Source organism: Hyla sarda, chromosome 11 (assembly GCF_029499605.1).
Source record: "Hyla sarda isolate aHylSar1 chromosome 11, aHylSar1.hap1, whole genome shotgun sequence".
NCBI lineage: Eukaryota > Metazoa > Chordata > Amphibia > Anura > Hylidae > Hyla > Hyla sarda.
In genome coordinates this window covers 98,987,736-99,059,824 of record NC_079199.1, presented here as the reverse complement: position 1 = coordinate 99,059,824, position 72,089 = coordinate 98,987,736, and the positions used below count along the sequence as shown (strand labels likewise).

Below are 72,089 nucleotides of genomic sequence, written 5' to 3'. Positions count from 1 at the left end.
CTGCTTCTACAACCCGGGGCCTGCAGCTATGGCCCATAGGCCATAGCAGCAGATCCTGACCCGGACCAGAGTATCAGTGACCAAAGCCCTGGAGCAATGCATTACACAGACATAGTGCCTCCTGCCATATACTGTTAAGGGCCTACAGCTATATATGGGGGCATGGGGGTCTACAAATATATATATGGGGGCACGGGGAGGGGGATTCTAGAAATGTTTATGGGGTATCAAAGGGGATTCTAGAAATATTTATGGGGGCATAGAGGGGCGAGTCTAGAAATGTATATGGGGGCACAGAATGGGAAATCTAGAAATGGTATATGGGGGCACAGAGGGGGGTCTACAAAAATATATATCGGGGCACGGGGGGATTCTCGAAATGTGTTTGTTGGGGGGGGCACAGAGGGGGAGTTTAGAAATGTATATGGGGGCACAGAGGGGGGGTCTAGAAATGTATATTGGGGCACAAAGGGGGGGGGGCAAGTCTAGAAATGGTATATGGGGGCACAGAGGGGGGTCTAGAAATGTTATATGGGAGCACAGAGGGGGGTCTAGAAATGGTATATGGGGGCATAGATGGGGTCTAGAAATGTTTATGGGGACACAAAGAGAGAAGTCAAAACACATGTTGTTTAAGTTTAATATGGAATCAATCAATAGTGGAGATGATTGGGCCAAGCCCTGCGAACCTAAATTCGACCCGAATTTCGGGAAAGGATTAACATGAGGAATGAGGAACACATGGCGTTTGTCGCTCAGAGGAACCAGGAAGAACAGGGGGATAGTTAAATGATGTCCGGTTGACCCACATTTCTTGCAACTATCACATGATAACCTCAGGTATACAATGATTTGCTGGTTTATATGTCAATCGGCTCCCAGGCCAATAAGAGACAGCAAAGGGGGAGGGACTTTTCCACAGCAGCGGCCATTCTGGAGAGAGACACAGAAAGAGAGACAGTGTGTGTAAGCAATTGAGCCAGAGATACTACGGAATAAATCCCAAAAGCCTCATCATACAACAATAACCTCCACAGCAGTGAGCACAGTCCATAGGCCATACGGGTCCACAGCAAAGTGAGCAGCGGCGTAGCTATAGAGGTCGCAAAGGCCGCAATTGCGACTGGGCCTCATAGCCAGGGTGGCCAGCAGGGCCCCCCGCCACTACACTATCTGCTGCACTGCAGTTCACCAGACAGGTCGGCGCGTGGGCCTGAGCAGGGGGCCCATTGCTGCCCTTATTTTTATACTTCTAAAATGCTGGCCCAGCCCCTTTAAATTCAGCACCTGGCTGGAGAGGTCAGGGGTTGTGGGAGCAGACTGCGTGCCCCGTGTGGCAAGCCCCTGACCTGACCCTGAATGCAACCATGGGTGCCTCCGACCCTGCTACATCCCCCACCTTTAGTGCATGAACACTGCACCTCACGCTCCATGACCGATGCTGCTGACTCGCTACATGTGAGGGAGGGTGTCAGGGTGTGGATGGCAGCCCGTGAGTAATGGGGGGGCCCATGGGGAGGGGGGGGGGGGTGTTGATGGCAGCCCGTGGTTTTGGTGGGGGGGGGGGGGGGGTTCGTGGAGGGTTGGTGGTCATTGTTTTGCTTTATGATGTGTGTATATAAGTATGATGTCTGTGGATGTATGAATGTATGTATGTATGTATTGTATGCTGTGTGTATGTATCTGTGTGTATGATGTATGTGTGGATGATGTATGCATATGTGATGTGTGTGGATGATGTATGTGTGGATGATGTGTGTGGATGATGTATGCGTGTGTATGATGTGTGCGGAGTACAGACCAAAAGTTTGGACACCTTCTCATTCAGATTTTTCTTTATTTTCATGACTATGAAAATTGTAGATTCACATTGAAGCCATCAAAACTATGAATTAACACATGTGGAATTATATACATAACAAAAAAGTGTGAAACAACTGAAAATATGTCACATTCTAGGTTCTTCAAAGTAGCCACCTCTTGCTTTGATTACTGCTTTACACACTCTTGGCATTCTCTTGTTGAGCTTCAAGAGGTAGTCACCTGAAATGGTTTTCACTTCACAGTTGTGCTGGTGTGGAGGAGGAGGTGTGATGGTGTAGGGGAGGAGGTGTGCTGGTGTGGAGGAGGAGGTGTGCTGGTGTGGAGGAGGAGGTGTGATGGTGTGGGGGGGGGGGGGAGGAGGTGTGATGGTGTGGAGGGGGGGCTTTGCTGTGGACATTGTTGAGGATTTATTCAAAATTGAAGGCATACTGAACCAGCATGGCTACCACAGCATCTTGCAGCGGCTGCTATTCCATCCGGTTTGCATTTAGTTGGACCAACAGGACAATGACCCCAAACACACCTCCAGGCTGTGTAAGGACTATTTGACCAAGAAGGAGAGTGATGGGGTGCTGCGCCAGATGACCTGGCCTCCACAGTCACCGGACCTGAACCCAATCGAGATGGTTTGGGGTGAGCTGGACCACAGAGTGAAGGCAAAAAGAGCCAACAAGTGCTAAGCATCTCTGGGAACTCCTTCAAGACTGTTGGAAGACCATTTCAGGTGACTACCTCTTGAAGCTCATCAAGAGAATGCCAAGAGTGTGCAAAGCAGCAATCAAAGCAAAAGGTGGCTAGAACCTAGAATATGACATACTTTCACACTTTTTTGTTATGTATATAATTCCACATGTGTTAATTCATAGTTTTGATGCCTTCAGTGTGAATCTACAATATTCATAGTCATGAAAATAAAGAAAACTCTGAATGAGAAGGTGTCCAAACTTTTGGTCTGTACTGTATGTATATGGGATGTGTGTGGATGATGTATGTGTGTGGATGATGTATGTATGTGTGATGTGTATGAATGATCTATGTGTGTGTATGATGTATGTGGAGTATGTGTGTGTATGATGTGTGTGGATGATGTTTGTATATGTGATGTGTGTGGATGATGTATGTGTGTGTATGATGTGTGTGGATGATGTATGTGTATATGATGTTTGTATATGTGATGTGTGTGGATGATGTATGTGTGTGTGTGTGGATGATGTATGTGTGCATGTGTGTGGATGATGTTTGTATATGTGATGTTTGTGGATGATGTATGTGTGTATGTGTGTGGATGATGTTTGTATATGTGATGTTTGTGGATGATGTATGTGTGTATGTGTGTGGATGATGTTTGTATATGTGATGTTTGTGGATGATGTATGTGTGTATGTGTGTGGATGATGTTTGTATATGTGATGTTTGTGGATGATGTATGTGTGTGGATGATGTATGTGTGTGGATGATGTGTGTGGATGATGTATGTGTGTATAATGTGTGTGGATGATATATGTGTGTATGATGTGTGTGTATGTTTGTATTATGTGTGTGGATGATGTAGGTGTGTGGATGATGTATGTGTGGATGATGTATGTATGTGTGATGTGTGTATGATCTGTGTGTGTATGATGTGTGTGTATGTTTTATGATGTCTGTGTGTGCTGCTGAGCTGGAGAGAGGGTGTTAAAATCAGAATCCCCAGCCACTCACTGACAGGAGATTCACTGGGCCGACGTATATGCACTGGCGGCCACCTGCTGAGCAGCCACGGCTGTGTGCGGCTGTGGTGGACTGGCGGTGACAGGCAGCAGCAGTGCTCTGCACATCATGATTCATGAGCTGTAATAATTCAGAGTAAACATCCAGGGTGGGGAGGGTTAAATTACCTGCTGCTGCTCCTGGCTAACGCATGCTAGGGACGTTGCTGATGAATTTTCTGTCTGTGATAACGCTGTCAGGTGATAGAGGAAAGAAATAGCGAACAACGTCCCTTGCGTGACCAAAGTGCGGCAGAGCATGGCAGAGGATGCTGGTCTGAGCTACAATACAAGGTTGGATTCAGTCAGGGCTGAGAGGGCAGAGGCGCATTTTAGTGTGGGTCAGTGCATCGTGATTCATGGTGCATGGTGAGTGGAACAGCATATGACGGTACGGTTTATATAGGGACACAGTAAGATGGCACTGGCACAGTAATAGTGTCACCATATATACTAGGGTGTAACAGAGGAGCCGGGAGGAGGAGGACAGAGGGGTCCGGAGGAGGAGGACAGTGCAGGGGTGGGATTCAGGTGAACTGTGTGAAGAAAGTGTGCGACAGCATTATTATGGGCCCAGTGTGTGGCAGGGTTATATTCAGGTTGTACAGTGTGTGGCTGTATTATATTCAGGGGTACAGTGTGTGGCAGGGTTATATTCAGGGGGTACAGTGTGTGGCTGTATTATATTCACGGGGTACAGTGTGGGGCAGTATTATATTCAGAGGGTACAGTGTGTGGCAGTATTATATTCATGGGGTACAGTGTGTGGCAGTATTATATTCAGGGGTACAGTGTGTGGCAAGGTTATTTTCACAGGGTACCTCACAGGGTACAGTGTGTGGCAGTATTATATTCAGGGGGTAGAGTGTGTGGCTGTATTATATTCACGGGTTACAGTGTGTGGCTCTATTATATTCACGGGGTACAGTGTGTGGCAGTATTATATTCACGGGTGACAGTGTGTGGCAGGGTTATATTCAGGGGATACAGTTTGTGGCAGTATTATATTCATGGGGTACAGTGTGTGGCAGTATTATATTCAGGGCGTACAGTGTGTGGCAGTATTATATTCACGGGTACAGTGTGTGGCAGTATTATATTCAGGGGGTACAGTGTGTGGCAGTATTATATTCAGGGGGTACAGTGTGTGGCTGTATTATATTCAGGGGGTATAGTGTGTGGCTGTATTATATTCACAGGGTACAGTGTGTGGCAGTATTATATTCATGGGGTACAGTGTGCGTCAGGATTATATTCAGGGGGTACAGTGTGTGGCAGGGTTATATTTAGGGGGTACAGTGTGTGGCTGTATTATATTCACGGGGTACAGTGTGTGGCAGGGTCCTATTCAGGGGGTACAGTGTGTGGCAGTATTATATTCAGAGCGTACAGTGTGTGGAAGTATGTTCACGGGGTACAGTGTGTGGCAGTGTTATATTCAGGGGGTCCAGTGTGTGGCTGTATTATATTCATGGGGTACAGTGTGCGGCTGTATTATATTCACAGGGTACAGTGTGTGGCAGTATTATATTCATGGGGTAAAGTGTGTGGCAGTGTTATATTCAGGGTGTACAGTGTGTGGCAGGGTTATATTCAGGGGGTATAATGTGTTGCTGCAGTATATTCACCGGGTACAGTGTGTGACAGGGTTATTTTCAGGGGGAACAGTGTGTGGCTGTATTATATTCACTTGGTACAGTGTATGGCAGTATTATATTGAGGGGGTACAGCGTGTGGCTGTATTATATTCAGAGGGAACAGTGTGTGGCCGTATTCAGGGGTACAGTGTGTGACAGTATTATATTAAGTGGTACAGTATCTGGCAGGGTTATAATAATTATTGTCTCGATACAGAGGATGAGGATCTGCTGAAAAAGTGGGAAACCAATGTGTGGGTGTCAGACTCTGCAGAGGACCATGTAGCTGGAAGAAGTCCAGGCATCTGGACCAGATGAGGAAGAAAAGGAACAACAACATAGAAGACGCCACTCAGGTCACTGATATCATTGTGTGTTCTCCTGACTGTCCCATCAGAGCTGTAGTCATGATGTGTGAAACTATACCCAATCTGTGGCTCTCCACCTGTTACTAAACTACAACTCCCAAAATGCCAGAGGTTCTCCAGACATGATGGGAGTTGCATCTTTGCAACAGCTGGAGAGCCACTTTACCCGGGTGATCAGTGAGGGCCCTGCAGTCAGACCCCCACCAAAAAAAATGGGCTGTTTATTTTAAAATGCTTAGGCTTATTTTTGGTCCCAGTGCGGCCCTGGTGCAAGGGGAGAGAGAGTGTGTGTGTGTTGGGGGGGGGGGGGGGGGGAGGGGAGACAGGGCCTGTGGTTTCTAGCTACGCCCCTGAAAGTGACCACAACCTTCATCTGTAATATTATATGCATTAGCTCTGTAAAGCATCAGTACTTATGTATTCCTGGTTAAATCAAACACATTGTAAGCTAACAGCTCTATAAAAGTGATTCCATATAATGTGCATTGGCTCTGTAAAGTATCAATACTTTGCTGTATTCTTGGTTTAATGAAACAGCACTATTAAAGCGTCTCTATAGTTTATGCATTAGTCCTTTAACCTCTTGGGGATGTAGGGCGTACCTGTACGCCTGCTCCTGCGATATAATGCGGTGACCCCGAGTCATATCGGGTCGGTCCCAGCTGCTAACGGTAGCCGTGACCCAGGTCTAATACCGGACATCCCCGATCGTGGTGATGTCTGGTAATAAAGGGGTATTCCAGGAATGTTTTTTATTTGACTATGCTACAGGGTCTGTAAAGTTAGTGTAGTTCATAATATAGTGCCTTTACCTGTGTGTGACGGTTTTCTCACAATTCTTATGTGATTTTCATCTCAATATTTATTTTTAACAGCATACAAAATGACTGCTGTCTCGGATTTTTCCTAGCTTGCAATGCGGCCGAGACCTGAGTCACTGGTCAGCTGATGACAGGGAGCCTGTCTGCTTCAATGGGTGGAGAGAGCAATCTGCAACTAATGCAACAGCTGGAGGCACCCTGATTGAAAACCACAGGTCTGCAGCTCATTTATGTTTCAATGGGTGGGGTAGCTGATGTGTGGGAAGGAGGAAAATGGTATCATGGGATTATGGTAATCTCACAGCATAGCCATTTAGCCCAAGACAAGCGCAGATCCTTCCTAAGCATGTCCATTACTGTCTGCCAGGTACGTACTAAAATCACCTTATGCTGGATAACTCCTTTAACCCTTTTGACACCGCGGTCAAAGTTGAGGAGGGTCACTTACCTGCCTCCTGCACACCCGATTGGTGCATGATTGCTCCAAGCATGAGATCCAAGCATGAGCAGTCGACCTCCGATAACAATGATCAATGTAATGATATGGCATAGCATTGATCAGTGCTGGCAAGCAATGTACTGCATGTTATAGCCCCCAATAGAGGCTATAACATTACAAAAAAAATAAAAATTTGAGAAATGTGATTTAACCCCTTCCCTAATAAAAGTTTGAATCACCCCCCTTTTCCCCGCATTAAAAATCATTATGAATAAAAGCAATCAAAACAAAAATGGTACCCGATAAAAACTTCAGATCACAGCGCAAAAAATTAGCCCTCATACATCCCCATATGTATAAAAATAAAAAATAAAGTTTAGGTGTCAGAAGGACATTTTTAAACATTTTAATTTTTGTGCATGTAGTTATGATTTTTTCCAGAAGTACGACAAAATGAAACATATATAAGTAGGGGATCATTTTAATCGTATGGACCTACAGAATAGAGATGAACAAAGTTACAGTGTAGTGATTCAATTCAGCTTTCTGATGCTCAGGTGGCTGAAAAAGGTAGATACAGTCCTAGGAGACTCTCCAGCCCACCGGAGCACCTGAAAGCTGAACTAATTTATGCAGGAAAAGTCAGCAACTGCCGAGCCGAGAAGTTCATGACGAATTGAATCACTGTAACTTCGCTCATCTCTACTACAGAATAAAGATAAAAGGTGTCATTTTTACCAAAAAGTGTAAGCCCCCAAGAGTTACAAAATTGTGGGGTTTGTTTCCCAATTTTACACCATTTCGCCACTCCCTGACAACGAGACGGTGAAACTGCATAGGAGTATGTGCACCCGGGTGGATGCTGGGCAGGCACTTTCTGCTCCTGTGATTTATTGGCTCTTTGTTGAGATTAGGAGCCACATTGAAGCTATTCAGAATTTTATTTTTATTTTTTAAAACAACATCTCTGGAACATACATTTTAGAAGATAATACAAGTGGTGCTACCTAGAACACCAAATGCTTGATCAGGAGAAAGCTATTCCTGTCACCACCATGATCCTAGTGCAAGTCCTGAATCACAGGAAATATGGGAGGTCTGAAGGCTCCAGCCACCATGACCATTGTGAACAGACCCATGACCATACTGTAACCTCTAGAGGACTAGAACATCATTGTGGCATCCCCACAGGGCCTATGGTCTGCTTTCCCCTGGGCGGCTGCCCACGCACAGCATCTTCCCTAAGAGAACAAAAGAATATCGCATGGTGAAATCAGCCAAATTCTTCCTTCCCGGATGGTCCAATACATGTTTACTGAAATTGACATGTTTGGCCAAAATTAATCTAATTTGTATGGTGACTTTTAGAGAATTTGGCAGTAAGAGCAGTAGGTAAATGGTGCAGATATGGCCTGCAGGCAGAGAAGGTACACCATCACATGAATGGTGAACAGAGACCTCTCCAAGACCCTTTAGGGTTGTCTTTGGTAAGGCCAGTGTGTGAAAGCCAAACGGTTCATGATAAACATCGTATGTAGTTATGAACTTTGCTGCACAACATCCTCAACTTATTAATCCCTTTAAGCAACTTTTCTCAAATAGGACGGGCAAGGACGGGCAAGGACGGGCAAGGACGGGCAAGGACGGGCAAGGACGGGCAAGGACTCAGTTTCGCTGCTCCATTAAAGTATAAAGGAGCACTGACATTGTTTATTTTATTTTTTTTCCTTTAAATACGTTTATAAAGACACCGCAAATGAAAGAAAAAAACAAAAAACACTTTATGGTTCAGTGCACAGGAATAGTAGAATCTGTTAATGAATCAGATACATTTTGCTGAATTTCAAGGACTCTCTGACTCTCCATGTTGGCCACAAAACAGATGAGGCATAACCTATATTCACTGGTGGCTGGCGCCAATTTCCATTCAGATTTGCTGATCCACAGGCGTTAAACCACCAGCCTGCCTTATATATTGCACTGCAGCTACGGTAGATCATGTCTGAAACTTTGCACCGGTAGTGGCAGCCATCGGTGGGATTATCTGTAGTGCTAAAGGTGCTGCCATACTGATTGCTACTTCTATCTCCATTGCCAAGAAAGGCATCACCTACATTTAAAAATAAATATGTTCTCATTATTTAGTTGGATTAAAAAAATATAAAAAAAACACAAACACATCTTTCTTCTCTATCCCCTCACCTGCGGTACCGGAGTAATTTCCTACTGATAGCTTATAGGAACTGTCTTCATTCCCTACACTAAAGGGGTTGTATTCTGCGTAGGCTTCTTTGCCATCGAAGTTCCCGATACTGATGTGCAGTTTGGCAGGTCTGTCTGGCTGCTGTGTCAGGGCATAAATGTAGTCGAGTCCAAGCCAGTGTTCACCTATATAAGAAAAAAAAATGTCAATGTTAGGGAGTACCGTATATACTTGTGTATTAGCGATTAGCGATATTCCGAATATAAGCCGAGGCCCCTAATTTCACCGCAAAAGCCTAGGAAAAGCTATTGACTCGACTATAAGCCTAGGGTGGGAAATACATCATCCCCCCCGTCATCATCCCCCCAAGTCATCATCCAGACCCCTGTCATTAACACCCCCGTCGTCATCACCCCCTATCATAATCCAGACCCCCATCATTAACACCCCCGTCATCATCACCGCCTGTCAATCCCTTTCAGTGGTCTTCAACCTGCGGACCTTCAGATATTGCAAAAATACAACTCCCAGCATGTTGGGAGTTGTAGTTTTGAAACATCTGGAGGCCCGTAGGTTGAAGACCACTGCAGCCTTTATCATCATCATCCAGACCCCCCTTTTGTTTTCTACACACCTCCCCAATTTCTGGGTGGGAAGGAAATTGGCCATCTTTGGCCATCTATGCTGCAGGGACCGTCCGGTGGGGAGGGTTAGTCGTTCCAGGCTGTCCATCTTCACCGGGAAGCCCTCTTCTCCGCTCCGGGCTGGCCACGGACTAGTGACGTTGCCTTGAGGACGACGCACAGTGACGTCCATGCGCATGAATGTCCCTGCGCGGTTGCGTCAATGCAGCGTCATTAGTTCGGGGCCGGCCCAGAGCGGAGAAGAGGGCCTCCCGGTGAAGATGGACAGCCCGGAACGACTAACCCTCCCCACCGGACAGTCCCTGCAGCATAGATGGACGAAGATGGACGGCCCGGACCATCCCCTCACAGCTAAGCCACCCCTCACAGTTCACTCGAGTATAAGCCGAGGGGGGAGTTTTCAGCACAAAAACTCGGCTTATACTCGAGTGTATACGGTAGATAATCTCAGGGGTCTTTCTATCTAGGTATGTGACAAAATATCACCAATATGCATCACATTCTGATCAGTGGGGGGAGGAGATGTAAGTGGGATGACCCCGATTTATCTTAAGGACATGATATAAGGGATATGGTCCCAAGACATTTCTGCTATGACTGCTAAGGCTAAGTTCACCTTTACGTGGGAGGCTCCATTCTAGACCTTCAGAGATTTATTTTTAAAAAGGTGTAAATGGACGTCATTTTGCTGTATTCTAACAGGACAAACAAATACTGCATGGAGCGGCTGCCCCTCCCCTGTTATTTGACTTGAATTTGCAATGCAGGCCCCCCAAACCAAGCCCCTGGCATAGATGTGAACAAAGCCCAATATATTCATCTTCTTATATCCTAATCTTGTCACTTTTACCTTTAAGCTCTCCAAATCCATTTTTATAGTCGGCCCACAATCTGTTAAAGTTTAATGCGTCCGATCCATCGTGTCTTTGTATAAGAGTCCAGCCACCGTCTTGAGACATTTCACAGAATACCTTAAATTGGAGCAGAAATATCTTAATTTTAATACTTCTTTGTAATCTGAATATGTGCCATTATTGTGGAAAATTACCATAACCCACAAAAAAATAAAAATATAATAAAATAAACACCCCTCACTCCATCTTACCGGAAAGGCGATTTCAGTTGCCTTTGGTTGTATCCAGTATATTCCACTGGTGGAAGCATTATTTGCATCCCATATATCTGAGCAGTCATATTCTACCAAAATAGAATATAAGTGATATTGAGAAAAGAAAAACCATCATCCACATATCAAATCATACTTTGGTGTATGTTTTTAATTATATTTTGTATGCAACGTCATCTACTTAAAGGGGTACTATGCCCCTAGACATCTTATCCCCTATCCTTTGGATAGATCGCCGGGGTCCCGCCGCTGGGGACCCCCGCAATATAACAAGCAGCACCCACCTGGAAGCGCTGGAGGGTCTGGCTCCCGATCACGGGAATGGAAGATCTTGACGTCACGACTCCGCCCCCGTGTGACGTCACGCCCCGCCCCCTCAATGCAAGTTTATGGGAGGGGGCGTGACAGCCGTCACACCCCCTCCCATAGACTTGCATTGAGGGGGCGGGGCATGACGTCACGCGGGGGCGGAGTCGTGACGTCACGATCTTCCATCCCCGTGGTCGGGAGGAATTAGCCTGAGAGCCTCCAGCGCTTCCGGAAGTAGTTACAGGTGAGTGCTGCTTGCTATATTGCGGGGGTCCCCAGCGGCGGGTTAGGGGATAAGATGTCTAGGGGCGGAGTGCCCCTTTAAGAATTGAAAACGTTAAAAATAATAATAATTGTATGTATGATATGTATCTTACCCACATTCACTTCAACCACTTCAGTTTGAGCCTGTAATGACAAAGATAAACATTTAATTAAAAAAAAACATAGAACTGTGAAAATATAAAATCAAAAATATAATACAAATGTTTATCGATTTAAATCTACCCAATACGCTGACAATTGGGTTCTGCATGTAGAGAGATTGGAAGGAAAAACGAGCCCCATCACCCCAGTGGTGTACCAAAGGGGGGGCGGCCCGCCCCGGGTGCCACTCACAAGGGGGGTGCCATGACTGAGTCACCCCCCCCCCCCCCCCCCCCATCCACTGCTGCCCCGCAACCACAACGCTTTTCTGCCCGGCGCCTGCATCTGTGGAGTCAGAGCAGCAGAGGGAGGAGTGTTGCGGCGGCGTACAATGTGACGGACGCGCCGCTGACGCCGCCTTGACGGATCTTTTAAAGGAGCGGAAGGATCCATCACCAGCCGTCGGACGGAGGCATCATCAACATGTAAGTAAATAATTCTATGTGAAGGGAGGGGGTGTAATTAAGGGGGGGGGGGGGAGGAGGGGGTGTAGTTGGGGGGGGGGGGTCAGACAAAGGGTCCGCATCGGGTGCCAAATGCTCTAGGTACGCCCCTGAATCACCCCTCCTCGTCCATTCTATGGAATGCTCCTTTTCCACCTTGTGCGACATGTTTGATGTTTCCATGAAGCTCTGGAGTTATCCATGACTAGAAAAACCTAAGTTAACTTCTTCAAAAAAATAGCACCACATCTGTCCTCAGGTTGTGTGTGGTATTGCAATTTGGCTTCAGTCACTTCAATGGAACTAAGCTGCAATACCACACACAACCTGAGGACAGGGGTGGTGCCATTTCTTGAGAAGGTGGTTCTATTTCCTTTTAGAATTTTCACTATGCATCTGTTATCCATCTCCAGAAAGCGCCCCATTGTGAGTATAGTTGATCCAGGTGCTCCCCTGTATTTGCCATTAAAGGGGAATTCCAATCTCCGCTTATTATGCGTTATCCATTGGAAGCTGATTGGTAGGGGTCCGGCCGTAGGGAACACTGCTGATCCTGAGAACAGGGACCTGACATGTCCCTGGAATAAGAGGGGTACTTCGGTGGAAAGCAATTTTTTTTAAGTCAACTGGTGCCAAAAAGTTAAACAGGTTTATGAATGACTTCTATATAAAAATCTTAACCCTTCCAGTACTTATCAGCTGTTGTACGTTCCAGAGGAAGTTGTCTAGTTCTTTCCAGTCTGACCACAGTGCTCTCTGCTGACACCTCTGTCCATGTCAGGAACTGTCCAGAGCAGGAGAGGTCTGCTATGGGGATTTGGTTGTAATCTGCCCAGTGTGGTCAGACTGGAAAGAACTACACAACTTCCTCTGGAACACACAGCAGCTAATAAGTACTGGATTTATTTTGAAGTTTTTTTTATTTGCAAAAACTTGTTTTCCACCGGAGTACCCCTTTAAAGGGGTACTAATCACTTCTAGACATCTTATCCCCTATCCAAAGGATAGGGGATAAGATGTCTGATCGCGGGGGTCCCGCCGCTGTGGACCCCCGCAATATAGCATGCGGCACCCACCTGTTACTGCTCCGGAAGCGCTGGAGGGTCTGGCTCCCGACCACGGGAACGGAAGATCGTGACGTCACGAGTCTACTGATCTATTCATCTTCTATGGGGCCACCGACGTTCCAAGTTCAATGTACAGAAACGTTCGGCGGCCCATAAAGAATAAAGGAATGTTGTCTCACTGCAGACCTGCCCGGCCATTCACAAATGATATTTTTGTAGCCAAAGTCAAGTTGAAAACAGCGGCATGTTTTGTCTGCAGTGAGAACAAAGCCTTACATGGAGGGCCGGATGTAGTAGGGGTCTATTTCACTAACAGATTCCACAGAGAGGCCATGGGGGAGATTTATCTAAACCTGTGTAGAGGAAGAGTGATGCAGTTGCCCATAGCAACCAATCAGATCGCTTCTTTCATTTTTCAGAGGCCTAAAGTTGCTGAGTTGCCCATAGCAACCAATCAGATTGCTTCTTTCATTTTTCAGAGGTCTAAAGTTGCCCAGTTGCCCATAGCAACCAATCAGATCGCTTCTTTCATTTTACAGAGGCCTAAAGTTGCTGAGTTGCTCATAGCAACCAATCAGATCGCTTCTTTCATTTTTCAGAGGCCTAAAGTTGCTGAGTTGCCCATAGCAACCAATCAGATTGCTTATTTCATTTTTCAGAGGCCTAAAGTTGCCCAGTTGCCCATAGCAACCAGATTGCTTCTTTCATTTTTCAGAGGCCTAAAGTTGCTGAGTTGCCCATAGCAACCAATCAGATTGCTTCTTTCATTTTTCAGAGGTCTAAAGTTGCTGAATTGCCCATAGCAACCAATCAGATCGCTTCTTTCATTTTTCAGAAGCCTAAAGGCCTCTGAAAAATGAAAGAAGTGATCTGATTGGTTGCTATGGGCAACTCAGCAACTTTTCCTCTGGACAGGTTTTGGTAAAAAAAAAAAATCTCCCCATAATATTTTATCATTAATGGTACGTTCACACGTACGCAGATTTGATGCGCAGGATTTTCTGCTGCAGATTTCAATGTAAACGAAATGACTGGGCGCAGCTTCTAATCTGCAGTTACAAATCCTGTACATCAAATCTGCGCAGGATCCTGTATGTGTGAATGTACCCATAGGGTACGTTCAGACGAGCGGATTTACAGCGCGTATTTTGCTGCTGATTTGCCGCTGAAGGACCGCTGTATGCTGCCTTTACAGGTGCCTGCTCGGAGCGGCAATGCGCCGATACGAGCAGACACACTGCGATGTGCGAGTCGCCGCGCACATGCCCAGTGAACTCACACATCGCGGCAGCTCTTGGTCTAGCTCATAGAGCAGGGGGAGCGACCGTGATGTGTGCGAGTACACCGCGCATGCGTCGTTATTAAAAGTGAAAGTAGTGAGCGGATCAGTTGCTATGGGCAACTGCACCACTCTCTCTGCACAGGTTTTGATAAATCTCCCCCTATGTCCGGAAATTATTTTTCAATGGGATTCTGCTGCACGGTCCATTGTTTCTGCGGAATCCGCTCCGAAATGCATTGCATTCTATGGAGACGGCGCATTTCCCGGCAGTCCTAGCGCCAGCACAATGTCCACCCAGATATTTTCCAGGCGGACATTCCGCCGTGTGAACATAACCTAAGAATTGACATGTCAAGCCTATCTGCGGAGGATGGAATTGGAGTTCAACGACACGAGTTTCTATTTACACGGCTGAGTTTTCCCTCAAATGAAAGCCCAATACGCATTTATGGGATTCTGCACTCCGGGTGACAACGGGAGTGCGGAATCCCATAGTTGTGTATTGGGCTCTCATTTGAGGCGGAAATTCCACTGTGTGAATAGACCCCAATTCTGCCATGTGCACGCTGCATCAGGATCCCATTGAAAACAGCGGAATTTTCCACCAGATTCCACCATATGAACAAGGCCATAAAAAAAAAAATAATAATAATAATTAAAATGGGGGTGGGGTTTATCCAGGAATAGAAAAACAGAGCTAAATTTCTTTAACAGCACCACCCCCTGTCCTCAGGTTGCGTGTGGTAGCGCAGCTCAGTTTCATTGGAGTGAACAGAGTCAAGTTGTAATATAACACACAACCTGAGTTAAGGGGTGGCACTGTTTTCAGAAGAAATTAGCTCAAGTGGACATCCACTATCAACCCCATCCTCTACCCAACGCCACCAAAGTGAGTGATCGTATCCCCTCTACTTCCATAGACCACAAGAGGTTTAGTTTAATATATTTAAATATAAAAAATTTTAACTTATATTTCCCCCTATTTTACATCTAAACCTGGGCACATCCTACAGTCTGAAAAATGTGGTGTTTTAATATAGTATAATGTTGTTGTTGTTTTTTTATAGTGTACTTACCTGAGATGTAGTCAGGCAGGAATAAAGGTTTACTAATAAGAGACACACGACAAGATCCATGGCCATCGTGGTTCTGTTCCTGACGTGGACGAACGTTTGTCCCTAAATGTAAAATAATTAATAAACAAAAAAAATTAAATACAGAAAAAAAATCAACAAATTTAAATATGTAAATACGAGAATTTGCACTCTTTTTGCAGTTCTTACCCAATGTCCAGATCCCCTACAGCTTAACTGAGTCCAATACGACTGATCCCTTCTTATAATGCTGTACCGGGGTGGAGACAGAAACCGGGGGTCAGGTGACCGAGACGTTCACTATCAGTTCATTAGCATTTCCCTTTGTAGGTTATCTCAGTGTACTTTGATATTAAAATAGATGGACAGCTCCCAAGATAAATTGTACGAGGTTAACTGGGTGAAATGACAATGGAATGTAAAATAATAGAGTTCCCGATCCTCAAATTCCCCAAAAAGGTTGTACAATGGATGTTTGGAAAGATGCATAAATTTTATTATAAATAACTGTTACACAGGGCCCGTGTGATATGACATAAAATAACATAAAATTATACTTGATAATAAATGACAATCTATAAAAAGGGAAACTTGCAAGATACAAGAAAAATGTCCAGTGTGTATGGAAGGACACTTCTGAATATATATATATAACTACAATAGTGATTGGCCGCAATTCACATTCAATTGCTTCGTCTTCATTAATGCGGTATCTGAATAACTGATGGTGCTATGTACCGCTCACCGCTCCTTGAATAATTGCCGTCCACCACTCTGTAAAGGCTCCGCTGATGTATATAAAAAGTGCCGGTGTACAGTAAATTATATTGCGACTCTGCCGGAACATATACAGCCAAGGTGCTCAGGACCGGGCGCGTGTGGATGGTAAGGGAAAGCGGCGCCTGACGTCACTCAATCAGCTGTTTCTGCTGCGGCCGGCAGCTGCAGAGCTCCGTGATTTTGAAGCGCTGAAGACACATGGTGGTATGCAGAGTAGTACCAGGCAGGGTACACAGATGGAGGCACACATAGGGGTATGCGGTGGTATATGAAGTAGTACCTGGCAGGGTACACAGATGGAGGAACACACAGTGGTATGCGGTGGTATACGAAGTAGTACATGGCAGGGTACACAGATGGAGGCACACACAGTGGTATGCGGTGGTATACGAAGTAGTACCTGGCAGGGTACACAGATGGAGGCACACACAGTGGTATGCGGTGGTATACGAAGTAGTACATGGCAGGGTACACAGATGGAGGCACACACAGTGGTATGCGGTGGTATATGAAGTAGTACCTGGCAGGGTACACAGATGGAGGCACACACAGTGGTATGCGGTGGTATATGAAGTAGTACCTGGCAGGGTACACAGATGGAGGCACACACAGTGGTATGCGGTGGTATATGAAGTAGTACCTGGCAGGGTACCCTGCCATGTACTACTTCGTATACCACCGCATACCACTGTGTGTGCCTCCATCTGTGTACCCTGCCAGGTACTACTTCATATACCACCGCATACCACTGTGTGTGCCTCCATCTGTGTACCCTGCCTGGTACTACTCTGCATACCACCGCATACCACTGTGTGTGCCTCCATCTGTGTACCCTGCCTGGTACTACTCTGCATACCACCGCATACCACTGTGTGTGCCTCCATCTGTGTACCCTGCCTGGTACTACTCTGCATACCACCGCATACCACTGTGTGTGCCTCCATCTGTGTACCCTGCCTGGTACTACTCTGCATACCACCATGTGTCTCCAGCGCTTCAAAATCACGGAGCTCTGCCGCTGAGCACCTTGGCTGTATATGTTCCGGCAGAGTCGCAATATTATTTACTGTACACCGGCACTTTTTATATACATCAGCGGAGCCTTTACAGAGTGGTGGACGCCAATTATTCAAGGAGCGGTGAGCGGTACATAGCACCATCAGTTATTCAGATACCGCATTAATGAAGACGAACGGCTATTGAATGTGAATTGCGGCCAATCACTATTGTAGTTATATATATATTCAGAAGTGTCCTTCCATACACACTGGACATTTTTCTTGTATCTTACAGGTTTCCCTTTTTATAGATTGTCAGTTATTATCAAGTATAATTTTATGTTATTTTATGTCATATCACACGGGCCCTGTGTAAATGTTATTTATAATAAAATTTATGCATCTTTCCAAACATCCATTGTACAACCTTTTTGGCTGAGGTATTTGAGGATCGGGAACTCTATTATTTTACATACTTTGATATTGACTCCATTATGGTTATATATGTGTACACTTACACCTTTCCAGCAGACCACCTCTTTGAGAAGACCACCCCCTTGTCTAGACCAGACTTGGTGAGACAAATTTTCAGTACACCACCATATACTATGCATAGAGAGTGACCATTGTCTTTGAAAAGACCACCCCCCCCCCCCCCCATAGACCACTTTCTTAAAGGGGTATTCCAGGAAAAAAAATGTTATATATCAACTGGCTCCAGAAAGTTAAACAGATTTGTAAATGACTTCTATTAAAAAAAATCTTTATCCTTACAATAATTATCAGCTGCTGCTGAAGTTGATTTGTTCTTTTCTGTCCCGCAACAGTGTCTCTGCTGCACAGAGTAGAAGAGGTTTGCTATGGGGATTTGCTTCTACTCTGGACAGTTCCCGAGACAGGTGTCATCAGAGAACACTTAGACAGAAAAGAACAACTCAACTTCAGCAGCTCATAAGTACTGAAAGGATTAAGATTTTTTAATAGAAGTAATTTACAAATCTGTTAAAATTACTGTAGCCAGTTGACATATATATATATATATATATATATATATATATATATATATATATTAATAAAAGTTTTTTCCTGGATAACCCCTTTAAGCACTTTGGGTGGTCTGCTCAAATAGGTTTGTATTTGTTTTATATTCTGTTGAAAACTATTTTTAGTAAAAAAAAAAAAATATTTAAAAATGACTGCAATGAAAATGTTGTTTCTCATTTTTATTATTATTATTATTTTTTTTTTATTACTTCAATGGAGCCTATCTGCGATACCACACACAACCTGAGGAAGGGACTAGTACAAACTGTTTATGGAAGAAATCAACTTAGTTTTTTTTTTTTTGCTCCTCAATGACCCTTTTAACCCCTTAGGGTAAGTAAGTTCACATGGTATTTTATTCCTTTGGAGAAATTTGGTATTATTTACATGGCAGAATTTCGAAATTTTAGATGCATTGTATTTTGTATTGGGTAGCCAGGGCTTGAAACAGGTGAAGCTGGCACTACGGACTGCGGGGATCAGTTCATACAAACAGGAGGTGTAAGCTGCACTATGGTCCGGATAGTAAGACGCTATGGCAGGTGGTGGTGCTCAGTCAAGGCAGGTGTATAATCCAATACAGTAAGAGATATGGAAGGCACTCACCAATAAGCTTTTCTCTCTCGGGACACGGCGCCCCCCCGCCATTCCTACCTGCTTTATGATGTTGTGAATTAATAAAGAAGAAAATCTTACTGGTGAGTGCCGTCCATATCTCTTACTGTATTGCATTTTGTATTGGTCTTAAGGGATTCCACTTGATCCTGCAGATTGTGGAATTTCCATCTAGGTTTTTTTGTGCAGAAATTCCCCCATCACTGTCTGATCACAGTGCTCTCTGCTGACACCTCTGTCCATTTAAGGAACTGTCTGGAGCAGGATAGGTTTGCTATGGGGATTTGCTCCCACTCTGGACAGTTCCTAAAATGGACAGAAGTGTCAGCAGAGAGCACTGTGGTCAGGCAGAAAGGAAATTCAAAAATAAATAAAGCAGTGAAACGCGTTGCATTCTGGGAAATAAACTACCCTTGCTTTTATCCTACCTTGGCTGCCTGTGCCCTGCACCACGTGGAACCGACATTCCTGTTGAAGATATCCTCTTTTCAATACATCAACAAGCAGGGCGACACGAGGTCACAAAGTCTCCTGAGAGAGATAGGTGTGATTTTGGATTGGGCAGAATTGAACCTCACCCATATATCGGCTGTTCATATCCAAGGTACTCACAATGTAATAGTAGACCGCCTGAGCAGAGACCTTCCAACTGGAGAGTGGTCTCTCTATCCGGAGGTCTTCAAACAGATCACGCTCAGGTGGGGCACGCCAGAGATCGATCATGGCAATGAGGTTCAACACCAAGGTGGAGAGATTCTGCTCCCTTTACAGGGAAGACAATCCCTTGGCTGTAGATGCTCTGTCAATCCCTTGGAGGTTCAGGCTGGCCTACATCTTCCCTCCCATTTCCGTGATTTTGAGGGTATTGATGAAAATCAGGCAGGACCAAGCTTCAGTCATAGCCATCATTCCATATTGGCCCAAAAGAGCTTCGTTCACCCAACTTATTCAGATGAGTCAGGGTCAGTTTTGGAGGCTTCCCCCCAGAGCAAGCGCTAGTGTAGGGGACACTCACAGCTGTTCCAACATTCAGATCTTGAACCTGACAGCCTGGAGGTTGATCGGTCCTTTCCAATTGTAGAAGGGCTGTTGGGGTCGGTCTTGAGAATTTTGTCGCACTCCAGATCTGAAGCTACAACAAGATTATATGGAAGAATATGGGACATTTTCTCATCTTGGTGTCGGCTATGCCAACTATCTCCGAAGTTTGTAAACGTCAATACCAAAGAAAAGAAAAAGGTTCACCGCCACTACCAGCTAATGACCTATCAGTAGTCCCGCTATAAATAGTCACGGACCCCCTATAATATCAAGGTCCAGCCCTATGGAAAATATGTGAGGTGTAGGATTCTCACGGGGGTGCTCCTCACTTGAACAAAACATGAATGGATACACTTCAACCAGAGATGTAGAGGGCATTCACCCGGTCCTAAAGCGCTGTATCCCGGGATCCACGATCGTGAGTCCCGCAGGAAGGAGCAGCGGCTAGTGGGGGAGTCTCAGACGCTGGCCACGGACCGTATCACGCCCTCCGGCGCTTCGTCAGACCGCGGCCTGACGAAGCGCGTGATACGGTCTGTGGCCAGCGTCTGAGACTCCCCCACTAGCCGCTGCTCCTTCCTGCGGGACTCGCGATCGTTGATCCCGGGATACCGCGCTTTAGGACCGGGTGAGTGCCCTCTACATCTCTGGTTGAAGTGTATCTCCGAAGTTTCCTACCACTCCTGCTGTTCTGCAATTCCTGCAAGATGGATTGGACAAGGGATTATCTCCTTCCACTCTGAGTGCAAGTTTCTGCTATTTCGTCTTTCCTCAACAAGTCTCTTTCTCAAGACCCCCTAGTCAGAAAGTTTCTCTTAAAAGTAGCCTCTAGAATTAAACCTACAATCATCCGGCCTATCCCTGCATGGGATCTTTCAGTCGTGCTCAGGGGGGGGTATCCTCTCCCCCCTTCGAGCCTTTAGAGGAGGTGGATTTAAAATTTCTCACACTCAAGATTACCTTTCTGTTGGCCATAACCTCTGCAAACGAGTCGGAGAACTCCAAGCTTTTTCAGCTTTTGAGCCTTATATTCAGTTCCTCCCTGACATGGTACTTCTTAAGTTTTTGCCTACATTTATTCCTAAAGTGCCAACCTTTACCAACATCAACCTGGTTATTTCTCTTTCTGTGTTAGCTCCTCTCCTCGGAGGCCTTCGTACCCTCGACCTATCGAGATGTCTCAGGATCTACCTGGATCGATCCAAGGAATTCCATAAGGATGAAAACCTTCTTATCCTTTTCTCTAGTGCCCGGAAAGGACACAGGGCTTCCAAACCAACTATTAGTCATTGGATTAAGGAAGCTATTCGGGAGTCTCATGTTTCCCGGGTCTGGAGCCCCCTGAATTTGTCAAAGCTCACTCTACTTGAGCAGTAGCTACTTCTTTTGCACAGAGAAGCTCGATTCCTTTGGAACTCATCTGTAAGTCAGCTTCTTGGAGTTCACACTTTCATTTCACACTATAGAGTGGATTCTAGGATAGCAATTAGTCATTAGGGTGGTCGGTTTTGTCCTCCACTAGGCACGAGTGCCCTCCCATGGGGGTATCTGCTTGCTAAATCCCCATCTATGCCACTGATTAGGACGTAAGGGAATCGTTATTTCTAATAATTTGTTTCTCCTTAGTCGTAATAGTGGCACCACTATCCCTCCCTTTTATTTCTGTATTTTTTTCTTATAACTGTAATTACACATGGGGGCTGGGGTTCTTCCCCCCTATATGTAAGGGGGGTGGGAGGGTCTAATTCAAATTAATTAAAGGTTGTCAATAAAATTTCCACTGGTCCTTACCACTCCACGGGGGGGGGGGTGGCATACCCCATCGGTGCCACTGTTAGGACTGAGGGAAAACCAATTATCATTAGAAATTAACAATTGTCTGTAGTCTACCTCCCATTGTCTAGTAACTAGCCGCTATACTGGTTCCTGTCTGGTCACAGAACGGCTTCTGAGATGGCAGCAAGATACAAAACATAGAGAAGAATAGGAGAGATCATCAGATAAAATGGTGGTGACACTTTTCCTACCAAACTTGTTCTGTACGGCACGGGAGATGTCTGGAATTTAGCAACATGGAGGGACGAGAAGGTGTCATGTCAACATTCCCAATGACTTAAAGGGGTACTCTGGTGAAAAACTTTTTTTTTTTTTTTTTATCAACTGGTGCCAGAAAGTTAAACAGATTTGTAAATGACTTCTTAATCCTTCCAGTACTAATCAGCTGATGTATGCTCCACAGGAAGTTGTGCAGTTCTTTCTAGTCAGACCACAGTGCTCTCTGCTGACACCTCTGTCCTTGTCAGGAACTGTCCAGAGCAGGAGAGCTTTGCTATGGGGATATGCTTCTAATCTGGACAGTTCTTGACATGGACAGAGGTGTCAGCAGAGAGCACTGTGGTCAGACAGAAAGGGTATTCAAAAAGAAAATAACTGCCTGTGGAGCATACAGCAGCTGATAAGTACTGGAAGGTTAAGGTTTTTATATAGAAGTAATTCACAAATCTGTTTAACCTTCTGGCACCAGTTGATCAGGCTAGAGGCTCCCTGTATCCCAACTGTATCTCATCTTGTATCCGGGCTAGAGGGTCCCAACACGGTACTAGAGCCTCCATGTATCCCAACTGCATTTCATCTTGTATCCGGGCTAGAGGGTCCCAACACGGTACTAGAGGCTCCCTGTATTCCAACCGTATCTCATCTTGTATCTGGGCTAGAGGGTCCCAACACGATACTAGAGGCTCCCTGTATCTCAACTGTATCTCATCTTGTATCCGGGCTAGAGGGTCCCAACACGGTACTAGAGCCTCCATGTATCCCAACTGCATTTCATCTTGCATCCAGGCTAGAGGGTCCCAACACGGTACTAGAGGCTCCCTGTATTCCAACCGTATCTCATCTTGTATCCAGACTAGAGGGTCCCAACACGGTACTAGAGGCTCCCTGTATTCCAACCGTATCTCATCTTGTATCCAGACTAGAGGGTCCCAACACGGTATTAGAGCCTCTATATATCCCAACTGCATCTCATCTTGTATCCAGACTAGAGGGTTCCAACACGGTACTAGAGCCTCCCTTCTATCGTTAAGTTTTCCCCAATAAACTTCTCCTTTCTCTCTAATATTGTAATCCCTTCCACATATCATCACATTTACACGCGCTCCATTCATTTGTATGGAAATACCAGAGATGCCCGAGTGCTGTACTCAAGTATCTTCAGCACTCCTATACAAATGAATGAAGCATGTGACGTCTGCAGCACGCTATCTCTCTCTGAGAGCAGAGGTTCCATTACGGAGATCATGGAGGAGTCGGATCCCTCGTGATCACATGTGTGGCCAGAGATCGGCATAAGGCTATCCTTCATAAAAGATAGGGATCGGCATAAGGCTATCCTTCAGATAAGATAGGGATCGGCATAAGGCTATCCTTCATATAAGATAGGGATAAGCATAAGGTCATACTTCATATAAGATAGAGATAGGCATAAGCCTATCCTTCATATAAGATAGGCATCAGCATAAGGCTATCCTTCATATAAGATAGAGATTGGTATAAGGCTATCCCTCATATAAGATAGAGATAGGCATAAGGCTATCCTTCACATAAGATAGGGATCAGCATAAGGCTATCCATCATATAAGATAGAGATAGGTATAAGGCTATCCTTCATATAAGATACAGATATGCATAAGGCTATCCTTTATATAATACGGGGATAGGCATAAGGTCATACTTCCTATAAGATAGGAATAGGCATAAAGTTATCCTTCATATAAGATAGGATCGGCATAAGGCTATCCTTCATATATGACAGGGATAGGCGTTAGGTCATACTTCATATAAGATAGAGATAGGCATAAGGCTATCCTTCATATAAGATAGAGATAGGCATAAGGCTATCCTTCATATAAGATAGGGATCGGCATAATGCTATCCTTCATATAAGATAGAGATAGGCATAAGGCTATCCTTCATATAAGATAGAGATAGGCATAAGGCTATCCTTCATATAAGAGAGGGATCTACATAAGGCTATCCTTCATATAAGATAGAGATAGGCATAAGGCTATCCTTCATATAAGATAGGGATCGGCATAAGGCTATCCTTCATATAAGATAGAGAGAGTTATAAGGCTATCCTTCATATAAGATAGAGATAGGTATAAGGCTATCCTTCATATAAGATAGAGATATGCATAAGGCTATCCTTCATATAAGACGGGGATAGGCATAAGGTCATACTTTATATAAGATAGGGATAGGCATAAGGCTATCCTTCATATAAGATAGGTATAGGCATAAGGCTATCCTTCATATAAGACAGAGATAGGTATAAGGCTATCCTTCATATAAGATAGGGATAGGCATAAGGCTATCCTTCATATAAGATAGAGATAGGTATAAGGCTATCCTTCACATAAGATAGGGATAGGCATAAGGCTATCCTTCATATAAGATAGAGATAGGCATAAGGCTATCCTTCACATAAGATAGAGATAGGCATAAGGCTATCCTTCACATAAGATAGGGATCGGCATAAGGCTATCCTTCATATAAGATAGGGTCAGGGATTATACATGGTATTCAGAACATTGGGCGGACTAGATGGGTTCAATTGTTCTTATCTGCCAACACCTTGTAGGTTTCTATGAGCGCAGCATCAATATACATCATCGCATTAACGTATTCTTGCCCATGACAGAACTATACATCACAGGTCAGGAAAGAGTTAATCTAAAACATAAAGGAAAGGCGCTCCATGGTGCAGGACAGGCACAAGATACCGGCGGGGGAGGGAAGACAAGTATCTTACCGGAGCAGGATGTGTACCTACATACACAACAATGGTGACCGCATAGATGTCAGAAGACGTTCAGCCTGTCTGCATCCTTCCTGCGCAAAACAATGGAACAGCAAACGACTACAGTGTAAACCAGGAATCAACGGCGCTGGGCGGGGCTTCAGTGACGGGAGACGCCAGGTAACTTGTAAAAACTTTACTAGACAATCATGCAACGCGTTTCGCTGCGCTTGCGCAGCGAAACGCGTTGCATGATTGTCTAGTAAAGTTTTTACAAGTTAGCGTGGGCTCACACCACATTTTTCAAGTACATTTCCCGTATATGTCTTCATTATTGAAAACGTATGGAGCCGTTTCGAAAACCGTATGCATAGACAAATAATTGAAAACCGTATGCACCCGGATGCATCCCGTTGCGTACGGTTTGCTTGCAATACGTTTTTTTCCCGTACTCGGAACTGCAGTTGACCACGGTTTTGTCTCCGGTTTAAAAACCGTACTGCAACCGCATACATTTTTTTTTTTTTAACATGGACGTCAATGGGAAACGCCTTCCATACAGGAAAACGTATACGGTTTTTACTTTGCACAAGGGCATTTGCATCCTAAAGTCCCCACCCAAGACCCCTCCCATTAAAAATGGACAAAATTTTTCTAAAACTTATGTTTTCAAAAAAAAAAAATGACGGACGGAACGATATGCACTTTTAAAAACAATATACGGTTTAAAAAATGCATACGGTTTACTTTTTCCCATACTGTTCCATCCGTTTTTTTTGCCATACGGTTTTTTTTAGAAAAAGGGATTGAAAGCAGTATGGCAAAAATGTAATGTGAACCCAGCCTAAGGCTGCATTGACATCTCGTTTTCACAGTACGGGTGCCGGATCCGGCTGGAGGAGGGGCAAACCGGCCGTTCCCGTACCCCAGCCGGACCAGCGCTGAACTCCATTTACTGTAATTAGCCAACTGGAGTCAAACGGTGACTCCGGTCGGCTCATTTTTGACTCGTATCCGGTTTTGTGACCGGACCTAAAATGGTAGTGTACTACGGTTTTAGGTCCGGTCAGGAAACCATATACGGGTCAAAAATAAGCCGACCGGAGTCACTGTTTCACTCCAGTTGGCTCATTACAGTAAATGGAGTTCAGCGCTGGTCCGGCTGGGGTACGGGAACGCCCGGTTTGCCCCTCCTCCAGCCGGATCCGGCACCCGTACTGTGAAAACGAGATGTTAATGCAGCCTTAGGCTGGGTTCACATCACATTTTGGCTCATTACAGTAAATGGAGTTCAGCGCTGGTCCGGCTGGGGTACGGGAGAGCCCGGTTTGCCCCTCCCCCAGCCGGATCCGGCACCCGTACTGTAAAAACGAGATGTGAATGCAGCCTTACCTGGCGTCTCCCGTCATTGAATCCCTGCACAGCGCCGTTGATTCCTGGTTTATTACTGCAGTCGTTTGATGTTCCAGGAAAGAGTTAATGGGAGGTATGTAAACAGTGTAGCACCACACACTATGCTGTGTATGTAAGTCATGGGGCTATGCTGTTCTCATATCTCCCCGTAACGTCAATGGGAGTTACACAAACTGCATTGAACAGTTGGCTCATGTGTTGTCAGCTTCCCGACTACCTCTGGTGGCCACACGCAGGCCGAGGGGGTCGTTAGGGGCCCTAAATCTCAACATAGGTGCCAGTCCACATTCATCAAACATTTATGGCATATCCTCTAGATATATCCCAGGTCCAGTCCTGTGTAAATGCCCACATGGTATTATCCCCTTAGGGTGTATTTACATGTACAGTATCCTGTGCAGGATTTGAAGCTGCAGATTTTAAAGGGGTTATCCCCCATAAGGTGATTTTAGTACATACCTGGCAGACAGTAATGGACATGCTTAGGAAGGATCTGCGCTTATCCTGGGGCTAAATGGCTATGTTGTGAGATTGCCATAACACTGTGGCTAGCTTTTTGTGAACTTGTATTTCCTGTTTGACTTTTCTTTTTTGACTACAAATCCCATAATTCCATTTTCCACCCTACCCATTGAAACATAAATGAGCTGCTATCATTCAAAAGACCTGTGTTTTCCAAGCAGGGTGCCTCTAGCTGTTGCATTAGTTGCAGATTGATCTCTCTCCTACCAAGTGATCCCTCCACCGATTGAAGCAGACAGGCTCCCTGTCATCAGCTTACTAGTGATGTCAGGTCTCGGCCGCATTGCAACCTGGGAAAAATCCGAGACAACAGTCATTTTGTATGCTGTTAAAAATAAATATTGGGGTGAAAATCACAGAAGAATTGTGAGAAAACCGTCACACACAGGTACAGACACTATATTATGGACTACACTAACTTTACAGCCCCTGTAGCATAGTCCAAAAAAAAAAAATCCTGAAATACCCCTTTAATTTAAAGTAAATGGATAAACAAAAAGCTTCAAATCTGCAGCTTCAGATATGCGCAGGGTACTGTACGTGTGAATATACCCTTTAGGATGCATTACTATTAGTTTTTCTCTGTTGTCATTTACAGCTATATCACAGTTACGGGCCGTGTCCAGTTCCCCTAGTGGACCTCAAAAGGAAGTTTGCATCCCCTTTTTAGTTTATGTTGTAAATAGCTGTTTAAATGCAAAAAAAATCATAATAATAGGACAGCTCCTTGTTGCTGCCCTTTCGGACCTATCATCCCACTTTAAGTGCCGGAGGCCTCATTCTTCTGTATTAGTGGCTTCACCAAATGTCCTAAACAGCAGACAGGGTTGGTGGTGTTACCCATCCCTCCATGTCATGGAACCAATACAGAATGAGGACCCCACTCCATACATCCCCCATTTCTCAGCTTCCCAGAATGGAAGTAGTAAGTATAGGTAAACTGCCGTACTACAGCTCTACAATCTGACGGGGTACGGTAGGTGGACGTCATATACCGATCCTCGTGTTTTCTCTTCTATAGTACTTATTACAATCTTGCCTGAGCTGTTTTTGACAAGTTTTAGAGATAGGCAACACTAGACAGGAGCTGTCCCATTGACATGAATGGGAGAGGTTTCTGGGTATACTCTGTGACCTGTAAAGAAGTCATTCCACAGGGAGGGGGAGGCTGAGCTGTGAACATCATCCATTGCCTTCTCTATCTCAGTTTTTTTTTTTAACCAGTGTGCCTCCAGCTATTGCAAAACTACAACTCCCAGCATGCCCGGACAGCCGAAGGCTGTCCGGGCATGCTGGGATTTGTAGTTTAGCAACAGCTGGAGACACACTGGTTGGAAAACACTGAGATAAAGAAGGCTCCTCCTTATCATTACTGCTCCTCCTTATCATCACAGACAGAACAGGAATTCTCAGCTTGGTATTAAGCCTAGTGGCCAAAATGACCCCACTCCATACATCCCCCATTTCTCAGCTTCCCAGAAGTAGTAACTATAGGTAAACTGCAGTTCTACAGCTCTACAATCTGACAGGGTATGGTAGGTGGACGTCATATACCGATCCTCGTGTTTTCTCTTCTATAGTACTTGCCTGAGCTGTTTTTTAGATAGGCAACACTAGACAGGAGCTGTCCCATTAACATGAATGGGAGAGGTTTCTGGGCGTGCTCTGTGACCTGTAAAGAAGTCATTCCACAGGGAGGGGGAGGCTGAGCTATGAACATCATCCATTGCCTTCTCTATCTCAGTGTTTTTTAACCAGTGTGCCTCCAGCTGTTGCAAAACTACAACTCCCAGCATGCCTGGACAGGCATGCTGGGAATTGTAGTTTAGCAACAGATGGAGACACACTGGTTGGAAAACACTGAGATAAAGAATGCTCCTCCTTATCATCATGGCTCCTCCTTATCATCACTGACAGAACAGGAAGTCTCAGCTTGGTATGACGCCTAGTGGCAGTGGCGTTGCTAAGGTTGGTGTCACCCGGTGCGATAGAAAATGGTGTCACCCCATACCTACCCCCCCCCCCCCCCCCCCAGTAAGTTTTTAGCCTGTTGTGACAGGCGCCACTGATGTAGAGCAGTGTGAAAAATTCCAGTATAATAATCAAATATACCAATTACCAAAGACTGGGAAAGCTCTAAAAAAGGTTTCACCAATTAAAACTACAGCTCCCAGTATGACCTTAGCAGTGGTGAGGTTATGCTGGGAGCAGGCCCGATGCTGTCATAAGGCAAACCATGCGTCCGCTTGAGGGCGCATGGACTCGCAGCTGATGGGGGCGGAAAAATGAAGACTTTTTTTTATACTAAGACCCCCATCTGTGCGCCCCGCCGCCGCACAGCAGAGGTCACTGCTACCACTCCACCCTCTCTGGTTTTATTGCTGGTGCCCAACGAGATTCCCGAAATGGAGCTTCGCTTGTGTAGGCAGAAATCCTTGCACCTGCCCTGGCTGGGAGTTGTAGTTTTGCTCATCACAACTGCAGAACTTACAAGTGACTACAGCTCTGATGGGACATAATGAGGAAAAATACACAATAATATCAGTGACTACAGGTGACTTCTCTATAGTCTTTCCTTATGCACCCTCATCATACATAAGGAGGATCATCCTCCTGCCAGTAGCACCCCCATCATCCCGGAGGATGATCTGCTGATGGATGATGGAGGTGCAGCACCCCCATAATTCATCAGTAGCACCCTCATCATACATATCCTCCTTCCAGAGGCACCCCCCATTATCCAGGAGGATGATCCTGCTGATGGATGATGGGGGTGCTACTCACAGGAGGATGATCCTGCTGATGGATGATGGGGGTGCTACTCACAGGAGGATGATCCTGCTGATGGATAATGGGGGTGCAGCACCCCCATCATTCATCAGTAGCACCCCCATCATACATAAGGAGGATCATCCTCCTGGCAATGGCACCCCCCAGAGCCTCTCAGCACCCCCTTTCTCCCTGTTACATTAAAACATTAAATCAGTGTTTCCCAACCAGGGTGCTTCCAGCTGTTGCAAAACTACAACTCCCAGCATGCCCGGACAGCCAAAGGCTGTCTGGGCATGCTGGGAGTAATAGTTTTGCAACAGCTGGAGGCACCCTGGTTGGGAAACACTGCATTAAATACACAGTTTTGCAGAGAGGTCTCACCAGTCTCTTGTCTTCACTTTCTCCTCTCCCCGGGCGGCTCCAGGTCCAGGAATGTCCGGGGGTTGGGGAGGAATTTATCCCCCATGAATCCTCAGAAGACGCGGAGCACATGAGGCAGGGACACGTCGGGGGAGGGAGCAGACATGCGCACGGCACTTCTGTTCCCAGAAAGCATTGCAGGTCTTAAAGAGGCAGCTTCCTGGGGCTGGGGGATAGGATTGTGTCGGGGGCTGAAACTGCAGTGCGGCAGCCTGTAGGTCAGGGAAGAAGCCTCTTCTGTTTGGGGATGCTGCAAATACCGGCTGAGTTGAGTGACGGTGTGCAGATGCGGGGGGGTGCTGCCGGCCGTGGTGTCACCCCTCCAGGCAGGTGTCACCCGGTGCGCTCCGCACCCCCCGCACCCGGGTCGCAACGCCACTGGCTCCCACTGATTTCAATTATATCTGTATAAATCCATATACTATTAGCTCCCTCTAGTGGTGGGTGCATTTAGCCAGAATTATATAACCTATAATCTAAATTGGGCTGTAGAGAAGCTATACAGACATTCAATTACATTGACCATCAATACTATTGGGATTTGTTGTTCCAAACATTGTTGGGTTACATGGTAGACAGGGCTGGCTCTGCTTATAGGCAAAATAGGCAGCCGCCTAGAGCGCACTCTTGTTGGGGGCGCCGCTCTGCTTGCACCCGCCCATCTAGCAGTGCAAAACAGCACAGACATTTGGCAAAACACTTGACATCAGGACCTGAGGGAGAGGGGAAGGTAAGTATAGCTTTTTTTTCTGTTTATTTTTATTTTATTTTTTTCTATAGCCTGAGCGATCTATCATTTTTTTTTTTTACTAACTCATAGTAGCCAAAAGTATGAAGGTCCATGTTGGTTTTTGACTGGTTGGTCCATTGTTTGGTCAAAGGAAAATACCCTAAGGCTACGTTCAGACGAGCGGATTTACAGAGCGTATTTCGCTGCTGATCCGCCACTGAAGGACCGCTGTATGCGGCCTTTACATGTGCCTGCTCAGAGCAGCAATACGCCGATACGAGCAGACACACTGAGATGTGCAAGTCCAGTATACTCGCACATGGCGGCAGCTCTCGGTCTCGCACATCGCAGTGCGTATTGCCGCTCCGAGCAGGCACATGTAAAGGCACCATACAGAGGTCCTTCAGCGGCGGATCCGCAGCGTAAAATAAGCTGTAAATCTGCTCGTCTGAATGTACCCTAAAGGGGTGCTCCACCCGTAGACATCTTTCCATAAGATGTCTGACCCCTCTGAGGACCCCCACGATCTCTCCTGCTGCTCCCCCGTTCATCATCAGCCTGGAGCTATATTTGCTCCATGGCTGATGACGGGCGAAACAGGGGACAGGGTGTCACACCCCGCCCCCTTGTGATGTCCCGCCTGCCCCCTCAATGCAAGCCTATGGGAGGGGGCTTGATGGCAGACACGCCCCCTCCCATAGACTTGCATTGAGGGGGCGTGACGTGACATCACAAGGGGCGGGGCCAGTGGCGTTGCTAGGGTTGGTGTCACCCGGTGCGGTAGAAAATGGTGTCACTCCATACCTCCCCCTTCAGTAAGTTTTTAGCCTGTTGTGACAGACACCACTGTTGTAGCGCATTGTGAGAAATTCCAGTATAATAATCAGATATACCAGTTGCCACAGAATAGGAAAGTGTTAAGGAAGTTTTCACCATTTAAATATACAGCTCCCAGAATTACTTAAAGGGGTACTCCACTGGAAAACATTTACTTTTATATCAACTGGTGCCAGAAAGTTAAACAGATTTTAAATTACTTCTATTTAAAATATTAATCCTTACAGTACTTATCAGCTGCTGTATGCTCCACAGGAAGTTGTGTAGTTCTTTCCAGTCTGACCACAGTGCTATTTGCTGACACCTCTGTCCATGTCAGGAACTGTCCAGAGCAGGATAGGTTTGCTATGGGGATTTGCTCCTACTATGGACAGTTCTTGACATGGACAAAGGTGTCAGCACAGAGCACTGTGGTCAGACAGAAAATAAATTAAAAAAGAAAAGAACTTCCTGTGAATCACTTATACAGCAGCTAATAAGTACTGGAAGGATTAAGATTTTTAAATAGAAGTAATTTACAAATCTGTTTAACTTTGTAGCACCAATTGATAAAAAAAAAATGTTTTCCAGTAGAGTACCCCTTTGAGCAGTGGTGAGGTTATGCTGGGAGTTGTAGTTTCACTCACCATAACTGTAGAACTTACAAGTGACTACAGCTCTGATAGGACATAGAGAGGAGAATGTACAATGAAATCAGTGACGTCTTCTCTATAGTGAGGAGAATACACAATGATATCAGTGACTACAGGTGACGTCTTCTCTATAGTGAGGAGAATACACAATGATATCAGTGACTACAGGTGACGTCTTCTCTATAGTGAGGAGAATGTACAATGATATCAATGATTACAGGTGACGTCTTCTCTATAGTGAGGACAATACACAATGATATCAGTGACTACAGGTGACGTCTTCTCTATAGTGAGGAGAATACACAATGATATCAGTGACTACAGGTGACGTCTTCTCTATAGTGAGGAGAATACACAATGATATCAGTGACTACAGGTGACGTCTTCTCTATAGTGAGGAGAATACACAATGATATCAGTGACTACAGGTGACGTCTTCTCTATAGTGAGGAGAATGTACAATGATATCAATGATTACAGGTGACGTCTTCTCTATAGTGAGGACAATACACAATGATATCAGTGACTACAGGTGACGTCTTCTCTATAGTGAGGAGAATACACAATGATATCAGTGACTACAGGTGACGTCTTCTCTATAGTGAGGAGAATACACAATGATATCAGTGACTACAGGTGACGTCTTCTCTATAGCGAGGAGAATACACAATGATATCAGTGACTACAGGTGACGTCTTCTCTATAGTCAGGAGAATACACAATGATATCATTGACTACAGGTGACGTCTTCTCTATAGTGAGAAGAATACACAATGATATCAGTGACTACAGGTGACGTCTTCTCTATAGTGTGGAGAATACACAATGATATCAGTGACTACAGGTGACGTCTTCTCTATAGTGAGGAGAATACACAATGATATCAGTGACTACAGGTGACGTCTTCTCTATAGTCAGGAGAATACACAATGATATCAGTGACTACAGGCGACGTCTTCTCTATAGTCTTCCCTTATCTAATTCAGATGGTACATACCGCCAGGACTTGTTCCAGCTAAAACTTCTGTCTGCAGAATGTGACGCCCAGACGTCTCCTCACTATGTCAGCGCATTCTCATCCTCTATATGAAAACAATTATTATTATAAACCTGCCAGACAATGTATCCTCTAAATATAATACTACTATACACTATACTCTTTGATTATAAATCTTCCATACACCATACCCACTGAATATAATACTACCACACACTGTACATTCTGAATATAATACCAACATATACTGTACACTCTGAATATAAATCTGCCACATACTGTAACCCTGAATATAATACCGCCACACACTGTACCCTCTGAATATAATACTACCACCCACTGCGCCCTCTGAATATAATACTACCACCCACTGCGCCCTCTGAATATAATACTACCACCCACTGCGCCCTCTGAATATAATACTACCACACACTGTGCCCTCTGAATATAAATCTGCCACATACTGCACCCCTGAATATAAATCTGCCACATACTGTACCCCTGAATATAATACCGCCACACGCTGTACCCACTGAATATAATACTACCACATATTGTACCCTCTGAATATAATACTACCACCCACTGCGCCCTCTGAATATAATACTACCACAAACTGCGCCCCCTGAATATAAATCTGCCACATAGTGTACCCTCTGAATATAAATCTGCCACATACTGTACCCCTGAATATAAATCTGCCACATACTGTACCCCTGAATATAATACTACCACCCACTGCACCCTCTGAATATAATACTTAGAGATGAGCGAACTACAGTAAATTCGATTCGTCACGAACTTCTCGGCTCGGCAGTTGATGACTTTTCCTGCATAAATTAGTTCAGCTTTCAGGTGCTCCCGTGGGCTGGAAAAGGTGGATACAGTCCTAGGAGAACTAATTTACGCAGGATAAGTCATCAACTGCTGAGCCGAGAAGTTCGAGACAAATCGAATTTACTGTAAGTTCGCTCATCTCTAATAATACTACCACAAACTGCGCCCTCTGAATATAATACTACCACAAACTGCGCCCTATGAATATAATACTACCACAAACTGCGCCCTCTAAATATAATACTACCACAAACTGCGCCCTCTGAATATAATACTACCACAAACTGCGCCCTATGAATAACATTGCCATACAGTGCACCCTCTGAATATAATACCACAACCGCAGTAACACCCCTCAACATCCGTTAGCTGATGCTATTACCACGGGAGGGGGGGTATTGGTGGTGTTGCTAGTGGATGATGGGGGTGCTACTACTGGGGGGTGTTGCTGGAGGATGATGAGGGTGCTACTGGCCATCCCCCCTGGCAGTACCACCCCCATCATCCATCGGCAGGATCATCCTCCTGGCAGGAGCACCGCCATCATCCACCACCAGGATCTGCTGATGGAGGTTCTGCTGCTGGGGGGTGGGTGTTGCTGGTGGATGATGAGGGTGCTACTGCCAGGGGGGAGCATTAGGTAGGCAGCAGTTCCCCCACATTAGGTAGGTAGCAGTTTCCCCACATTAGGTAGCATCTTTTCCCCACATTAGGCAGCATAGATTCCCCACATGTGGTACCAGTTCCCCCACATTAGGTAGCAATTTCCCCACATTAGGTAGCACAGATTCCCCACATTATGTAGCAGTTTCCCCACATTAGGTAGCATAGATTCCCCACATTTGGTAGCACAGATTACCCACATAAGGTAGCACAGATTACCCACATAAGGTAGCATAGACTCCCCACATAAGGTAGCACAGATTTCCCACATTAGGTAGCATAGACTCCCCACATTAGGTAGCATAGACTCCGCACACTTGGTAGTAGTTTCCCCACATTAGGCCGCAGGTTCCCCACAATGGGTCAAAGTCTCCCCACATTAGATCGCTGGTTCAACACCCCCCCCCCCCCCCCCCCACACACACACACGCACACACAAAAAAACCACATACAACACAGAGAGACACACACACACAAACACACACACAGTCAGATAGACACACACTCACAGACACACAGAGTCACACACACAGAGTCACATACACACACAGTCACACACACACAGAGTCACATACACACACAGTCACACACACGCAGAGTCACACACACACACAGAGTCACATACACACACAGTCACACACACACACAGAGTCACATACACACACAGTCACACACACACAGAGTCACATACACACACAGTCACACACACACAGAGTCACACACACACACACAGAGTCACATACACACACAGTCACACACACACAGAGTCACACACACACACACACAGAGTCACATACACACACAGTCACACACACACACACAGAGTCACATACACACACAGTCACACACACACACAGAGTCACACACACACAGAGTCACATACACACACAGTCACACACACACACACAGAGTCACATACACACACAGTCACACACACACACACACACAGAGTCACATACATGCACACACAGTCACACACACACAGAGTCACACACACACAGAGTCACATACACACACAGTCACACACACACACACACACACACAGAGTCACATACACACACAGTCACACACACACACACAGAGTCACATACATGCACACACAGTCACACACACACACACACACACACACACACAGAGAGAGTCACATACACACACAGACAGAGAGACAGACACACACACTCACCCATCCAGCAGCGCTCCTTCTCACCTGGCGCCCTGCGAGTGACGTCCTCCTGCGCGGCCATGCAGTGTGACGTCAGACCGGCGCAGACGTGGGAGCGGAGGCCGGGCACAGTGCTTGTAACGGCGAGGGGATGTGATGACGGACGGGCGCACAGTGCAGGTGAAAGAGGGGGGGCTGCTGACGGACGGAAGGGCGCACCGCACACACAGCGCGGGGGGGGGGGGTGCTGACGGATGGGTGGCCGGTCAGGCACAGATGGGGGGTGTCTGTGTAGGGGGGGGGTGCTGCGGAGCATCTTGGTGTCACCCCATTAGGTTGGTGTCACCCGGTGCGGGCCGCACCCCCCGCACCCGGGTCGCAACGCCACTGCCCCCAGTCCAACCGAAGATATTGCTTCTGTTTCCAGCCCTCCAGCTGGTCCCTCGGGGACTGAAGTTCTTGAAGAATCTCCAAGTGAAGGAACTCCTGACGACTCGGAGGTGGTGTTTCGGCGGTCTCAAAGGACTACACAGGGCAGACTACCCATAAGGTACCAGGACTCGCATTTAGTACCTGCACAGATAGTGCCTTTGATGACTCACTTCAATGCTCTGCCTATAACTTTTCAGTACTCTAGATTACTGACTTAAATGTACTACTTCAAGTTTCTCTAGTACATACACCAAAATAAATATCTCACTTAGGAAAACACTTTAGGGATTGTAGCCTATTGAAGTTCAATTACTGCCACTGTTAGGTACACCTCTTGTTCTCCTTCTCTGCGTGTGTGAGATGCTCTTTCTGGCCAGTAGGTGCTCTTGCGAGCTAACAAATGAAACACGTAATTCTTAAAGTAACCTGGGTAGGTTATATGAAGTAATGCTCTAGGGGTAAGTAGCGTGTAGCCGATAGACCCTAGCAGCCAATCTTACTGTGACCTAGCTTCAGGATAGCCAGTATACCTTATGTGTACTAACAGGAAACTCATTGTTGGCAAATAAAATGTGTGAGACAATAAAATGTGTTAGAAGCTAGAAACTGAAGGTCTAGATAGCTTCATAATAATTTAGATAGCTTTATAATTGCTTAGATAACTTCATAAATGTCTTAGAAGCCTTATTAAATGTCTAGTATGATTGCTAGTCTATAAAATGTTTAAAATGCCTAGAAAATGTCTAGTAGGTTTAAAAGTACCTAATGTATATAAAAGTTTGTCAGGATGTAGATTCTGTCTAGTTAGAGATCCTGCTTAAGTCTGTCCTAGTTCCTCTGCCTTAGGGTACAGGCGTTGGGGTCAACTTATTTTAAGTAAGGGGGTTTGTGGTGTCCCGGTACCGGATTGCATCCGCTGCCTTGTGGTGAGGTCCCCAAAGTCAGAGTCCCTAGGTGTAGCTGGGGTCCTCAACCTTAGTTAGCCCCTTGTCATCCCTTTTGTAATTAAAATTATTTAAATTTAATGTGTATATATTTGTATAGTAAGTGTACTTACCTAGTTAGCGTCACAGGACCTGCGGGTCACGTTATGCATTCCAAAGACTCTATAGTTTGTAGTTCAAGGACCTTTGGAGGAAGTCAGGTGTTTAAACATCACGCTATGTAACGGTGAGTGACAGCTGACTTGGACCATTGCTCACTCTCTTTGCTCGTGGGCTGTTGACAGGGAAGGATCTGCGCTGCTGTCATCAGTGAGTTAGGCCCGAGCCTTGCGGCGACGGCGGATCTCTTCTAAACTGTGAGTGTAATCAATCCCTAAGCACTCTGCAAGATCACCGGATCATATCTATCCCCTAAATCCGGATGGATCTTCGCAAATTACCCTAAATTCAGAGACTTATAACAAAAGTGAAGGTCCGCAACAACTGTCAGTCACTGAAGTGTATGGAGACTGTATTAATGAGACTGTTACTGTTCATTGGATGTACCGCAAGTCCTCAAGTAAAGTTTATCTAAGTTCATGTTCAACTACCTTGTGGACCTTCAGTAATTTTATGCATGCACCTATCGTTACTGGGAAGGGCGGCGATAGGCTGGAGTATTACCTCAGCATACTAGCGTCACGAACAATAGGGTTAACCTTGACCCCTGATATACTGAAGCAATACCCTGACTACACTACCCCTACCCCAGAGGCCTACCACAATTATATATCAGAGGACATAATTATATATCAGGGGGCATAATTATACATCAGGGGGCAATATTATATATTAGGGGAATTATTATATATCAGGGGAATTATTATATATCAGAGGACAATGTTATATATTAGGGGACATTATTATATACAGAGGAATTATTATATATCAGGGACATTATTATATATCAGGAGAATTATTATATATCAGGAGACATTATTACATATCAGGAGACATTATTATACAGTGACCCCCCGACCTACGATGGCCCCGACATAGGATAATTTCAACTCTCAGAGGCCATCGCATGTTGAAGGCAGCATCAACATACGATGCTTTTGTATGTCGGGGCCATCGCATAAACGGCTATCCAGCAGCACTGACTGCTTCAGCTGCCACCGGATAGCCGTTTACGGTTCCCCGTGTGCTCCGGTGATGGTTTCCTACCTGTCCTCAGGGCTCCGGCGCGTCCTCTTCGGGATCCCCTCCATCGTCGGCGCTCTCCATCGTCGTCATCACGTCGCCGCGCACGCTGTCCCATCATCCAATAGGAGCGACATGTGTAGTGACGTGATGGCGGCAATGTGAGAGCGACCATCACGGAGAAGCAGAGACGTCCGGAGCATCGGGGACACCCCGGGGACGCGGCAACAGCGATGGAGGGTGACATCCAGGGCAGCGGTGACGGTCCGGAGCGGCGGTGACAGGTGAGTACAACTTCCTATACTTTACATTGCACGGATCCCTCAACATACGATGGTTTCAACAAACGATGGTTCATTTGGAACGGATTACCATCGTATGTTGAGGGACCACTGTACATCAGAATAATTATTTATCAGGGGGACATTATTATATATCAGGAGACATTATTATATATCAGGAGACAATATTATATATCAGGGGAATTATTATTTATCAGGGGAATTATTATTTATCAGGGGGACATTATTATATATCGGGGAGAATATTATATATCAGGGGAATTATTATTTACACTTTTATTTATTTACACCCCTCACATTATATACAGTATCTCCCATAGACTTGCATTGAGGAGGCGGGGCGTGACGTCACAAGGGGGAGGGGCCATGACGTCACAATACCCCGGCCCCTGTATCGAACTTCACTCCGTGCAGAAGATGACAACAGGGCTTCAGGAGAGATCCTGGGGTCCCCAGCAGCAGGACCCCCGCGATCAGGCATCTTTGTCTATGGGTGGGGTAGCCCTTTAAGGGGTTAAAATGTATTTTTCCAACTCTGCACTTCACTTTCTGATCCGGATGCTCCTTTCTCTTTTAAAGAGGTAATCCACTGCTCAGGAAGGGGAGTAAAAGGAAAAGAAATGAAAATGTGTTCCTCAATGAAGGCGCTGGTCCATGGATACATATAATTATTTTATTTTGACATATAGAGCAACACGTTTCGACCCCGGACAGGGGTCTTCATCAGGCATTAAAGGGGTCCGGGGTCAAAATGCGTTGCCCTATATGTCAAAATAAAATAAATAATTATATGTATTCATGGACCAGCGCCTTCATTGAGGAACACGTTTTCATTTCTTTTCCTTTTGTTCTGCTACCGGTGAGACTGACGTCACTCCGGGAAGTTCCTCGTGGTAGCTGTCTGGCTTTCCTCTATCCTAGATGCTACTGTAGGTGTTGTACTCTTAGCGCAACACGGAAGGGTAAGGACCCATCTTTTCTTTTACCCTGATTCACCTTTCCAGACGGTCCTCACCCAGGGGCGCACCTTTCGCTGTGTTTTTCTTCTTTGGCATCAGGAAGGGGAGTGTCTGAGGCAAGCACTGAGCCCGTCCTCACTCACCATACATTCACTTCCTCCCTGAGTCTGCTGTGCTGGGTCTCTTCATCCAATCACTGCAGGCTCCTCTCTAGCCCCCTCCTCTTTGTTGTCATGCTGCCGTCTGATAGGACAAGAGTGAGCACAGAGGAGTGCTAGACTCACCCTCACTTTCCAGACTTAGTCCCAGCCTGTGCTTCAGTGGGATGGGACCATGTTCTGGATGGTATTGGCCCCCTTGTTGTGTGTGTTTTTTTTTTTTAATAAGACATGAATGCTATGAAAAGGAGATAAATGTTTCTTATGAAGTATATTAGAAAGGATAATGTTTTGCCAAGATGTACAACATATAAAGAGCTTTTGATTCTGCCGTTTAAGGAGTAATAGGTCTATTTTTTGTACCAGTAACTTCCTGTTGGTGTCTCGCACTGTGTGGTCGGGTTGTACAGATTCTGCACTCAGAACATCTCATCCCTCAGACATTACAGTAATGGAGATTCTGCTTTGTTCTCTGCTCTTCATGGTTGTTCTTCAGTCATGTAAGTTTTCTACTATTATTACTATGAATACATAGAATTAGATTCTCTGATCTCAATGAAAACTAGATCATCTGATCCACATCTGGGTGACAACCACTATGGCCACCAGGAAATCTCCCCCAGGGGTTCTCAACCCATTTTCCCTGATTCCTGATTGACTTTACCAGGAGAGTAACGCTGGACATATACATTATTTTGATAGGACCAGGAGCATCCAATGTGTATGGAAGCCTCCTGACTGTGTCCTGATAACAGATGTCAGGGAAGAGAATTAAACCTGTTGGTTTTCAACTACCCAGTATTTTAGTTCCAGACATTGAATACACATGCATGCCTGGTCGAGCTGAGTGTGCATGTGTATGGTGGGATATGAAACTTGTATGTCCAACAGCTATCTTATCGGTATGTCCACCTTAAGAAGCACTCCACTTTCTTTTTTCCTCATTTCCTGCACACTCACTAGTTATGCAGGACCATCTGTGTTATACCAGCACAGCTGCATCCATGTGTTTTATCACTATACCTAGGTCATGTGATCCCCAGCCTGACTCTCCTGACTCTCACAAACTTACTGTCACGATTCGGCTGGCAGGAGGTGGATCCTCTGTGCCAGAGAGGGATTGGCGTGGACCGTGCTAGTGGACCGGTTCTAAGTTACTACTGGTATTCACCAGAGCCCGCCGCAAAGCGGGATGGTCTTGCAGCGGCGGTAGTAACCAGGTCGTATCCACTAGCAACGGCTCTACCTCTCTGACTGCTGAAGATAGGCGCGGTACAAGGGAGTAGACAAGAGCAAGGTCGGACGTAGCAGAAGGTCGGGGCAGGCAGCAAGGATCGTAGTCAGGGGCAACGGCAGGAGGTCTGGAACACAGGCTAGGAACACACTAGGAAACGCTTTCACTGGCACAATGGCAACAAGATCCGGCGAGGGAGTGCAGGGGAAGTGAGGTATACATAGGGAGTGCACAGGTGAACACACTAATTAGACCAACTGCGCCAATCAGTGGCGCAGTGGCCCTTTAAATCGCAGAGACCCGGCGCGCGCGCGCCCTAGGGAGCGGGGCCGCGCGCGCCGGGACAGGACCGACGGAGAGCGAGTCAGGTACGGGAGCCGGAGTGCGCATCGCGAGCGGGCGCCACCCGCATCGCGAATCGCATCCCGGCTGGGGGCGGTATCGCAGCGCAACCGGTCAGTAGATCTGACCGGGGCGCTGCAGTAGCGAGGATGTTGCGAGCGCTCCGGGGAGGAGCGGGGACCCGGAGCGCTCGGCGTAACAGTACCCCCCCCCTTGGGTCTCCCCCTCTTCTTGGAGCCTGAGAACCTGAGGACCAGACTTTTGTCTAGGATGTTGTCCTCAGGTTCCCAGGATCTCTCTTCAGGACCACAGCCCTCCCAATCAACCCAAAAAATTTTTTTCCCTCTGACCGTCTTGGAGGCCAGTATCTCCTTCACGGAGAAGATGTCACAAGAACCGGAAACAGGAGTGGGAGAAACAAGTTTGGGAGAGAAACGGTTGATGATGAGTGGTTTAAGGAGAGAGACATGAAAGGCATTGGGAATACGAAGAGAAGGAGGAAGAAGAAGTTTGTAAGAGACAGGATTAATTTGGCACAAGATTTTGAAAGGACCCAGATAGCGTGGTCCCAGTTTGTAACTGGGGACACGGAAGCGGACATATTTAGCGGAGAGCCATACCTTGTCTCCGGGAGCAAAAATGGGGGAAGCTCTTCTTTTCTTATCGGCAAACTTTTTCATGCGAGATGAAGCCTGTAAAAGAGAATTTTGGGTCTCTTTGCATATGGTGGAAAGATCACGAGTCACTTCATCCACAGCGGGCAAACCAGAGGGCAAGGGAGTAGGGAGGGGGGGGAAGAGGGTGACGGCCGTACACCACGAAAAATGGGGATTTAGCAGAAGATTCAGAGACTCTGAAGTTGTACGAGAATTCGGCCCATGGTAGAAGATCTGCCCAGTCATCCTGGCGGGAGGAAACAAAATGCCGTAAATAGTCACCCAGGACCTGGTTAATTCTTTCTACTTGCCCATTGCATTGAGGATGATAAGCAGAAGAGAAGTTTAATTTAATCTTGAGTTGTTTACAGAGAGCCCTCCAGAATTTTGACACGAATTGGACGCCTCTATCCGAGACGATCTGCGTGGGCAAACCGTGAAGACGAAAAATGTGTACAAAAAATTGTTTTGCCAACTGAGGCGCTGAAGGAAGACCAGGAAGAGGAATAAAATGTGCCATCTTGGAAAATCGATCAACGACCACCCAAACAACAGTGTTGCCACGGGATGGGGGTAAGTCTGTAATAAAGTCCATACCAATCAGAGACCAAGGCTGTTCGGGGACAGGCAGAGGATGAAGGAGACCAGCAGGCTTCTGGCGAGGAGTCTTATCCCGGGCACAGACAGTACAGGCCCGCACAAAATCAACAACATCCGTCTCCAGAGTCGGCCACCAATAGAAACGAGAGATGAGTTGCAAGGACTTTTTGATGCCCGCATGGCCTGTGAGGTGGGAGGAGTGACCCCATTTGAGAATCCCGAGACGTTGGCGTGGAGAAACGAAGGTCTTCCCTGGAGGAGTTTGCCTGATGGAGACTGGAGAAGTGGAGATCAGACAGTCAGGAGGAATGATGTGTTGCGGAGAGACCTCTACTTCCGAGGCATCCGAGGAACGAGAGAGAGCATCGGCCCTAATGTTCTTGTCGGCAGGGCGAAAATGAATTTCAAAGTTAAAACGGGCAAAGAACAACGACCACCTGGCCTGGCGAGGATTCAGCCGTTGGGCAGACTGGAGATAGGAGAGATTCTTGTGATCGGTGTAAATGATAACTGGAAATTTTGATCCCTCCAGCAGATGCCTCCATTCCTCAAGTGCCAATTTAATGGCCAGTAGTTCTCGATCCCCGATGGAGTAGTTCCTCTCCGCCGGAGAGAAGGTCCTAGAAAAAAAACCACAAGTAACAGCATGCCCGGAAGAATTTTTTTGTAGAAGGACCGCTCCAGCTCCCACTGAGGAGGCATCAACCTCCAATAGGAAGGGTTTAGATGGGTCAGGTCTGGAGAGCACGGGAGCAGAAGAAAAGGCAGACTTGAGCCGTTTAAATGCGTCTTCCGCTTGGGGAGACCAGGACTTAGGATTGGCATTCTTCTTGGTTAAAGCCACGATAGGAGCCACAATGGTGGAAAAATGTGGAATAAATTGTCTGTAATAATTGGCGAACCCCAAAAAACGTTGGATAGCACGGAGTCCGGAGGGGCGTGGCCAATCTAAGACGGCAGAGAGTTTATCTGGGTCCATTTGTAGTCCCTGGCCAGAGACCAAGTATCCTAGGAAAGGAAGAGATTGACATTCAAACAGACATTTCTCCATTTTGGCATAAAGTTGATTGTCTCGAAGTCTCTGAAGAACCATGCGGACATGCTGGCGATGTTCTTCTAAGTTGGCAGAAAAAATCAGAATATCGTCCAGATACACAACAACACAGGAATATAAGAGATCACGAAAAATTTAATTAACAAAGTCTTGGAAGACGGCAGGGGCGTTGCACAGGCCAAAGGGCATGACTAGCTACTCAAAGTGTCCATCTCTGGTGTTAAATGCAGTTTTCCATTCGTCCCCCTCCCTGATGCGGATGAGATTATAAGCACCTCTTAAGTCCAGTTTGGTAAAGATGTGGGCACCTTGAAGGCGATCAAAGAGTTCTGAGATAAGAGGTAGGGGGTAGCGGTTCTTTACCGTGATTTTATTAAGTCCGCGGTAATCAATGCAAGGACGTAGGGAGCCATCTTTTTTGGACACAAAGAAAAATCCAGCTCCGGCAGGAGAGGAGGATTTGCGGATAAACCCCTTTTTTAAATTTTCCTGGATGTATTCAGACATAGCAAGAGTCTCTGGGGCGGACAGAGGATAAATTCTGCCCCGGGGTGGAGTAGTGCCCGGGAGGAGGTCAATAGGACAGTCATAAGGCCTGTGAGGAGGTAAAGTCTCAGCTTGTTTTTTGCAAAATACGTCAGCATAGTCCATATAAGCCTTAGGGAGACCGGTTACAGGGGGACCCACAGGGTCACGGCAGGGAGTACTGGGAACCGGTTTAAGACAGTCCTTGAAACAAGAAGTACCCCAGCTCTTGATCTCTCCTGTGGACCAATCAAGGGTTGGGGAATGGCGTTGAAGCCACGGTAGTCCAAGGAGAATTTCGGAAGTGCAATTGGAGAGGACCAAAAACTAAATTTTTTCGTGATGAGGTCCGATGCACATTAGGAGGGGCTCCGTGCGGTAATGCACGGTACAGTCCAATCTTTCATTGTTAACACAATTGATGTAGAGGGGTCTGGCGAGACTGGTCACCGGGATGTTGAACCTGTTGATGAGAGAGGCCAAAATAAAATTTCCTGCAGATCCGGAATCCAAGAAGGCCATAGTAGAGAAGGAGAAGGTAGAGGCAGATATCCGCACAGGCACAGTAAGGCGTGGAGAAGCAGAGTTGACATCAAGAACTGTCTCACCCTTGTGCGGAGTCAGCGTACGTCTTTCCAGGCGGGGAGGACGGATAGGACAATCCTTCAGGAAGTGTTCGGTACCGGCACAGTACAGGCAAAGATTCTCCATGCGGCGTCGTGTCCTCTCTTGAGGTGTCAAGCGAGACCGGTCAACTTGCATAGCCTCCACGGCGGGAGGCACAGGAACGGATTGCAGAGGACCAGAGGAGAGAGGAGCCGGGGAGAAAAAACGCCTCGTGCGAACAAAGTCCATATCCTGGACGCCTTTCGGAAAAACGCATGTCAATGCGAGTGGCTAGATGAATGAGTTCATGCAGGTTAGCAGGAATTTCTCGTGCGGCCAGAACATCTTTAATGTTGCTGGATAGGCCTTTTTTAAAGGTCGCGCAGAGGGCCTCATTATTCCAGGATAATTCGGAAGCAAGAGTACGGAATTGGATGGCGTACTCGCCAACGGAAGAATTACCCTGGACCAGGTTCAGCAGGGCAGTCTCAGCAGAAGAGGCTCGGGCAGGTTCCTCAAAGACACTTCGAATTTCCGAGAAGAAGGAGTGTACAGAGGCAGTGACGGGGTCATTGCTGTCCCAGAGCGGTGTGGCCCATGACAGAGCTTTCCCAGACAGAAGGCTGACTACGAAAGCCACCTTAGACCTTTCAGTAGGAAACTGGTCCGACATCATCTCCAAGTGCAGGGAACATTGCGAAAGAAAGCCACGCCAAAACTTAGAGTCCCCATCAAATTTATCCGGCAAGGATAGTCGTAGGCCGGAAGCGGCCACTCGCTGCGGAGGAGGTGCAGGAGCTGGCGGAGGAGATGATTGCTGAAGCTGTGGTAGTAGCTGCTGTAGCATCACGGTCAGTTGAGACAGCTGGTGGCCTTGTTGCGCTATCTGTTGCGACTGCTGGGCGACCACCGTGGTGAGGTCGGCGACAACTGGCAGTGGAACTTCAGCGGGATCCATGGCCGGATCTACTGTCACGGTTCGGCTGGCAGGAGGTGGATCCTCTGTGCCAGAGAGGGATTGGCGTGGACCGTGCTAGTGGACCGGTTCTAAGTTACTACTGGTATTCACCAGAGCCCGCCGCAAAGCGGGATGGTCTTGCAGCGGCGGTAGTAACCAGGTCGTATCCACTAGCAACGGCTCTACCTCTCTGACTGTTGAAGATAGGCGCAGTACAAGGGAGTAGACAAGAGCAAGGTCAGACGTAGCAGAAGGTCGGGGCGGGCAGCAAGGATCGTAGTCAGGGGCAACGGCAGGAGGTCTGGAACACAGGCTAGGAACACACTAGGAAACGCTTTCACTGGCACAATGGCAACAAGATCCGGCGAGGGAGTGCAGGGGAAGTGAGGTATACATAGGGAGTGCACAGGTGAACACACTAATTAGACCAACTGCGCCAATCAGTGGCGCAGTGGCCCTTTAATTCGCAGAGACCCGGCGCGCGCGCGCCCTAGGGAGCGGGGCCGCGCGCGCCGGGACAGGACCGACGGAGAGCGAGTCAGGTACGGGAGCCGGGGTGCGCATCGCGAGCGGGCGCCACCCGCATCGCGAATCGCATCCCGGCTGGGGGCGGTATCGCAGCGCACCCGGTCAGTAGATCTGACCGGGGCGCTGCAGTAGCGAGGATGTTGCGAGCGCTCCGGGGAGGAGCGGGGACCCGTAGCGCTCGGCGTAACACTTACCGTGGTTAATGTGTGTCGGGTACATTCACACATAAGTTTCTTGCGGTAAGTTTGAGCTGTGGAAGGTTTTCTTCCATGGCGGATTTTCCACAGTAGAATTTCCTCAGGGGAAACTCTGCAGCAGAACCCATTGAAGTCAGTGTAATCTGCCATGGAAATAACTCCAACAACTCAAACTTGCAGAAGGAAACTTGCTGTAAGCTCTTCTGTGTGAACTTACCATCAGAAGATGTGGTCAGTTCTAGGTCAGCTGACTTCTTTTGAACTACAAGATGACATCATCACCTATCAGATCCTCCCTGGTAGCTCCCAGACCTCTTCATTCCCAGCTCTACCTGTATACTGCTATTGCTATTTCTATGGGATCAGGATATATAGTAGTTATATACCACCCCTCTATCTTTATCTGTATACTGCTGCTATCTCTATGGGATCATGATATATAGTAGTTATGCACCTCCCCTCCAGCTCTATCTGTATACTACTGCTATTTCTATGGGATTAGGATATAAAGTAGTTATACACCTCCCCTCCAGCACTATCTGTATACTGCTGCTATCTCTGTGGAATCAGTATATATAGTAGTTATACACCTCCCCTCCAGTTCTATCTGTATACTGCTGTTATCTCCATGATTTTTAACACTAAGATAAAGCTGCATGAAATACCCCGGTTGTTGGTAGATGCCTGCCGGTGTTAAAATGCACACAGAGATATTGGAGAATGCAGTGGCTTTTTCCAAGCATGCCAAAATTATCACTTTTGGGGAGTAACAGCAGGTTTTGAATTTGGCAAGTAAATACATGGATTTTTACAAGTGTTCCAAACCAGTAGGCACGCAACCATTCAATCCATGAAGCATATTGCCATTACTTGTTTAACCCCCTAATAGTAAATAACCATTCAACACTGGGAGTATCACATCTTATAAACTGTTGATGGCCGCAGTCCTAACAACAAGTATAATAAAAATATGACCGGTGACACAGGCTTATTAAAAACTCAAACAGCTCCCCTGACATGTTTCGCTCCTCAGAGCTTCATCAGAGGTCTGGGCTAGTGGCTTCTTCATCTTCACTTTGTTTCATACAAAGCTTTCTTTATAAATATTCAAAGTACAATACATATTCACCCATGTGGATGGTTTATGGATGCAGATATTATTGCTCCAGCATAGCCTTTGTTGCACTATGTAAGCAAAAATCTCGGAGTGCTTCTTTAAGCTGTTTTTCTGTTCAGGGAAAAAAGGGGAAACAAACTTGTATGATATAAAAAAAATGTTTAAATTTGTAGTGCTCAGCATTTCTAAAAATAGGTGTAAGTAAGAAACATCTCCACAAAAGTTTTAACCACTTAGGGACTTATTTTCACCTTAAGGACGTAGCAAATTTTTGTTTCTGCATTTTTTGTTTTTTCCTCCTTCCCTCCAAAAAATCATAGCACTTTCAATTTTGCACCTATAGACCCATATAATGGCTTGTTTTTTGTGTCACCAATTACGGTATACTTTGTAATGACATCACTTATTTTATAATATAACCTGCGGCAAAACAAAAAAATATATATATTTGTTGGGTGAAACGAGAAAAGAAACTCCATTTTGCAAATTTTGGGGGCTCTCGTTTCTACGCAGTGCACTTTTTGGTAAAAACTACACCTTATCTTTATTCTGTAGGTCCATACAGTTACAAGGATACCCAATTTATATAGTTTTATTTTATTTTAATACTTACAAAAATGATAAACTACATGCACCAAAATTAGTATGTTTAAAATAGGCATCTTCTGACCCTTATAACTTTTTTATTTTTCCATGTACAGGGTGATATGAGGGCTCATTTTTTGCACCTTGTCTGTAATTTTTATCGTTACCATTTTTGTTTTGATGAGACTTTTTTATCGCTTTTTATGTATATTTTTTATGGTAAATGAAGTGTCCAAAAATGCTAAATTTTGGACTTTGGTATTTTTTTTTTTACTTGTAAGCCATCGACCATGCGGTTTAGCTAACATTATATTTTAATAGTTCGGACATTTACGCAAATGGCGGTACTACATATGATTATTTTTATTCTTTAATACATTATTTTATTAAAAAAAATGGGAAAAGGGGGGGTATTTAAACTTTTAATAGGGAAAGGGTTAATTAACTTTTATTACACTTTTTTTTTTATTTAAATTTTTTTTTAAGCCCTACAACATGCAATCTTCTGATTGCATACACTGTTCAATGCTATTCACACAGCATTGATCAGTGCATGTGGCGATCTGCTGCTCTAGCCTTCTGCGCAGGTATGGAGCAATAGATCTCCGTCTGGACGGCGGAGAGGCAGTTAAGAACCCTCCCATCGTCCGGTAGGTTGATTGGGACATTGCGATTTTGTAGTGATAGTCCCGATCAGCTCCGCTGAGCTGCTGGGATTCTTTTACTTTTGCTTTAGACGCCGCAATCAACTTTGATTGCGGTGTCTAAGGGGTTAATGCTGGGCATCGGCCCAATCGTCCGTGCCCGGCATTAGATGTGGGTCCTTGCTGCCCGTAACAACCGGGACCCACCGTGTTTAACCCGTTCTCCGCTGGTGAGAACGGTTTAAACCCATTATACTGGACCAGGGTGTACAGGTACGCCCTGAGTTCTTAAGGATAGGGGATGCAGGGCGTATGCATACGCCCTGCGTCCCCAATAGCTTAAAGGGGTTTTCCAGTGAAACCACTCAAGCTCCAGTAAGTTAAACAGATTTGTGAATTACTTCTATTAAAAAAAATCTTAATCCTACCAGTACTTATCAGCTGCTGAAGTTGAGTTGTTCTATCCAATCTGACCACAGTGCTCTCTGCTGACACCTCTGTCTGTCTCAGGAACTGTACAGAGTAGGAGCAAATCCCCATAGCAAACCTCTCCTGCTCTGGACAGTTCCTGACATGGACAGAGGTGTCAGCAGAAAGCACTGTGGTCAGACTGGAAAGAACAACTCAACTTCCGCAACTGATAAGTACTGGTAGGATTAAGATTTTTTTTTATAGAAGTAATTTACAAATCTGTTTAACTTTCTGGAGACAGTTGATATGAAAAAAATTGGTTTTCACTGGAATACCCCTTTAATGACTTTCTAAAATGGACTTTTCTATTTCTTTACACTGTCCTTGCTGTGACTTGTAAAACGGATGAGAAAACTGAGCAGGACTGGCTGTAAATGTTCTATTACACCAGGATTATGGAAGAACCAAAATGTTTTATTCTGAGGCCCAATGTGCATTATACACTGTCAGCATTTTCCAACCAGGGTGCCTCCACTTGTTGCAAAACTAGAACTCCCAGCATGCCCCGACAGCCAAAGGCTGTCTGGGCATGCTGGGAGTTCTAGTTTTGCAACAAGTGGAGGCACCCTGGTTGGAAAATACTGACCTGAGTATTGGCCAGATTGGCTCCATTGAGATCCTGCCCTGGACCATGTGACTGGTGCTCTTACTCGCCAATACATGCAGGAGATTATGGTGGCACCTCCCCTGCGGTCCTCTTCCTGGTGCCGAGGGTCAATACACCACCCTTCCATCACTCACTGGCCAGAGGGACACCGCTGCAACCGATGACTAGCTGAGCTGCAGTCTGACAAGTCGACTCCTGTCATCTGGAAGAGGATCACAGTGTAGGCCGGGAGCAGGATACCAGAGGCACCGGGGGAGTGGGGGGGGGGGGAGGTAAGTCCAGGTTTTTAAATGCCAATGGCCTAGGTAGGATTTGAAAAAAAATTAAAAATAAATGTTTGAAGCCAGAGCCTCCTTTTATTTTAACCTTTAAACCACCACAAGTTTCATTTCTTCTTTCATATGTATATATATATATATATATATATATATATATATATTTTTTTTTTTTTTTTAAATAAGAGCCTCTAAAAATGAAAGCTTGAAAATGATTGTTTGTTATAGGCTGCTGCTCCTCTACACAGGGATTGATAAATCTCCCCCAGAGGATCTATCATCCAGGTCATTATAATAAGAATTTATTTTGGGGGGTTATCAAGGGATTTACATAGGTTTTTTGTGTATATTTGTTGCATGTGTGATTTACAACGTGTGACTTTTCTACAAACGTCGTAGCCTTCAATTACGTCGTAGCCTTCACAGCCTTCAATTACACTAAAAACCTACACCAGAACAGACCTGGCTTACAAGACTGGCCTTCAAAAAGTCGAACAAAAACCGCAGAGAAGGGGGGGTCATACAAAGTGGTGTTCTGAAGTAAAATTTCACATACATTTGTACTAGCCCCATCTTTATCACAAGCCTGAAGCAGTTAATACATTTGGTGCATGTACACTCCAACTACACCATCAAAACCTGTGTATAAAATCAGTGCAAATACACCGACATATATAAGTATCCCCCATTGTATTTATTATATTGTCCGTCCACCTATTCATGCAGTATATTTCTCTTCTATCAGGTGTTGTCTGTGGTGGTTATTGTGGAGTGGAAATAGAAAATGTATCTGGTGGTGAAGGAGGAGATGTCATTCTACAGGTTCCTCAGATGGGGATCAGATTCATCATTTGGGCTTTACCAGGAAATGTTATTGTTCGGACTAAACCTGAAGAATCTATTGTGGATAATAATCTGACAGAACAGTATAGAGGAAGAGTGAGGAGTGAAGATGATGGATCCTTACACATCTATAGATTATCACCGCAGGATCAGAGTTGGTATCCCACAATTATACAGACAACAGAAGACAAGAGGATCTGTGTACTGTTTAATCTCAATGTATACGGTAGGTTATACTTTCTGATTTTCTGTCTACATAGAATAGAAATGTTCTCATTCAATCGATAGGTGATATGTATCAATGTTTGACACCAGAAAACTGAAGTGAAAAAGTTGCAAAGGTTTTTTTTACAATTTTTTCACCGAAACCTACACAAATCCATTGCTCCTTCTCTTCTCTTCCTCTATGTTCTTCCTCTTTACACTTTGGCACCACAGCTCTGGATCAGATAAGACACATCCTCAGCTCATATTACTATTAAAGGGGGTCCGGGGCAGGGAGGGTTTATTAATATGTTACCCAGGCTGCAATGAAAATAACAATGAGATTTACTTACCTGGCCTGATCCCCCTCCACTGCCTGTTTCCTGAAGTTCTAGCCCCCCCCCCCCCCTGCAGTCCTATTCTTACTAGTTCTGGTGGTCTGGAGTACAGACATCGATTGGCTAAGGAGGCAGTTCCTGTCCATATGGCCTCAGAACTGGTAAGAAGAGGACCACAATGGGGATCGAATGCTCAGGAAACCAGCAGTGGTTGGGGAGAGGACCAGGAAAAGTCTGTGGGGGAGATTTATCAAAACCCTGTGCAGAGCAAAAGTGGTGCAGTTGCCCCTAGCAACCAATCAGATTGGTTCTTTACTTTTTAAAAGGACTCTGAGAAATGAAAGGAGCGATCTGATGGGTTGCTATGGGTCAACCTTTCCTCTGTACAGGTTTTGATAAAGCTCCCCATATCTTTGGTATTTTCACAGCAGCCTGGGTAACAAAATAAAAACCCTACCGGCCTGGGCAACCCCTTTGGGCAGCCACTAAACTTACTTTATATCTCTCTATCATTGTGAAGTAATTAACCCCTTAAACTGTACCTGTCAGATCCCCCCCCCAAAAAAAAATTATGTGTCTATGACCTATATTTCTCTCAGAATTACCTTTATTTACTTGCCATCATTGTTCAGTGAGGTTTCTGTCCATACAGAGGCAGGAAGCGTGTCCCTCTCTTCTCCTCACTGTGATGACTCCTCCCCCTCCTCCCTCACCCTGCTCTCACTCACAGGGGGCAGGTAGCAAGCACAGCAGCTCTGGACCTTCCTGCAGCCCTGTCAACCACTCATGGTGTCCATGACATGTTAATGACCACTGGACATTGCAGGGCTGGGTCTGGGCCCCAGGATGCAAGGGGACCCCTAGTGGCCAGTTTTTGACTGTCTTTTTCAGCATGAAATACTGAAAATTATAAATTATGAAAGCAATTGCTAAACATATTGTTTTGCAATGCTTTATAACATATCAAAAGTTTTTGTATCTGACAGTGCCCATGTAAGGAAATAAAAACAATTTTCATGTTTGCTTTCTAAGGCTGCATTCACACTTCATTTTTACATTACGGGTGTCGTATCCGGCTGGGGGAGGGGCAAACCGGGCTCTCCCATACCCCAGCCAAACCAGCGCTGAACTCCATTTACTTTAATGAGCCGACCGGAGTCAAGCGGTGACTCCGGTCAGCTCATTTTTGACCCATATCCTGTTTTGTGACTGGACCTAAAACCGTAGCATACTACGGTTTTATGTCTGGTCAGGAAACCGCATACCGGTCAAAAATGAGCCGACCGGAGTCACCGTTTGACTCCGGTCGGCTCATTAAAGTAAATGGAGTTCAGCGCTGGTCCAGCTAGGGTACAGGAGAGCCCGGTTTGCCCCTCCCCCAGCCGGATACGACACCCGTAATGTAAAAACGAAGTGTGAATGCAGCCTTAGAGACATAACTCTGTTATTTTTTCATCCAAAGACCAATATTAGGTAATTGTTTGCAGAACTAATTGTACATTGTAATGACACCTTTAATTTTACAACAGGATGTAAGGTACAAACAAAAGCATTTTATTTGTTGGGGAAAATTAAATAGAAAACAGCAATTTTGGAACTTTTGGAGAGTTTTGCTTTTATACAGTACACTTTACCATAAAACTGACAAGTTCTCTTTATTCTGTGGGTCAATACAATTAAAATGATACCTAGAGTTATATGCTTTTCTATTACTGTAATGCTTAAAAAACCTGTATACTTTATTTATTTTGTGAATTATTTTGACAAATAAGTTTGCACACCCATCAAATTTCGGTAAATTTTTTCTTCTATCTTCACATGTGACAACACTAAAGAAGTGATCCCCTGCTAAGATGTAAAGTAGTGAGTGCACGGCCTTGATAACAGTGTGTAATGTTGTGTCCCCTGAACACACAGCCATTAAAGGGGTACTCCGGTGCTAAGACATCTTATCCCCTATCCAAAAGATAGGGGATAAGATGCCTGATGGCGGGGGTCCCGCCGCTGGGTTCCGCGTGCTCGCTCCGGGTCTGATTACTAGCGATCAGCTGTCACACCCCCTCCATAGGCTTGCATTGAGGGGGTGGAGCATGACGTCACATGGGGGCGGAGCCGTGACATCACTATGCTCCGTCCCCGTGATCGCTAGTAATCAGACCCGGAGCGAGCACGCTCCAGGGGGCTGATTCTAACGGGGTGCGGCGTGGAAGATCACTGGGGTCCCCAGAGGCGGAACCCCCGCAATCAGGCATCTTATCCCCTATCCTTTGGATAGGGGATAAGATGTCTTAGCGCCAGAGTACCCCTTTAATGTCTAAACCTTGGCAACAAAAGTGAGGACACCCCTAAGTGGAAATGTACAAATTGGGCCCAAAGTGTCTATAATATTTTGTGTGCTCACCGTTATTTTCCAGCACGGCCTTAAAGGGGTACTCCGCTGGGAATTTATTTTTTAAATCAACTGGTGCCAGAAAGGTAAACATATTTGTAAATTAGGGGCTCAAGGTCATGGATATTATACATATTTCAATGAAATAATATTGGTATGTACCATAAAAGTAAATAAGGAGAGGGATACAGTATAAATTACAATACATTTTCTCAAATTATAACCAGTTATTTATTTTAGTAAAAATATATAGTAAAATTCCCTTGGGTATGTCACAGGACCCTTGTGACCACCCTCCGGCAACTTACAGTAAAATAATAAAAATAATAATATAAAAGAATATAACAATACTGCTGCTGGTGATCAAACGTCCATAGTGATATTCACAGAAAATTAGAAAGTCATTATGCACTTTGTAGTATATTGAAAGTAAATATTTGTCTTTATAAGGCAGTATGGGACTTGTAGTTGCCGTAGTTGTTAATCGTTCATATGCATATTGTAATCCTATGGTAGTGTAGATGCCATTGTAGATACTAAAGTACTGCATGCAAATCCTTAATATAATAAAATAGCTACTTACTCCTCCACATATACAGCAAGATAATGAAAGTCAAATGTTGCGCTGTACCTCTCACCTATCCCGGTAGTGTTCGCAGCCCCGGAGAAAGCAGGTTAGTGAAGCTCCGCAGGAAAACATTTTTTTTTAAATCAACTGGTGCTATAAAGTTAAACAGATTTGTAAATTACGTCTATTTAAAAATCTTAATCCTTCCAGTACTTATCAGCTGCTGTATGCTCCACAGGAAATGCTTTTCTTTTTGAATTTCCTTTCTGTATGATCACAGTGCTCTCTGCTGACACCTCTGTCTATTTAAGGAACTATCCAGAGTAGGAGCAAATCCCCATAGCAAACCTCTCCTGCTCTGGACAGTTCCTGACATGGACAGAGGTGTCAGCAGAGAGCACTGTGGTCAGACAGAAAATAAATTAAAAAAGAAAAGTATTTCCTCTGTAGTATACAGCAGCTGATAAGTACTGGAAGGATTAAGATTTTTAAATAGACCTAATATACAAATCGGTTTAACTTTCTAGCACCAGTTGATTTAAAAAAAAATAATTCCTGCTGAGTGCCCCTTTAAGCTTCTTGGGCATGGAGTTCACCAGAGCCGTACAGGTTGCCGATAGAATCCTCTTTCTTTCCTCCATGATGACATCACGGATCTGGTGGATGTTAGAGACCTTGTGCTCCCCCATCTTCCGTTTGAGGATGCCCCACAGATGGTCAATAGGGTTTTGGTCTGGAGACATGTTTGACCAGTCCATCACCTTTACCCTCAGCTTCTTTAGCAGGTTGTGGTGGTCTTGGAGGTGTTCTTGGCGTTATCATGTAGGAATACTGCCCTGCTGCTGAGTGTCTGAACGGAGGGGGTTATGCTCTGCTTCCCCAGTAGGTCCCCTCCAAAAAAAAAAAAAACAATAATAATAATAAAAATCGCACTTACCTTTCCTCCACTTCCGCGCTGAGCCCAGTCCTCTTCATCTCCGCTCTGTCACTTGAAGCAGTGAAGGACTTCTTTAGTATGCCGTCATTTAATCACATGACCTGCAGCATAAGGCTATGCTGTACAGTACAAGGGGCCCTGCTTCTGTATGGAAATTCCAAAAGATCAAATATATAGATTTTATTGAAACATAAATGCCTAAAACATACATGTAAAATAATTAAAAGTTCACTGTATATATATCTGCTTTATGCGCTGTACGATTACCTCTATATTTTTTATATATAAAGAATAAAAGCAAAAAGTAAACAGACACAAATCAGATGGAACAGAACAAAAGGTGGAGGCCTACAATACCAACTGGGTATATATGACAATAAAACAGATGAGGGGAGTAAGTAACACCCCAAAACTTGCCAATAGATATAGATATAATGTCTGTTTTTGTGTTTTTCTGTCTTGGGGTCTGTTCAGCATTAGTTTTTGAGTCTGGGCAGTTTCTGTGCTGATTCTTCATAGGGTTGAAAGAGTTAATGCTCTCACCTTATAGCAGCTCACTCTGAGCTGGTGATTAATTCTTATTCTGTCTATTACTGTTTTAGTTATCTGTTGATATCTGAGTTATAACCATGGTTATTATGCTTATTTATGATTTTAGTCTGCTTGGTTTTTAGTACATCTGTCGGTCTTTAGGATTATGTATGTCCATTCTGCTTTAACCTTGTTATATCTTAGTCTGTGTTTACACTGTGAGTATTGCTTGTACCCGTGCTCTGTATTTAGTATTCCTCCATGTTATGGAGTTTGGTTCTGTAATATTCCTGTTTGTTATCCCGATCCGTATTCCTCCATGTTCTGGAGTTGTTATCTGTTTTTATAGAGTCCTGGTTTCTACTGTATACATATTCCATATCTAGTCTTGTTAATTTTTTTATATTTTCCGTTTATCTTGTTTCCGGTTTCCGAACTGTATGTTAGTATGCTATATCCTGCCCTGTTTGTATATTTATATCCTGTCTGGTTCATCTGGTTGTTTTCCTGTTATGTTTCTGACCTGCCCCCCAACTATGTTCAGTATTATTTGTGTACCCTTACGTCCAATTCACTTTAGCGCAGGAAGGGACTCGCACAATGGTTGTCGATCCGCCATTTAGGGCGGACAGACAAGTAGGCAGGGAGAGTCCCTGTCCACCCCGGTCATGACAATGGATGCCCCGGAGGGAGACAGTCAGAGCGCAAAATGTTGGGTGGTGTCTTACTTGACTATCTCTCTGCCAATTGGTAATAATTATTTTTGCCCACTTTACATTGTATTTTGTACCACAGGCTTTTGTCACTGTTGTAACTTTGATTTTGTTTACACTTTTGATAACTTCTGCTTGCATCTACAGTACAAACCAAAAGTTTGGACACACCTTCTCATTCAAAGAGTTTTCTTTATTGTCATGACTATGAAAATTGTAGGTTCACACTGAAGGCATCAAAACTATGAATTAACACATGTGGAATTATAGACATAACAAAATAGTTTGAAACAACTGAAAATATGTCATATTCTAGGTTCTTCAAAGTAGCCACCTTTTGCTTTGATTACTGCTTTGCACACTCTTGGCATTCTCTTGATGAGCTTTAAGAGGTAGTCACCTGAAATGGTCTTCCAACAGTCTTGAAGGAGTTCCCAGAGATGCTTAGCACTTGTTGGGCCTTTTTCCTTCATTGGGTTCAGGTCCGGTGACTGTAGAGGCCAGGTCATCTGGCACAACACTCTCCTTCTTGGTCAAATAACCCTTACACAGCCTGGAGGTGCGTTTGGGGTCATTGTCCTGTTGAAAAACAAATGATGGTCCAACTAAACACAAACTGGATGGAATAGCAGCCGCTGCAAGATGCTGTTGTAGCCATGCTGGTTCAGTATGCCTTCAATTTTGAATAAATTCCCAACAGTGTCACCAGCAAAGTACCCCCACACCATCACACCTCCTCCTCCATGCTTCACGGTGGGAACCAGGCATGTAGAGCCCATCACCTTTTCTGCGTCGCACAAAGACTCGGTGGTTGGAACCAAAGATCTCAAATTTGGACTCATCAGACCAAAGCACAGATTTCCACTGGTCTAATGTCCATTTCTTGTGATCTTCAGCCCAAACAAGAGTCTTATGCTTGTTGCCTGTCCTTAGCAGTGGTTTCCTAGAAGATATTCTACCATGAAGGCCTCACACAGTCTCCTCTTAACAGTTGTTCTAGAGATGTGTCTGATGTCTGCTGCTAGAACTCTGTGTGGCATTAACCTGGTCTCTAATCTGAGCTGCTGTTAACCTGCAATTTTTGAGGCTGGTGACTCGGATGAACTTATCCTCCGCAGCAGAGGTGACTCTTGGTCTTCCTTTCCTGGGGCTCTGCATGTCAGCCAGTTTCTTTGTAGCTCTTGATGGTTTTTGTGACTGCACTTGGGGACACTTTCCACATAGAATATGACATATTTTCAGTTGTTTCACACTTTTTTTTTGTTATGTCTATAATTCCACATGTGTTAATTCATAGTTTTGATGCCTTCAGTGTGAATCTACAATTTTCATAGTCATGAAAATAAAGAAAACTCTTTGAATGAGAAGGTGTGTCCAAACTTTTGGTCTGTACTGTATATCTATTGGCAAGTGACATCACATGCTGACCCTTTGCCCCACTTACAATAATAGAACTTACAATTGTCCAGAGCAAAACTAGCAGATAACTGGTAAAGAGCAGTGGCGTAGCGTGGGGGGTGCAGGGGGGGGGCGGCTGCACTGGGCGCAACATCTGGGGGGGGGGGGGGTGCGCTCGCACTCGCAGCTCTCTGCCCCTGCCTGGCTCACTCACTCTCTCTGCAGTGCTGGCTGTGCGAATCCGTTCCGAGCCGCCGGGTCGCCACCCACTGTGGAGGGGAGGGGGGGTGTCAGGCGTGCGGTGCGGTGGTTTCGAAGAGAGAGCGAGGGACTATCTGGGGGAGGGACAGTGCAGCAGCCACCCAGTGCAGCGCTGAGTGCGGGAGAGAAGCACACCAGACCAGCCCAGGCAGCAGCAAGAAGAAGCTGGCAGCGGCGGCAGGCAGGTGACACAGGCCAGAGAGGAGAGAGGGAGCCAGTGGTGACAGACGCTGCAGGAGGAAAATCAAGGAGGACCTGGAGGAGAAAACCTAGCCTGCTGACTGCTGTGATCGGGTCCGGGACAGCCGGTGAAAAAAAAGGTAGGAGTCACGAGTGACAGGAGTCAGGACTGACTGGAGTAGTACTGGGCTCAGTGGGCTGGCTGTGTAGTGCTAGCAGAGCATCTCCAACCTGAAGTTTCCGGTCTGCAGGTCAAGACTGGCATGTTGAGCTGACCAGATGGATTGAAGTTTTGTTGGTTCAACAGTGACGAGACAGATTTCGATCCATATGTAGCTGCTCCAGCTCAACATAAATTGATGTAAGCCAGTGGGTCTAGCAACCTTTAATTTATTTATCAGTATTTTCATAACAAACAATACATGTGCTTAGGGGGTAAGGGTTTCTTTAACTAATCTAGTGGAAGAGACTCGAGTGCTAAAATCCACGGGTTAGGGGGCACAAATTACTTGCCTTGCCCCGGGTGCTGACAACCCACACTACGCCACTGGTAAAGAGTTCTGGTATCATGGCACCCATCACTAAGCGGTGATGCCAGTAGTACAGGATGTGACCGATGAGGCCCCCAGGACCCTATAATTAGGAAGGAATTCACATACTCTTAACTATATAGTGAATTGCCATAAAATGCAAAAGATCACTTTACAAATAATCCTCTACATGATGTCTTTGCTGCAATAGTGTCAGGAACCAGACTGGTATGCGGGTAGGATACGGGTAGTGGATCCTCTGTCTCAGTGAGGCGATGACGTGGGCCGTACCAGGAGACCGGTTCTAAGAAGTTACTGGTTTTCACCAGAGCCCGCCGCAGGGCGGGATGGACATGCTGCGGCGGTAACTCCCAGGTCGTATCCCCTGATAGCGACTTGACCTCACTGACAGCTGAGATAGGCCTAGTACACAACAACAAGGTGAAGGCAAGGTCGGATGTAGCAAGAGGTCAAGGCAGGTGGCAAAGGTTCGTAGTCAGGGGCAACGGGTCTGGATGCACAGGCTAGGGATGCACAAAACGCTTTCTCAGGGCACTAGGCAACAAGATCCGGCAAGGACAGGAAGGGGAAGTGGGTTTTTATATGTTTTGCACTGATTGGACCAGGCATCAATTAATGGTGCACTGGCCCTTTAAATTTCATAGAGCCGGCACGCACGCGTGCCCTAAAGAGCGGCGCCGCGAGCGCCGGGATGGAAGTGAAGGGGGATGCGGCTGGTAAGTGACATGGGACGCGATCCGTGAGCGGGCACGTCCCGTCCAGCGGACCGCGTCCCCTTCGGTGACAGAGGAGCAGCGCTCGCGGTCAGCGGCGCCGACCGGAGCGCTGCAAGCAGAGGGATGCCGCGAGTGCTCCGGGGATGCAGCGGGACCCGGAGCGCTCGGCGTTACAAATAGTAACAGGTTATTCCACAGATCAAAGGGAGAATCAGGTGACCGTCCATTACCGAGCCCTGCCTCCTGCTGTATCGGTGTCTGTCTGAGGAGAAGTTTACATGCAATTTTTTTGTCACCTGAAAAAAAAAACCACAAAAAACTGCCCCCTTATTTTGCACTGCAAAGTTGCAGTATTTTTTTTTAAATAATAGCAGGTTTTGGTCTTGGCGTTTGCTGTTTTCCCCTGCCTTTTTCTCATTACAAGTCATGTGATTCGTTTATCTTGTCACTGAAGGATTTTTATTGAAGAATTGGGGGGAAATAAAAACGTAAGCAAAAAAAAAAAAACACTTTTTCTTGGAGTAGACATCTATCGGAGAAAAAACCCCAAAGGAAACAAACCCCAAGAGAGTTAGTTGTTTCATATTTCCCTACAGACTCTCATCTAACATCAGGCCGCTGCATTTTTTGCCCCAAAAAAGCCATGAGGCGAATGTGATGTATTTTTCAGACTATTTACCAAAGTGGAAACAACCTGAGAATTGTATCTATCGGATCCTCCTCCTGTCAATTCTAGAGGAGACAACACTGACTGATCTCTTGGGGTTTCTATGTGTAGAATAGTAATATGTGTTTAAAACTGGACTATTTATGTTATTAGGAGAAGAATATGATATGAGATGTTTTATTTGTCTTATACACAGAGATATTATCCCCTGGAGACATCCAGATCAACCACACCATCACCAGGAATGACCCCTGCTCCCTGGACTTGTTCTGCTCCGTGGACAAAAGAAATGTGACTATAACATGGAGCAGTGTACACACCAGTGATATCAATGTGACCCGAGGTGTCCTGTATGTATCTCCCCGTGGTGTGAACGTCACCTATATCTGCACCGCACGTAACCCTGTCAGTAATGTCTCCAAAACTGTGATCCCTGGGGAATACTGCAGTACTGAGAAGAAGAGAGGTAATACTATATAGTATATACATAATGAGGCCGATTGTGGAGTAATACTAATAGAAAGCTTAGGTCATTTTTGTTTAATTATTTTGTGGTAAGGCAGTGTTTCCTAAATAGGGTGTAGAGCCCTGTACGGGACTGTTTTTTTAATCCTGTTTCCTGCTGGATTTCTGACATAACTGACTGCTCCCGCAACATGTGTGTTCCACTCCCACCCGTTTCAGCAACATGTGGGTCCAATTCTGCCCCACTCCTGCAAACATTTTAGAAGTAGAACACCAATTCATCACCCCTTGTGACACTTAATCAGCGCCCCTGCGGCATTTTAGAGTTTTGCAAGACTGCGCAGGATTTAGCAGACCCAGACCCGTTGTATGTTCTGTGACCGCTCGCTCCTGCCTGCAACAACCTCATTACTGCCCACAAGTTTTTCATTGGGTCCCGCAAGAACTGCAGGATCCCGATGCAGGGCTCTATAAGAGTCACTCTCATTAAAAATGTTTTTGCTATTTCACTCCTTATGGTAACTAAAAAATATTTCTATTATACTTTGTTTAAAAAAATGAAATTTTCTATGTTTTATTTGTGCTTAAAAAGGCTCAAGAGCACATTTTCCCCCATCTCATACACAGACTTAGGACCGAGGTCCAAACACAGGAAGTGCAGCCTGGAGTGCTGAGGGGGGGGGGTGTCCGGCCTCATCCAATCATAGCTCCTCTCACACTTAACTGCCATATGCTGTTGGCTGGACACACCCCCTCAGCACTCCAGGCTGCACTTCCTGTCCTAAGTCTGTGTATAAGATGGGGGGAAAATGTGCTCTTGAGCTTTTTTAAGCACAGATAAAATATAGAAAACTAATTTTTTTTTAAACAAAGTATATTAGAAATATTTTTTTATTTACCATAAGGAGTGCAATAGCAAAAATTTGTTTTAATGAGAGTTACCATTTAAGCTATTGCAAAACTACAACTTTTAGCATACCTGGACAGCCTTAGGCTGTGGATAGGAATAAGTCATGTTAGCTGCGAGATGAAGATCCTGGTGGCTACAAAGCATAAAGGGGGGCTCCGGGCAGAGAATTTTACATATTTAGCCAGGGAGAGGGTGATTAAACAATAAAGAACTCACACTTTCCTTCCTCACTTCCATGCTGCCACCCGTATCGGAAATCCGGTTCCCGCTGTCCAACGGTTCTGTGTTTGGGAACGTCACAAGCCTAATTAGCCAGTCAGTGACTAAGATGAGACATGCAAGTGACGTCACATCCTCAAACTAATATAAGGAGCGCCGTACAGCAGGGACTGGAGCTCCTGATACTGGCAGCAGCACAGAAGCAAGGAAGGTAAGTGTAGCATATTTTTTTTAACCCCTTAAGGACCAAGCCCATTTTAATCTTAAGGACCAGGCCAATTTTATTTTTGCGTTTTTGTTTTTTCCTCCTTGCTTTGTAAAATCCATAACTCCTTTATATTTCCATCTACAGACCCATATAAGGGCTTGTTTTTTGCGCGACCAATCTTACTTTGTATTGAAACCTCTAATTTTACTATAAAATGTAAAGCAAACCCAAAAAATTTTTTTTTGGGGGGGGAAATTTAAATGAAAACCACAATTTTGCAAATTTTAGAGGGTTTTGTTTTCACACTGTACACTTTACGGTAAAAATGACATGTGTTCTTTATTCTGTGGGTTAATACGATTAAAATGATACCCATGGCTAGATACTTTTATATTTTTGTACCGCTTTAAAAAAGTCTAAAACTTTTTGTACAAAATCAGTTGTTACGCCGAGCGCTCCGGGTCCCTGCTCCTCCCCGGAGCGCTCGCGGCGTTCCTCTCTCTGCAGCGCCCCGGTCAGACCCGCTGACCGGGAACGCAGCACTGACACTGCCGGCGGGGATGCGATTCGCATAGCGAGACGCGCCCGCTCGCGAATCGCATCCCAAGTCACACACCTGTCCCGGTCCCCGGTTGTCACGTCCTGGCGCGCGCAGCTCCGCTCCTTAGGGCGCGCGCGCGCCAGCTCTCTAAGATTTAAAGGGCCAGGTGCACCAATGATTGGTGCCTGGCCCAATCAGTCTAATTAGCCTCCACCTGCTCACTGTCTATTTAACCTCACTTCCCCTTCACTTCCTTGCCGGATCTTGTTGCCTTTGTGCCAGAGAAAGCGTTACAGTGTGTAGCTTACCAGTGTACCTGACCTCTGCTATTGCTATTGACTACGAACCTTGCCGCCTGCCCCAACCTTCTGCTACGTCTGACCTTGCCTCTGCCTTCTCAGCAGTCAGCGAGGTTGAGCCGTTGCCGGTGGATACGACCTGGTTGCTACCGCCGCAGCAAGACCATCCCGCTTTGCGGCGGGCTCTGGTGAAAACCAGTAGCAACCTAGAACCGGTCCACCGACACGGTCCACGCCAATCCCTCGCTGACACAGAGGATCCACATCCAGCTAGCCAAATCCTAACATCAGTAATCTAAAATCGCCCTATTTTGACCACCTATAACTTTTTAATTTTTACGTATATAGGGCGGTATGGGGGCCATCATCTCTACTTTTTATCGTTACCACAAATGCTTATATAAAACTTTTAGAAAATTTTTAAATAATTGATTTGGGAATAAAATGTGACAAAAAAACATTTTTTTACTTTTTTATATTTTTTACGTTTACGCCGTTCACCATACGGGATCATTAACATTATATTTTGATAGATCAGACATTTAAACATGTGACAATACCAAATATGTTTATAGAAATTTTTTTTGACGCTTTTTGGGGGTAAAATGGGAAAAACGGACAATTTTCATTTTAATTGGGGGAGGAGATTTTTCACTTTTTTTCCTTTTTATTTTTTACATGTTGAAACTTTTTTTTTTACACTTTTTATGTCCCCATAGGGGACTATCTATAGTAATCATTTGGTTGCTAATACTGTTCAGTGCTATGCATAGGACATAGCACTGATCAGTGTTATCGGCTATCTCCTTCTCTGGTCTGCTCGATCTCAGACCAGAGCAGAAGACACTGGGAGACGGACGGAGTCAGGTGAGGGGACCTCCATTCGCCATTACAGATGATCGGATCGCCGCGGCAGTGCTGCAAGCGATCCGATCATCTATTTTAACGTGCGCATTGCCACAGATGCCGTGATCTGTACTGATCATGGCATCTAAGGGGGTTAATGGCAGACATCCGCGCGATCGCGGATGTCAGCCATAACCGGAAGGTCCCCGGCTGCTGATAGCAACCGGAACCTGCTGTGTATGACGCGAGCACCACTCCGATGCTCGCGGTCATACACAGGACGTAAATGTACGTCCTGGTGCGCGAAGTACCACCAAACCAGGACGTACATTTACGTCCGAGGTTGTTAAGGGGTTAAGTCACCCCCTCCCTGGCCAAATATGTAAAAAAAAAATAAATGCTCTGCCCGGAATACCCCTTTAACACTTCTTTGCTCCGAGAATTATAATGCTAAAGACACAGGCTTGTTAGATTCTTGTTATTCTCTGCTATAAATGACAACAAAACTTCATATTTTTCAGAACCAGACGGCATCACCGGTGATCGGTGTATGATACCTTGGATATTATCCGGTATTGTGTTACTCATCACTGTCTGCATCTTCATCCATCACATGAAGAGTGAAGTCATACAGTCCTCCGGAAGACCCTGAAGACTCCTCTTCTATGAACACGGGCCTTATGGTTAATTATGGTCGCTCTGTTCTTACCGAACCAGAAAGAAGATATTTCATATAGATATTACTTTTTATTCAACGCTCTGTTTCTGTGTCTGAGTATTATAGAATAAGGATTGTGTTCTGGTTACTTTATCCCTGTACAGATGATTAATTCAATCAGTAGTAGCGCTATTCTTTGCAATAGAGTGACACTGTAACAATATAACGGTATCAGTACGCTGCGTGCATGTTGCAGGGATATTGGTTGTCACGGACCAAATGCCAGCTAACATTAGCTGCAACATGCACGCAGCGTACTGATATCGTTATATTGTTATATTGCTACTGATTGAATTAATGAACAATACGCAGAGATGGAGGAACAGCGCTCCTCAATTCTTTTGCCTGCAACTTTTAGTAGAATCTCTCTCTTTTTTTCTTTTCTTTTTTCTTTTAGGATTTTATATATATTTAAGGACTGTTGTATTTTTAATACATTTTTATTAACCATGTCAATGACAGGTTTTTACTTCTAATCATGCTGGAACTTCTTATGTAATTTCATAACGTTATGAAACACAGGAAGTCCCGGAATCGCCATTTTGGGACTCCCTTGAGTGAAGCCAAGGTCTGGGTGACCCAGTTTCCCTGGCAAATCCACAGCTTGTTCGCCCACTAGCATGCCTTTATATAATGTGTCCTGACTATGTATCTGTATGCACATCTTGATAAGGAGCTCGGTATGAGCTGGAAATGCGTTTAAAGTGCTATCACCATCCTTTTATACCTTTGATGTTGAAATAAAGAAAATCTTTTTATGGCAGAAGCGCTACGTTTGGAGACTTTTTTCTTTAAAGGGGAATTCTCATTAAAATAAATTTTTGCTATTGCACTCCTTATGGTAAATAAAAAATATTTCTAATATACTTTGGTAAAAAAAAAAATGAAGTTTTCTATGTTTTATTTGTGCTTAAAAAAGCTCAAGAGCACATTTTCCTCCATCTCATACACAGACTTAGGACTGAGGTCCAAACACAGGAAGTGCAGCCTGGAGTGCTGAGGGGGGGGGGGGTCCATCCTCATCCAACCATAGCTCTTCTCACACTTAACTGCCATATGCTGTTGGTTGGACCCCCCCCCCCCCCCCCCCCCTCAGCACTCCAGGCTGCACTTCCTGTGTCTGGACTTCGGTCCAAAGTCTGTGTATGAGATGGGGAAAATGTGCTCTTGAGCTTTTTTAAGCACAAATAAAACATAGAAAACTTCATTTTTTTTTTAAACAAAGTATATTAGAAATATGTTTTATTTACTATAAGGAGTGCAATAGCAAAAAAAAAGTTTTAATGAGAGTGCCTATTTAACTACCACAATCCATTTCTGCTTGCTGACCCCTTTGGAGGATCGGGTGCTTCAAGGCTGCTGACCCGCTTAGTGATATGCTGCTCTAGATGTTATGCTCTTAGTATAACCAACTCCGGTGAGCATAACTTATCTGAAACCCTTGCTTGTATATACTATGGTAATACACTAAAAAGAAAAAAATTTTAAGTGTATTACCATATATGAAAATTACTACACTAGTAGTTGGCAGGGGTGGAATTCATTTTTTAATGATAGGTGACCTATTTGGTGTGACCAGCAGCGTAGTATCAGTTGTCACCACCAGGCATCCTATGACACGGGGCAGTGTCAGCCTGTTTGGCTGATAATTAAACCCATTAATTGGACCGTAAAAGAGTGACGATGCATGCACTAGGGTCATTCAGAATTATACATTACTACTGAAGTGACACCACCAATAGGAAAAATATTCAACAGCATCCAAAGTATAAGAAACATGTTAATCTTTATTAGGAGTACATAATATTAAACATATAAAAAAAAAGCGTGGGCACAGTACACATAGCGGATAGACTACAGAAAGTGTAGACTAAACATTGGTACAAAAGTAGAGAGAAATGCATCAACCAAACCGGATAGAGCACATATATGAATGGGATATAAAAGCATGGAAAGAGATAATCAGAATGTTTGAGAGGCAAAAAAATAAAATACAAGCTAACCCATATATGAATGGGATATAAAAGCATGGAAAGAGATAATCAGGATGTTTGAGAGGCAAAAAAATAAAAAGGAAAATACAAGCTAACCCATGCAGAGCCATACTCCACCTGCACTTACCCCAACGTACGTTTCGCGCTATTGCGCTTCGTCAGGGGGCGTGGCCACGCCCCCTGATGAAGCGCAATAGCACGAAACGTACGTTGGGGTAAGTGCAAGTGGTGTTTGGCTCTGCATTGCTTAGCTTGTATTTTCCTTTTTTTTTTTTTTTGGTCTGGTTGATGCATTTCTCTCTACTTTTGTACCAATGTTTAGTCTACACTTTCTGTAGTCTATCCAGCTATGTGTACTGTTCCCACGCTTTTTTTTTTAAATATGTTTTATATTATGTACTCCTAATAAAGATTTACATGTTTCTTATACTTTGGTTACTGTTGAATATTTCTCCTATCGGTGGTGATATTTATGGGTTTCCAGCAAAAACATTTTCATTATATTGATTCACTTGGTGACAGAACTACTGAAGTATATGTAAGAAAACCTACTTGGGGAGTTATATCCCCTCAGAGATAACCCTGACTAAAGACCCCCCAATTTTAAGTTAAAATATAACCTTTATTGTATTACATAAATGTTTTTTTTAATTAAGTTGTGCTCTATGGCCACTAGAGGGCAGTGGTGCTTTAAAACTGTCAGCACTGTTTACATATAAGTTTTCTATCATTAGATTTCTGGTGTTTGTTACACAGACTACTATAAATGGAATACTGTATGCCTTCTGTTACCGTTCTGCAGACTAGTATTATCAGTAGACCATCAGAGGTGGAACTATGGCATAGTGTTGTGCTAAAACATTTATCTCCTCTCATCCTAACGTTTCGCCATTTTGAATGGCTTTTTCAAAGTCACGATGCATGTCAGAGTAGTCGGATTCCAGCTATTTATAAACTCCCTATTACCATATTTTATTGTTTGGCATCCTAAACAACCAATCAGCATTTGTAGATATGTTGTGTTTTTTTTTTTATTTAACTGTTTATTTATTGTTTTATCAATAGAAGAACATTTTTAATACAGTAAAAAAGGGAGAAAAGGGGAAATACCCAATGGGAACAAGGGTAAAAGAGAAAAAAAGAATACAAAAAAAAATATATAAAATACAATTCCAGTAAAGACATGTAATAGGATGCCAAGAATCTTACATCTGCAAAGCTGTAAACTATGTCTAGGTCTCTATAGATTTTTGTGTCTCTATTATAAAGACTATCTAAAATCTTGTATATAGTAGCTCATTAATATTTTCTTTAAACAGTCTTTCCATGTTTCTGAATTATGACATCCATAGTTTTACTGTTTAGCTCAACAGATATGTCCCTATATGAGCACAAAATCTCGTACTATTCACGTTATCAAGTGAACATTGTAGCAGAGATGTAGCTTTATATTTAATTCCTGCTAGATTCTCAGAAAAGAAATAATAAGGGATGGAAAAGATAGAGGGGAGAGAAAAAAGGAAAAAAAAAAAAAATTTAAAGAATAAAAGGGGAATAATTATATAAATACCTGTTTAATCAAAATGTGGAAGATTAGAGTAGTTTCATTCTCGTGCGACTCCCTCCAGCATTCCTCACTTTAATGAGGGTCGTCGTTTTCCATGTATTCATCCCATTCTTTCCAAATATTGAAAAAGTGAGAAATCCTATTTTCCGTCATTGCTGTTAGGTATTCCATCCGCCTAACTTCCAGAATCCTATTGGTCAGGGCCTGGATGGATGGAGGGGATGGCTTTTTCCATTCTTTGGCTATCAGACATTTTGCAGCCGTAAGTATGGAGTGAAATAATTTGAGTTTATGTTTCCTAATACCAGGGGGGGGGACATTTAGTAGAAAGTTTATTGGATTCAGATGAATCTTAATTCCCAATATCCTCCCTACCAAGGACTGCACCTCTAACCAGAAGTGACGTAAAGAAGGACAATCCCAAAAAATATGTGGTAGTGTACCCAGTTCCCCACTACATCTCCAGCAACCAGAGTGAGTCTGTGGATAAAGTCTATTTAATACCTCAGGTGTATGATACCATTGGAATATAATTTTGTATTGATTTTCTTTGTGTATTACACATGAAGAAGACTTCGCTGCTCGATCCCATATGGTCTGCCACATGGCTTTTGGTATTTCATAACCCAGATATTCCTCCAATTTTATCATGTAGGGGTGTTTCCAATTATCTTGATAAGTGAAAGAGTGTAATATATTGTATATGGAAGATATCAAACCCCTTGTAGTGATCTCACCTTTACATATTATTTCGAAAGGTGTTGGTTTAGAAAAAGCGTCTTCAGGCCTATCTAATCCCGCAGATGTTTTAATCATTTGAAAGAAGTTTTGTGTATCCCTAGCTAAATTACATTTGTCTCTCAAAGATTGAAATGGAAGGAATGTTCTTCTTATAGGGTCTACTAAATCAGCAAAGTGAAATAACCTTGCCTTCACCCAGGGAGATATTACATCTATATTGTCACTATCAGGAATAGAGGGGTTAAATATAAAGGGTGTTAGAAGTGAGTTGGGAGATTTTAGTGGAAATTTAGACGTGATCATTTCCCATATCTTTAATGTAGTTCTCATTGGGCCAAGTAATTTTTTTTGGTTAACATACGTATGTGAGTCCCAAATCAAGGCACATAGATGAACTGGGGCCGACCACAGCTTCTCAATGTCCGTCCATTTGTTATATGCATAAAATTGCGTCCATGACGGAATATTTCTAAGGTGGACTGAATAATAATAGTTATAAACATCCGGTAATGCAAGTCCTCCATAGTTCTTTTTAGCTGTCAAGACAGACACAGCTAATCTGTGCCGGCCCCCCTTCCAAACAAACCTGAGGATGGCTGACTGAAAACATTTGAATGCTCCTTTAGGTATTAAAACCGGTAGGGTTTCCAACAAATAAAGGAATCTAGGCAAGACTGACATTTTGATTGCCGATATCCTTCCAATAAGGGATATTGGAAGATTAGACCATTTCTCCATTTGAGATTTGATATCTTTAAAAAATTGGGGAAAATTACACTTATAAAGATTAGAGTATTTAGAGGTGATACGTACACCCAGGTAAGTAATATAATTTTCCTGCCATCTGTATGGATAATTTAATTTAAGGAGAGAAAGTTGGGTTTCAGGTAGGTTAATAGGTAAAGCTTCTGTTTTACTTTCATTTATCTTATATCCTGACATACGACTGTATGTACGGAGGATGGAGTGAAGAGAAGGCAGTGTGGTCAGGGGATTAGCTATTGTTAGAAGTACGTCATCCGCAAACAGCGCAATTTTGTATTCCTTTTGTTTAACCACTATCCCTTTAACATCAGGATTTGCGCGGACAAGGGCCGCTAATGGTTCTATACATAACACAAATAACAATGGGGACAAAGGGCAACCCTGTCTTGTCCCATTGTGAATTTCTATTTTTTGAGATGTGGCGTGAGGGAACCTGACTTGCGCAGTTGGGGATGAGTATAGATATGAAATTGCCTTCATAAACGGTCCGGAAACACCAAAAGCTTGAAGGGTAGATTCCATATAAGGCCAACTTAAGCGGTCAAACGCTTTTTCTGCATCTAGGCTTAACACTAGTCCAGAGGACTTAGACCTGTGTATTACCTCAATGAGATCGACCGTACGTCTCGTGTTGTCCCCAGCCTGTCTATGAAGGGTAAAACCCACTTGGTCCTTATCTATTAGAGTCGGGAGAATTAGGCCGAGTCTATTGGCTAGCATTTTTGTGAATAATTTCAAGTCCGAATTCAGTAATGAAATTGGTCTATAGCTCGCACATTCTGAGGGGTCTTTGCCGGGTTTTGGAATAACTGTAATATAGGATTCTAACATACTTGAGGGGATAGACGTTTCACCTAAAAAGGAATTAAAAAGAGGTATCATATGTGGAATTAAGATTTCGGAGAAGGTTTTGTAGTAAGAATACGGAAGGCCATCTGGGCCAGGGGACTTGCCATTTGGCAGTTCTTTAATGGTGTCTAATATTTCTTCTTGAGAGAATTCCTTATTTAAAGTGTCTAGATCAGATGGAGTCATTTTAGGAAGGTTACATGAATCAAGGTATTTATTTAATATGGAGTCTCTAGTCAGGTGGTCCGAGGGTAGCTGGGAGGGTAGGTTATATAGATTGGAATAATATTCTTGAAAGATGGTGGCAATTTGTGTTGGATCGTAATGCAATTGTCCCTGGGAATTTTTTATAGAAAATGGGTTTGATTGCGCTTTTTGTGAGTTTAACTGCGAGGCTAATAAGGTGTGTGGTTTATTTGCTTTACTATAATATGTATGCCTTGTGAAAGTTAACATTTTCTCCACATGAGTAATTTCAATGTCCTTCAACTGGTTGCGGATGAGCACTATCTGTTTTAGTCTTCTCAAGGAGGGACAATGAATCAAACCGTCCTCAAGTTTTTTTTAGTTTAGTTTTAAGCTCATTCGCAAGAGATGTAGAATTTTTCTTCAGCTGAGAAGACAGTGAAATACAGTGTCCCCTTATGACTGCCTTATGTGCCTCCCATAGGGTATGACTAGTCGTAACACTGCCCTCATTTCTCTCAAAATAGTCTTGAAGACATCCCATGATGGAATCTCTGTATTCTAATTTCTTTATCAACGTTTCGTTCAGTCTCCAGTGACAGGCCTTTCTAGGTGTGGCAGTATGTTTTAGTTCCATTATCACCGGAGCATGGTCTGACCATGTAATGGGAAGAATTTTTACATTATCCATTAGTCTAAGTCCTGGGAGGTTCCCAAAGAATGTATCTATTCTAGAGTGAGTGGAATGAGGATGTGAGAAAAATGTAAACTCTCTGTTACTGGGATTGTTTATCCTCCAAAGGTCAAAAAGGTGATTTTTTCTTACTAATTTTCGGAAGGAAGTGGAGAGTCTTATAGCCGCTGGAGATGGCATATCATGCAGTATTGAATGTCTATCTATTGTACTTGAGAACGGGATGTTAAAGTCCCCTCCAATTACCAAAGTTGTCGGGAGTAATGTTGTGAGTTTGGAAAATAAATTGTTCAAGAAGGCTATCTGGGATGAGTTAGGTGCATATGTGTTACATATTGTGAGAGGGACACCTGATAGTGTTCCGGTAATTATAATCCATCTCCCATTAGGGTCCAATATTGTGTTGGTTACCTGAAAAGGACATGTGCGAGATATCAATACTGCTACTCCTCCCCTTTTTTTATCCTGTGTGGCTGAGAATACTGTGGGATAATATCTAGACGCAAATTTAAAGGAGCAAGATTCGTCATGATGCGTTTCCTGGATAAGGGCTATGTCTATTTTCATAGATTTTAGATCTTTCAAGAGAAGACGTCTCTTGATATCTGTATTTAGGCCCTTTACATTAAGAGTTAAAAAACGCGCCATGACGGATTTGAGTTAGAGTAAGATATGATAGTGTACAGCTTCCTACCACTGATGATCATGGTTGATAAGGAT

The 72,089-nt window shown here is 44.7% G+C and overlaps 1 protein-coding gene across 1 annotated transcript; it reads left to right on the top strand.

Annotated features, from left to right (window-relative positions):
• The first annotated feature begins 40,043 nt into the window (after positions 1 to 40,043).
• LOC130295979 (signaling lymphocytic activation molecule-like) lies at positions 40,044 to 65,357 on the top strand. Its single transcript, XM_056547368.1, has 4 exons — positions 40,044 to 40,172; positions 50,817 to 51,140; positions 60,564 to 60,833; positions 64,377 to 65,357. The coding sequence occupies exons 1-4, from the start codon at positions 40,124 to 40,126 to the stop codon at positions 64,505 to 64,507; spliced, it is 774 nt and encodes a 257-aa protein (XP_056403343.1). The 5' UTR covers positions 40,044 to 40,123; the 3' UTR covers positions 64,508 to 65,357.
• The last annotated feature ends 6,732 nt before the right edge of the window (positions 65,358 to 72,089 follow it).

What these genes read in the sequence shown, in the direction of transcription:
- LOC130295979 (XM_056547368.1), top strand. Translation starts at nt 40,124, where the DNA reads ATGGAGATTCTGCTTTGTTCTCTGCTCTTCATGGTTGTTCTTCAGTCA. An exon ending in CATGGTTGTTCTTCAGTCAT is followed by an intron (nt 40,173 to 50,816) that starts GTAAGTTTTCTA and finishes CTCTTCTATCAG; the next exon opens with GTGTTGTCTGTGGTGGTTAT. An exon ending in GTTTAATCTCAATGTATACG is followed by an intron (nt 51,141 to 60,563) that starts GTAGGTTATACT and finishes TCTTATACACAG; the next exon opens with AGATATTATCCCCTGGAGAC.